At 38.7% G+C, this 72,089-nt stretch overlaps 2 pseudogenes; one reads left to right on the top strand and one right to left on the bottom strand.

Moving 5' to 3' along the window:
- Positions 1-17,737: 17,737 nt before the first annotated feature.
- On the bottom strand, positions 17,738-18,708 carry LOC123820574 (annotated as a pseudogene).
- A 19,956-nt stretch (positions 18,709-38,664) lies between these two features.
- Positions 38,665-48,724, top strand: LOC123820654 (annotated as a pseudogene).
- Positions 48,725-72,089: the final 23,365 nt, after the last annotated feature.

Below are 72,089 nucleotides of genomic sequence, written 5' to 3'. Positions count from 1 at the left end.
AATGGAAACATATACCGTGTTCATGGATTGGAAGAATTAATATAATCCAAATGTCCACACTACTCAAAGCAATTTACACATTCAATGCAATTCCTATTAAAGTACCAATGGTGTATTTCACAGACATAGAACAAACACTTCAAAAATTTATATGGAATCATAAATGACCCCGAATAGCTGCTGCAATTTTGAGGAAGAAGAGTAAAGTAGAAGGGATCACAATACCTGACACTAAACTATACTACAAGGCCACTGTATTCAAAACAGCGTGGTACTGGCATAAAAACAGGCACAGAACAGAGAGCCCAGAAATAAACCCAAGTCTCTATGGTCAATTAATATTTGACAAAGGAGGCAGCAACATAAAATGGAGTAAAAATAGCTTCTTCAACAAATGATGTTGGGAGAACTGGACAGCCACGTGCAAAAAAATGAAACTCGAGCACCAACATACACCTTAGAGAAAAATAAATTCAAGGTGGATAAAAGGCTTAAATATAAACCATTAAAGTCCTAGAAGAGAACGTAGGCAGGAAAATCTCAGATATTTCACACAGAAACTTTTTTACTGACATGTCTCCCAGAGCAAGGGACATAAAGGAAAGAATAAACAAATAGGACCTCATCAAAATAAAAAGCTTCTGCACAGCTAAAGAAAACAGTATCCAAATGAAAAGAGAACCAACTGTATGGGAAAATGTATTTGCCAATGATACCTCAGACAAGGGTTTAATCTCCAAAGTATATAAAGAACTATAATGACTACACTCTAAGAAGACAAGGAATCCAATTAAAAAATGGGCAAAGGACTTGAACAGACACTTCTCCAAGGAGGACATACAGAAGATCCAAAGACACATGAAACCATGTTCAATATCGCTAGGTATCAGAGAGATGCAAATTAAAACCACAATGAGATACTACTTCACACCAGTCAGAATGGCCATAATAAACAAAGTAACAAACAACAAGTGTTGGAGAGGTTGTGGAGAAAAGGGGACCCTAGTGCACTGTTGGTGGGACTGCAGACTGGTACAACCACTATGGAAAACAGTATGGAACTTCCTCGGAAAACTAAAAATGGATCTGCCTTTTCACCCAGCAATTCCACTGCTCGGACTATATCCTAAGGACACTAAAATACCAATACAAAAGAACCTTTGCACCCCAATGTTCATAGCAGCACAATTTACAATAGCTAGGTGCTGGAAGCACCCAAGATGCCCATCAGTAAATGAATGGATCAAAAAAACTATGGTACATTTACACAATGGAATTCTATGCAGCAGAAAGAAAGAAGGAGCTCCTACCCTTTGCAACAGCTTGGATGGAACTGGAAAGCATTATGCTTAGCGAAACAAGCCAGGCAGTGAAAGACAAATACCACATGATCTCACCTTTAACAGGAACCTAAATAACAAAACAAAGAAACAAGCAAAATATAACCAAAGACACTGAAATAGAGGACAGGCTGACGGTGACCGGATGGGAGAGAAGAGGGAATTTAAGGGGACAGTGGGAAGGGTTCACAGGAACAAACTTAAAGGACACATGGTCATAAACTAAGTGGAGGGTGGTAATGGGAGGGAAGTGGTGAGGGTGGGGGGGGGACTGGATTGGGAGTAAAAAGGAGAATACTTTATTTGAACAATGATTAAAAAAATGAAGAAATTAAAAAAAAAGAAAAAGAAAATCCTCCATAATGTTTCCCATAATGGCTACACACACCTGCATTCCCCCACACAGTGCACTAGTGTTCCTTTTTTCTATATTCTCACAAATACTAGTTTGTTGATTTTTTTTTCATGATAGCCATTTGGACAGATATGAGGTGTTATCTCATTATGGTTTTATTTGCAGTTCTCTGATTAGTAATATTAAACATCTTTTCAAATTTCTTTTGAACATCTATTGTGTCATCATTGAAGAAGTGTCTACTAGGTTCTTTGCCTAATTTTTTCTCTGTGTTTTTGTTGTTCAAGTGCAGTTGTCTACATTTCCCCCCACCCCACCCCAGTCATCCCTACCTCCCACAGTCAATCCTGTTACAGTCAATGCCCCTTTGGCTTTGTCCAGCACTTATTGTTTGTTCATTTGGTTATAAGGGCCATTCTGACCAAAGCGAAGTGGTACCTCATTGTGGTTTTAATTTGCATCTCTCTGATGGCTAGTGATGCTGAACATCTTTTCATGTTTGTCCTTGGAGAAATATCATTACCAAATATATTTTTCCATACAGTTGGTTTCCTTTTTATTTTAACGCTATTTTCTTTAGCTGCAAAGAAGCTTATTAAGTTGATGAAGTCTCATTTGTTTATTCTTTCCTATATGTCCCTTGCTCTAGGAGACATATCAGTGAAAATATTGCTGTGTGGAATATCAGATTTTCCTGCTTATGTTCTCCTCTAGGACTTTTATGGTGTCATGACTTATATTTAAGTCTTTAATCCATCTTCAGTTTATTTTTGTGTGTGGTGTAACTTGGTGGTCAAGTTTCTTTCTTCTTCTTCTTCTTCTTTTTTTTTTTTTGGATGTAGCTGTCCATATTTCCCAACACCATTTGTTGAAGAGGTTATTTTTACTCCATTATATGCTTCTGCAACCTTGGTCAAATATTAATTGATCATAGAGAGTAAGGTTCATTTCTAGTCTCTTTATTCCATTCCATTGGTACCATGTGTCTGTTCTTGTGCCAGTACCAGACTGTTTTGGATACAGTGGCCTTGTAATATAGTTTTGCATTAGATATTGTGATCTCTCCTACTTTGTTCTTCTTTCTCAAAAATTTTTTTGGCTATTTAAGGTTGTTTAAGGTTCCATATAAATTTTTTGAAATGTTTGTGTTTCTATATATGTAAAATATTTAATTGGTATTTTAACAGGGATTGTATGGAATCTATAAATTGCTTTGGGTAGCATGGACATTTTGAGGGTGTTAATTCTTTTAATTCAAGAACATGATATATGCTTCCATTTATTTGTGTCTTCCTAAATTTCTTTCTTCAATGCTGTGTAGTTTTCTTAGTGCAGACCTTCTAACACCTTGGTTAGGTTTATTCCTGAGTGCTATATTTTTCTTATTGCTATAAGAAATAGGATTTTTTTCCTGATTTCTGTTTCTGATATATCATTGTTGGTGTACAAAAATGCTTTCCATTTCTGAATGTTGACATTTTATCCTGCTGTTAATATGCCAACTTCACTTGTTAGATGAAATGGGTTTTTGTTAGAATCTAAAGGGTGTTCTATGTACACTATCATGTCATGTGCAAATAGTGACAGTTTTGCTTCCTCCTTTCCAATTTGGATGCCTTTTATTTCTTTTTCTTCTCTGATCACTGTTGCTAGGACTTCCCATACTATGTTGAATACAAGTGGTGAAAACAGACATTTTGTCTTATTCGTGATCTTAGTGGGAAAGCTTTTAGTGTTTGCCTATTGAGTGTGATGTTGGCTGTAGGTCTCTTGTATATAGCCTTTATTATATTGAGGAATGCTTCCTCTATTCCCACTTTGCTGAGTGTTTTTTTCATAAATAGGTGCTGTACCTTATCAAATGCTTTTCCACATGTATTGATATGATCATGTAGTTTTTGTCTTTCGTTTTCATTATGTAATGTATCACATTTGCTGATTTGTGAATATTGTAACATCCTTGCATCCCTGGGATAAATCCCGCTTGATCATGATGTATGATCTTTTTTAACATATTGCTGGATGAGATTTGCCAATATTTTGTTGAGGATTTTAACATCTATGTTCATCAGCAATATTGGCCTGTAGTTTTCTCTCTTTGTTGTGCTTTTATCTGGTTTTGGGATTAGGATGATGCTGGCTTCATAAAAAGACTTTGGGAGTGTTCTGTCTTTTGAACACTCCCATTTTTTTTGAAATAGTCTGTGAAAGATAGGGGTCAGCTCCTCCTTAAATGCTTTGTAGAATTCTCCTGTGAAACCGTCCAGTTCAGGGCTTTCATGTACCAGGAATTTCTGCAATACTGCTTTTATTTCATCAGCAGTTATTGGTCTGTTCAGGTTTTCTGCTCCTTCTTCATTGAGTTTTGGAAGATTATATTTTTTTCTAGAAAATTGTCCATTTCAACTAGGTTTTCAAACTTCTTGGCATGTAGTTGTTCATAGTAATTTCTTACAATCCCTTCTATTTCTGTGGTATCAGTTGTAATTTATTCTCTTTCATTTCTGATTGTGTTTATTTGGGTCCTCTCTCTTTTTTTCTTGATGAGTCTGCATAAAGGTTTGTTGATTTTGTTTATCTTTTCAAAGAATCAGCTCCTGGATTTATTGATCCTTCAAATTGTGATTTTAGTCTATATGTCATTTAATTCTGTTGTGTTCTAAGTTATTTCCTTCTTTTTACTTGCTCTGTGCTGTCTTTGTTGTTCCTCCAATTCTTATCATTGTAGGATTAGGTTGTTTATTTGAAATGTTTCTATCTTTTTTATATAGGCTTATATCACTATTGACTTCCCTCTCAAAACTACCTTCTGTGTTTTCCATAAGTTTTTTACTGTTGTGTGTTCATTGTCATTTGTTTCCAGAAACTTTTTGATTTCTCCCTTGATCTCATTCTTAACCCATTCACTGCTGACCTATGGGTTACCCTATGTTGAAGCATGCTATTCAATCTCCATGAGTTTGAGTGTTTTTGAGTTTTTCCCTTGAGGTTGGCTTCAAGTTTCAGGCCCTTGCGGTCAGAGAAAATGCTTGATATGACTTCAATTTTGTTGACTTTATTGATACTTGTTTCCTGCCCTATCATGTGGTCTCTCTTTGAAAATGTTCCATGTGCATTTGAAAAAAGTGTATATTTTTCCTTTTTTGGGATGAAAATATACATATATATTCAGTTAAATCCATGTGATCTGGGACATTGCTCGATGCCACAGTGCCTTTGTTGATATTTTATTTGCAAGATCTATCCATATTTGACAGTTGGGTGTTAAATCCCCTACTATAATTGTGTTGCTTTGAATATCTTTCTTGAAGCCCTCCAAGATTTTCCTTATATATTTTGGTACTCCTATATTAGGTGCATATACATTTACAATGTTCATGTCTTCTTGTTTGATTCTTCCCTTGAGTATTATAAAGTGTCCTTCTGGGTCATTTTTCATGGCCCTTGTTTTTATGTCTATTTTGTCTGATATGAGTATTGTTACTCTGGCTTTTTCTTTTTTCCTGTCCATTTGCTTAGGATGTTTTTTTTCCAACACTTCACTTTGAGCCTGCTTAGATCTTTGACAGGTTAAAGGGACCTTGAGAATCCTCCCTGTTTCATGCCTGGGCTATGATCTTCATTGGAAACATGAAGGTCATGTTTCCATGAAGAAACATGGGGATGATATCTCCCAGGGAGAACTGAACGAGACCCAGGAGATTAGTACCTTTGATCTTTAACTGTTCCTTCAGGGATAATTGGACTTTCTCCCAGAGGGTCCAGTTGGTTAGTCAAGTCACACAAGGCCCTTGGTGCATAGCCACTTCTGCCTAAAACATATTTAACCATAACCCCCAAAGGATGGGGAAGGATGCTTCATTTGGAACTCTTCCCATTTGGACCCCAACTGCTCTCTCCGGGATTCCCCGGCATTTACATTTGGGTTGGTGATTTATCTATCTGATGATGTATGCTCTTGATTCTTACTTTTCTCTTCCCAACGGATGGGGAAGGTAAACAAAAAGAAAAAGCATGCTGTGATTGCTTCTGCCCCACTTGATTGGGAACCTGATAAAAGGGACGGGAATATCTTCAGTGAGAGAATTGGAGGAGGAGGCAAAATATGCTCCCCAGTTAGGAGCACATCCCATTAGCAAGAGGGAAAGCAGGTGCCTCTAGGGTTCTGGTCTAGTAAATTGCCCAATGAAGGGGAGTCATACAATCCCTTTGAGCAGCAATTTCTTGCTGCTTACTTGGCTTTGATGGAAACAGAGCAGTTAACTGTGGGACATGATGTCCTACTAAGACCTGGAATTCCCATTATGAATTGGATTTTGAGTTCCCTAGCATCCCCCAAAATTGTACATTCCCAAGAAGCTAGTATAATTGAATGGAAATGGTACATTCAGAATAGGGTGAGGTCTCACAAATCAGGGGTGACACATCTCCATGAACCGGTAATGAATGGAGGACAACTGGAGAAGGAAACAACTATACTTCCCCATACTAAGGAAAAACTTAGTTCCCCCATCCATAGGAGAGCAGAATATTCCCTAACCCCTGGGGAAAAAAAAGCATCCTTGGTTTATAGATGGAACAGGTAAATATATTGGCCAAGAAAGGCACTGGAAGGCTATTGCTTACAATCCCCATACTCAAGTCACTCTAGAAACCAATGGAAAACAGGGCAGCATCTAACTGGTTGAGCTGAAGGCTGTTTGCCAAGCCCTTGTACAGGAGAGGGGAGGGGGAGAATGTCATTTATTTCCTTACTCCTGGGCAGTAGCCAATGGATTAACTATATGGATGCCCATTTGGAAACATAATAATTGGGAAATTCATAGATGGGAACTTCGGGAAAAACCTCTATAGGAAGAAATTTGGGATATTGTTCAGTGCACTAATGTCTGTTTTCCATGTAGATGCACATGCTAAGATGGATTCACCTGAGTGTGAGTATAATGCCTCTGTGGATGCTCTGGCAAAAATAGTGGCTACCGCCACCTCTGAAGATGACTATTCCCATGTCCAATGGATATACCCTCAAGTGGGACATTTAAGAGCATAAGTGATGCACAGGTGGGCACAGGCCCAAGGAATAGATGTACCTCTCTCCATTCTGAGGCAAATAAAGGATGAGTGTGAAATATGTCAGAAGAATGCTTTATGATCCATTTCCAAGATAGGGGGGATAAGCTATAGGTACCTCCCTGCTCAGATTTGGAAAATAGATTATATTGAACCATTGCCTGTAAATTAGGGATGCCAATTTATTTGTACTTGTGTAGACACCTATTCAAGGGTATTGGTTGCCTGTGCATACCAACATGCTACTCAGAAAAATACATGCAAAACCTTTGACATCATTACACTTTATTATGGTTCCCCTTTACAAATTCAGAGTGATAGTGGTTCTTATTTTAAAGGAAAGGAAATTGAGACTTATTGCCAGCAACATAATCTAGAATGGGTCTATCTCATTCCTTATTATCCACAGGATGCAGGCCTAATTGAAAGAATGAATGGTCAACTCAAAGAAAATCTGAGTAAGTTAGGAAATAATTCTAATAAAAACTGGAAAGATCACTTATTCCTTGTTTTGCAACAATTGAATAACCAGCCTTTAGGCAATTCTACACCTTTGGCACAAATGATAACTCCCAATTTTCAGATTCATAGTCAGAAATGGCCTACTACCTTAAAATGGTGGGCAATTAATCCTAATGCTCAGGGTCCATATGTGGGCACTTTAGGATATACAGGAAGTGACTTATGCACACTGTGAGAGATCTGGATCAGTCCTAATACTGCTCAGACTATCCCAACAGGATTAGGTATACAAATCCCAAAAGGACATTTTGGGCATATTCTCCCACAATCCAGACTAGCTTTAAAGGGATTGCAAATTATGGCTGGAGTTATTGATTCAGATTATGTGGGAGAAATAAAAGTACTACTGTATAATCTATCCCCACTACCTGTACAACTACAAGCTCAGGAATGGGTAGCTCAAGTAGTCATTATCCCCTATCACAAGGGAGAATGACAACAACTTCCCCAGGCCCCTAGTACCACCTCCAGAGTGGGGGGTTTTGGGTCTACCAATATGAAAACTGGAGATAAGGTATGGGTAAAGAAACATCTCCATTATAGTCCCAGGGCTGCAGAGGATGTTGCTGAAGGAGCTTACAATACCTTAGCAGTTACTTATACAGAACAGGACAATATCGAAATTCTACCTACTATTCAGCTGTTCCTGTGGGAATAGCAGTGTCTTTTAGAGCTTCTCCTTGGATGGTGGATAATATGGATGGTCAAAGCCTGGACACCTGGAACTCTTCTTGCCAGTCCTGTGCTGCAACTGTGGCTCTTTTGGACTAACATCAGTCATTCTTGATGAATCAGTGGCAACCAGACATGGCAAGATAAATTTACTTGTCCAGCCCGCCAATGTTGTAATGTGTTTAATTGAACTGTGAGCCCTGATCTTCAATTGTGGAAAACACCTAATCTTATTCTTGAGTAAACTGTTCTAGAATCTATTGTCCAGGGGAAATACTTTATTACAATCCTCAGCATGTTAAAACATTGTGCTAATATCATCTACTTTTTGTGTTAAGAAACTTTCTTGCTGTGCCAAATTAACTGGAACATATATAGATTTTCAAAATGTAACATATAACTTCCAAGATTGTATTCCCACCCATCAAGGTATCTTTAATAGCTTAACTAGACACATGGAAAGTTGCTTGCTACAGCATTCCTCTAATCTATGTATTCTTAATTTATTTCCCATTAATAATTATTCAGCGTTGTGTGAAATAGAAGTGCAGCATGTATGCCTAGTTGGTAATAGACAGAAATGGCTATGCTGGGGGCAGAAACCCCATACTCTGGTGTCTGCAGCACCTAGAGGTTCTCCCCTGGTAGGGTGATGTTTTTTACCTTTCCCCTGTCTGAGTGAATGTTGTTTCTCTCACTTGGGTACCCAAGTCTTTACCACTTCTGTCTATGTATATGTATTTATATCCCTTGATAAAACTAATCAAGAATTCCACACTAATGCAAAAATTATAAGATGAAAACCAGAATCAACTTAATCAAGATAGAGTAGAAACATGTATTGTTGCTAATAAGTTGATTGAAGCTTCCCATTTTATTGTAACCAATACTAATCATCATTGGTATGATTTCCTGTTTAAATTTATATCTACATCTAAGTATTTAATGCAATATTTCATCCCATTTTAATATGTATTATTATAATAGTTTTGCTCTATATATGTAATATTTTCATATATTGTCAAATAAGGAAAATATATTTGACTATGACCCCCAAGATGTTAACTAGCTATGCCATAAACATGTCGAATACTAGGGCCAAATTAATGGGTTAAAGGGACATTGAGAATCCTGCCTGTTCATGCCTGGGCTATGATCTTCATTGGAAATGTGAAATATAGGGATGATATCTCCCAGGGATAACTGGACTTTCTCCCCGGGAGATTAGTACTTTTGATCTTTAACTGTTCCTTCAGGGATAATTGGACTTTCTCCCAGAGGGTCCAGTTGGTTAGTTAAGTCACACAAGGTCCTTGGTGCATAGCCACTTTTGTCTAAAACATATTTAACCATAGCCCGCAAAGTGAGACTTTGGAATTTCATCTGAGGGAAGGAGGCTTCACTTGGAACTTTTCCCATTTGGACCCCAAATGCTGTCTCTGGGATTCCCCAGTGTCTGTGTTCCAGTGTTGGTGATTTCCCATCTGGTGATGTATGCTCTTGATTCTTGCTTTTCTCATTGCTCTTGCTTAAGAAAGTGCTTAACTATTCATCTTTGACTTGGGGGCTTTATTGTCTGTGAATCTGAACCTCCAAATAAGTGTCCATGATTTCATATGTGCCCTTTGACAGCACAGTCTTTTGTTCTGAGGTAGGTCTCTTGTGGGCAGCAGGTGTGTGGGTCATGATTTTTTTATCCATTCAGCTACTTTATGTCTATTGATTGGAGCATTTAATCTATTTACATTTAAGGATGCTATTGATAGGTACTTATTCATTGCCATTTTACTTCCTTCCTACCTGTCTTCCTCTCTCTCTCACTTTTTTTCTTACTTTTCTTAAAGCAGTTCCTTTAGCATATCTTGCAGTGCTGGTTTAGTGGAGGTGTATTCTTTGAGCCTTGTTTTCTCTAGGAAACTCATTTTGCCTTTCATGCTAATTGAAGTCTTGCTGGATAGAGTAGTCTTAGTTGCAGGCCATTGCTTTTCATTACTGGAATATTTCTTGCCATTCCCTTTTAGCTTGTAGTGTTTCCATTGGTAAGTCTGTTACTAGCCTAATTTTGGCTCCCTTGTATGTTACTTCCTGTTTCTCCCTTGCTGCCTTTAAGTTTCTCTCCTTCTCTTGGAGTTTTTCCATTGTAATTATGATGTGGCTTGGAGTGAGTCTCTTTGGGTTCCTCTTGATTGGGACCCACTGAGCTTCCTGCCTTTGTGTGACTTTTTCTTTTATCAAATTAGGGGAGTTTTCCATCATTACTTTTTCAAACAGGTTTTCTATCCCTTGCTCCTCTTCTTCTCCTTCTTGAATCCCTATTATATGGATATTATTACATTTTGTGTTGTCCTGTGGTTCCTTTAACACCTCTTTGTTCTTTCTGGATCTTTTTTTCATTTCATGGTCTTTCTGAGAGTTTTTTTTTCTACCTTATCCTCCAGCTCACTGATCCAATCCTCTGCTTCATCTAGCCTGCTTTTGAATCCTTCTACTGTGTTCTTCAGTTCAGAATTTGTATTCTTCATTTCCTCTTGGCCAGTGTTGATAGTTTCTATTTCCCTGTTCATGTTGATGTAGTTTGCAGTGAGTTCATTGTAGTTTCCCTGTAGTTTTTGATAATTCTCTGTGAGCTCATTGAGCTTCCTAATAACCATTGCTTTGAACTCAATATCTGATAGTTGACTTGCCTCTATTTCATTTAGCATTCTTTCTGAGGCTTCCTCCTTTCATTTCATTTGGGGATTGTTTCTTTGTCTTCCCATTGTTTGTGAGACTCTTCTTGTTAGCCTCTGCTTCTTAAATTGATCTGTTCTGACTCTCTGAGTATGTGGTGTGAACTTTTCTGATAGGAGACCTGTGGGTTGTGCAGTATCCTTGACTTCCTGAACTTGATGCTCTTAGGATGTCATTTATGTTGGTAGGATGTCTATGGCAGGATACCTGTGAGATTCAGTGGTGCTATCTCCTTAATCTCTTGAAATTGCTGCTGTTGGGATGTTGTTTATGTTGGCTTTCTGGGTGTATTTGGGTTTTGATTGTTGTTTGGTTATTCTTTGCTAGGTCCTTCCCTCCAGATGGTTAACTGAGGGTCACTCTGTCCACCACATCTTGTATGCTGTTATGCAGGTACTGCCAGAAGGAAACCACAAAGCCCAGGAAACATACTCACATCTGCAAAAATATCTCCCCCAGGCAGACTCAGTGTCAACAACAAACAAACCAGTATTAATAAGGGTGTAAAGAGATTAAGAGTATTATAAGAAATTAGAGAGATAAACTATAGTATAAATTCTAGTAACTTAATATGCACAAACTTACTGGCAAGAAATGAATGTTAAAAAGCTATGCAGTAAAGAAAATATCACTAATCAGGGAGAAAACCACAGTGGATTTCATCTCAGTAGCTTCTAGTATTTACCACTGTTTTTTATTTCTGGATCAGCCTCTGGTGGTGTCAGATATTGACCCCATCTGACCTTAGGCAGCCTGCTCTGAAACTACCAGAGATCTACTGTCTATTGTTGTCTCCTTCAGTTGTTAGTCACTTTGTACTCAGCAGTCTGGCTTAAGCCTCACAGGCATGGCAGATTTCCCTCTGGAGTTGTAGCTATTGTTTCCCCTCAGGCTGCTGCTGCTCAGAGAGGAGTGGTCTGCCTGAGCAGAATGGCTGCTGCAGTATGGGTGATGACTCAGCACTGGGATCCTATCTGCTGCTCTCACAGTTCTCTCCCCAAAGACTCCATCCCCAGTCTCTCCTCAAGCCTCTCTAGTCCACACTATCCCTCCTGTTGCCAGGGATCTGGGTCTGTAGCTCTCTCCTTCAGTTATTAATCTAGTCACTCTGCACTCAGCAGTCAGGCTCAAGCACCACAGAGCCAGGGTAGAGTATCTCTTTAGCGGGGGGGTTGTTGTTTCTTCTCAGGTTGCTGCTGCTCAGAGGGGAGTGGTCTGCCTGAGCATAATGGCTGCCACAATTTGGAGGATGACTCAGCACTGGGGTCCCTGTGGCTACTGTTTCCACTTCTTCCCAAAAGTTTCTGTCCTGTCTCTCCTCAGGTGTCTCCAGCCCACTCTGCTCCCACCTTTACCAGAACACCAAGTAAGTGACAGCAAATGAAAATTTGTGCATTGGCCCTTTAAATGGCTATTTGTGTCTTCAGCCATCCATCTTTGGCAGAGAGCAACCTTGCCACTTTTCACCACCAGTTGTCTTCTGTGTATTTTGGAGGATCTGTTGTTCTAGGATGGGATCCCAGCTTAGTGTTTAGAACCCATTCTTCTTAGGGAGATCCAACCTGCCACTTAATCATCCCTCCAATGCTGCCACCCGTGGGTGCCCATCAGCCCTCTCAAGTCTCCATTGAACTCCTTACCAGACAGGTTGTGCTGAATGTGGTTCTTTTGTCTGTCCAAGATTATAAGGCTTCTCTCTCACTATTGTTCAGTTGTTTGTTCTGGGTAATTTCTCCACAATCTAGTTGTAATTCCAGATTTATCTTGGGAGGAGGTTAGTGTGGCTTCTACTTACTCCTCTGCCATCTTATTAAATCTGATCTGTTTTTTAATTTGGGCCATATGTTTTGTCTCGGTGCACCTATTACATTGGAAGGAATGGAGCCTTAGGTATTTACCAGGGCAGGGCAACTGATGTTGCTGCATTGTGGCACTGTATGTAGGAAGGTCTGAGAGGGAATAATTCCCCTTTCTTGGCTCTGGGCTGGCTTTCAGTCACTTCCCCTGCTACCCACAAACAAATTGGGCTCAACTTCTTGGTTGTTGGACTTTGTTACAATTCAATTTTCTGGCAGGTCTAGTTATTTTTTTGTTTTTAAATTTGTTGTTTTCTTTATTTTGGTTATGTGAGGAGGCAAAGCATATCTACCAATGCCTCCATCTTGACAAGAAGTCCTGAGATTTTTATTGTCTCTTGAAGTAGACTTGTAATGCTATGAACTTTACTTTAGGATTTTTTTCACTCTGTTCCATAGTTTTGGGGGTTTTGTGTTCTCAGTTTTATTTGTTTCAGGGAGTTGTTTTCTTCTTTTACCTCACTGTTGACCCATTCATTGTTTAGTAATATATTATTTAGTCTCCATGTCTTTGTGTGTTTTTTAGTATTTTTTACAAAATTAATTTTTAGTCATAGCATTATGATCAGAAAAGATGCTTCATATGACTTCGATCTTCCTAAATTTATCGAGAATTTGTGTCTATCTTAGAAACATATTCTACTTTAGAAAAATCTCCATGTGCACTTGAAAATTGTATAGTCTGTGGCCTTGAAGTGAAATTCTCTGCAGAGAATTTCAGAGATCAGATAAATTAAATTTATCTGATCTTGTCTGCCATTTAAAGCTACTGTTTTTATATGATCTCATGTCTGGAAGATCAATGATGTGTTAAAGTCTCCTAGTATGACTATGTTACTGCCAATTTCTCCTTTTCCATCTATCAATATTTTTTATAAATTTAGGTGCTTCTATATTGGCCAATAATTTTTTTAAAGAATAATGTTCTCTTTATTTTTGGTTACTTTTTAATTTTTGGTTACTTCCTTTATTATTATGTAGTGTCCTTTTGTCTGTACTATAGTCTCTATTTTAAAGTTTATTTTGCCAGATGTATTTCTATTCCAGCTTGTTTTCTTTTTATTTGCATGAGATATATTTTTCTATCCCATTTACATTTAGTATGTGTGTATATTTTCTTCTGAAATGGATCACTTATATACAGCATATATATGGATTTTGTTATCCATTTAGCTACCCTATGCCTTTCTTACCCTCATTTTTTGTTTCTACATTTTAATTTTCTATGTATAACATTGTGTTGGATGGTTTTTAAAAGCAGAGAACATGCTTTATTGAGGAGTATATATAGAACAGCACATTTACCTCATGTGGGGAAGGGTTAGCTTCTATAACCGCCTTTACCCATTAAGAAAGCTCCCAGTGAAATTGCTTTTGGATAAATTTTAAATGACACTGAACATGGGAGGGAGCTGCCACTTAACATGCTTAAAATTAGCCTCCCCCAACCCACAGTGAATATAAGTACTGTACAGAGATGACAAGAGAAAAGGCACAAATGACTAGAGTTGAGGTTGTGGTGAGGGCTCCAGATGAAGACATTAGTGTTTTAGGTGACCAAGGTGAGGTGACATGTCATACATTAAACGCTACCCAAAGATAGCAGGTTAAAATGTGCTGGAGTGAAATTAGAGTATGTATTCCTTCATGTAAACACCAAAAATAGCAGACCAGAGAATAGGGGGATGGTGGCAAACCCCAAAAGGAAAATGGTGGAGGAGTTCTTAGAAGGGCATAAGCACTTTACTCCTAGAAGGAGGGTGAGGCACTGTTGAAAAGAGAAGCAAATCTTGGTGAGGTGTGCATTTTGCCTGCTTTGTTGAGTCATGGGCTGAGATACTTTCCAATCTGTTTCTTCTTCTCCAAGGATGTTAAGACAAAATCGGTACAACTTATGTGGAAGTATTGGTGTGCTATATCAAACTGGTACTTGTGAAAAGGTTTTTGCAGTTAATGAACCAGTTAGCATGCAGCATGAGAGGGAAAATTAACTGGGAGTTATTTTGGTACCTGAAAATACAAAAGGGGCAGTAAGTAACGTGGGAAGAAAATATTTACTAGTGGTCAATTTCTGGTGAAGCAAAAAGTATTCATTCCCTTCCACCAAGACATGGCCCACTGCTCAAGGGTGAACTCAACACAAAATACAGAATCACTGCCTCTTATTTCTCTCCATTTCATTTTGATAGATGATATGCTGTTACCAAGACTAATCCCAGGGTGGAGCTTCCAAAGTATTTGGCTGTGCTCAGCCTGATACTGATCAAAACAGATCTTGTCATAAAAATGGAGGAAAATATTTTAAGTGAGATTAAGCCCAAAGGAAAGAGACCCTTCCTAGCACACACACTCAGAAGTGTTACCCTAGAGGACTTCCGGCCAAGATGGGTAGACTGGTAGGTATACTGTGCCTCCTTGCACAATTAAAAGAATGACAACAACAAATTTAAAAACAAAAAACAAAAACAAAAAAAAACCAACCAGAACTGACAGAAAATCAAACTATATGGAAGTCTGACAACCAAGGAGTGAAAGAAGAAATGTTCATCCAGACCAGCGGGAGAGGCAGAAACAGGCAGCTGGGGCAGAGAGGACTTGTGGCAAGGCAGCAACTGGAGGATCCAGGTGCACAAGGTGGAGGCTCCCGGACTGGGCAATGTGGCATCTGGTGGACTGGGTAGTCCCACATTTATGTGCAGATAAACCAAGAGGAACAACTGGGAAATGAGACAGCCCATGCAACTCAGGTTTCCAGAGCAGGGAAATAAAACCTCAAAATGTCTGAAAAACCTGTGGGGGTTGCAGCAGCAGAAGAAACTTCCAGCCTCACAGGAGAGTTCATTGGAGAGAACCACAGGGTTCTAGAATGTACACAAACCCACGAACACAGGAATCAGCACGTGAAGGGCCCAATTTTCTTGTGGGTAGTGAGGAAGTGACTGAAAGCCAACTGAGAGCCTGGGAAGCCATATTGTTCCTTTTTGTTCCCCTCCCCCATATATAGTGCCACAAGACAATAATGTGTGTTGCCCCACCCAACACGTACATAAGGTAAAGTATGTGTGAATACCTGAAGCTCTGTGCCAAGACAAAAAAAAAAAGTGGGCCCAAGTGAAAGAGCAGATTGAAGCTCCAGAAAATATACAACTAAGTGATGAAGAGATAGCCAACCTATCAGATGTACAATTTTAAAAACTCTGGTAATCAGCATGCTCACAGAAATGGTTGAGTGCAGTTGCAAAATAAAGGAAAGAGTGAAGGCTTTGAAAAGTGAAATTAAGAAAAACTATACACGGAAGAAACAGTGAAAGGAAGTGAACTGGGACTCAAATCAATAGTTTGGAACAAAAGGAAGAAATAAACATTCAACCAAAACAGAATGAAGAAACAAGAAGTGAAAAATATGAGGAGAGACTTAGGAACTTCTGGGACAACTTTAAATGTTCCAACACCTGAATCATAGGGGTGCTAGAAGGAGAAGAGAAAGAGCAAGAAATTGAAAACTTATATGAAAAAAATAATGAAGGAGAACTTCCCTAATCTGGCAAAGGAAGTAAACTTCCAGGAAGACTTGGAAGCTCAGAGAGTCCCAAAGAAGTTGGACCCAAGGAAGCACACACCAAGGCACATAATAATTACATTATCCAAGATGAAATATAAGGAGAGGATCTTAGAAGCAGCAGGAGAAAAAGGAGACAGTTACCTACAAAGGAGTTCTCATAAGACTCTCAACTGATTTCTCAAAAGAAACCTTGCAGGCAAGAAGGGAGTGAAAAGAGATATTTGAAGTCATGAAAGGCAAGGACCTACATCCAAGATTACTCTGTCCAGCAAAGCTATCATTTAAAATGGAAGGGCACATAAAGTGCTTCCCAGATAAATTGAAGTTAAAGGATTTCATCATCACTAAGCCCTTATTATATGAAATGTTAAAGGGACTTATCTAAGGTAAAGAAGAAGATCAAAAACTATGAACAGTAAAATGACAACAAACTCATAACTATCAACAACAGAACATATAAAAGCAAAAAAAAAAAAAACTAACTAACCAAACTAGAACAGGAACAGAATCACAGAAATAGAGATCACATGGAGGGTTATCAGTGAGGAGGTGGAGGAGGGAGAGTAGGGAAAAGGTACAGGGAATAATAAGCATAAATGTTAGGTACAAAATAGACAGGGGGAGGTTAAGAATGGTATATGAAATGCCCTGGCTGGCATAGCTCAGTGGATTCAGCGCGGGCTGGGAACCAAAGTGTCCCAGGTTCGATTCCCAGCCAGGGTACATTCCTGGGTTGCAGGCCATAACCCCCAGCAACGGCACACTGATGTCTCTCTCTCCCTCTCCCTCTCCCTCTCCCTCTCCCTCTCCCTCTCCCTCTCTCTCTCTCTCTCTCTCTCTCTCTTTCTCTCTCCCCCTCCCCCTCACTTCCCTTCCTAAAAAATAAATAAATGAAATCTTTAAAAAAATGGTATATGAAATGTAGGAGCCAAAGAACTTATATATACATGGACATAAACAAAGGGGTTGGAATGATGGTGGGATGGGGGTTGCAGGGCAGAGGGAAATAAAGAGGGGAAAATTGAACAAATATAATAACATAATCAATAAAGTATATTTTAATAAGTCATTAAAAAAGAAGTATTACCTCTTCCCTAACTGTCCAAAAAATACATGTAGAGAATAATTGGAAACATCCAGCAGTGGCAATTATATTTGGAGGTCTGGAAAGCAAAGGGCAAGAAGCACTACTACAAAGATTATATACAACACAACCCCATGGGGTAAGAGAACATGAATAGAGAACCGGTGACTAGATAAGTACAGTATCAAAAAAAACACCTTGGGTCAGTGCTACAAGGAAGCTGCACTCAAGTATAAGCCCATCCTGGTAACCTCACTGGTGGTGAAACAACTGTTCCTCAGAATGAGCATTTGCATTATACATGAAGGACACATGTACACTGATGCATGATCCCCTCTGGGCAACCTTACTGAGGCTGAAACAACAGTTCCTCAAAAACAGCATCTGCAGTATACATGAAGGTTAGAGCCAGGACAGTCCTTAGGGGGATGGCCTTTCCAAAGGATAATGTACTTGCCCATCACAAGAACAGAAGAAATGACAGACAGATCCCTCGGGTACAGATTCTTGCTGCGGGGTTTCTCTGGCTCAGACTAACAGGTCACTTTAAGTACCCTTGGGAGGGGTCCATTTTAAACAGCTTAGATCCATGGTATTATTGGAGTTGGACCTGTTGGCCTCTTTGGCTATCCACTCATCAATCAGATCCTGTCTCTTTAAAACTAGGTGTTTTCCTTTCCAATATTTGAGCATCTGATAGTCTTGCAGAGTGCCAACAATGTCTACAAGATTCACAGCTATCTCCTGGCTAATTTTTTTTGATAGAAATCTCTTTGCCTTTAAGGCAATGAAGAACTTCTTTCCAGTAACTGTAATAGCTTATGATTCCCAGGTTTGAGAGTGGACATTTTGGGGAGTCAACTTTTTCTTCCACTCTGGAAAGCAAATAACTGAAATCAGTGAGCATCTTGACATAGCCCTGTCTCATTTATGGATATGGAGACATGGTAAAGATACAGGATACATTAGAGTTCAGGACTGAATTCTTTTCCTTGGAAAAATACCCAATCAGGTGATAGCCAATGTTGTCCACTTCTGTCATAACATAGAACAGAAAGGGCTCCACATAATAATATGTCTTTTGGTCCAGAAAAAGCTTGGCCAACAGGCACAGGTTTTGGCAGTAGATCTTCTTTTACTTGCCATCCACTTCAAACATCGATATTGAACCTGTGGCATGTCCCATCACTGGGTGGGTGTTTCCACACACAGCCTTGTGTTGGAAGTGTATCATTTGGCTCTTCATGTATGTTAAATAGAATTCACACATATAGAAACACCTCAGTCATGCATATTCTTCAGGATAGGGAGAATAGTACCAATATCAAGCTCATAATGACAAGAAGAAATTGTTTCAATCATGTTACTCCCCCCTGTGATTTGACTTGTAGCCTTAACTTCTCCAAATCTTCTACAGCCCAGATTGGAGCTCTTCAGAAAAGATTCAAGTCATACTAGCTAGTCAGATTTTCCAAAAGATTTTCCTGAGTGTTCCCAAAGGTCTACCTGTGTCCCATTACACTCACTACAAGTATTCTTTCACAGAAAAAAAAATGTGTTGTATGTTTTTATTTTATTTTTGTTATGACTTTCTTTTATTTATTGATTTTAATTTTTATCTTTTAACATTTTTCATTGTTGTTCAAGTACAGTTGTCTGCCTTTTCCACCCACCCCTCCCTACCCCACCTCCCTCCCTTGTTTCCACTTCAGTCTTATTGTCCATGTGTCCCTTATAATTGTTCCTATAAACCCTTCATACTTTTCCCCCTTTATCCCCTCCTCTTTTCCCTCTCGTCCCTGTCAATCTGTTCTCAATTTCAATGTCTTTGGTTATGACTTTGCTTGCTTGTTCTTTTGTTGATTAGATTCTTATTAAAGGTGAGAACATATGGTATTTGTCTTTCACTGCCTGGCTTAGCATAATGCTCTCTATTTCCAGCCATGCTGTTTCAAAGGGTAGAAGCTAATTCCTTCTTTCTGCTGCATAGAATTCCATTGTGTAAATGTACCATAGATTTTTGATCCATTCATTTACTGATGAGATCTTAGGTTGCTTCCAACACTTGGCTATTGCATATTGTACTCCTATGAACATTGTGGCACATAGGATCCTTTGGATTGGTGTTTCAATGTTCTTAGGATAAAATCATAGCAGTGGACTTGCTGGGTCAAAAGGAAGTTCCATTTTTAGTTTTCTGAGGAAATTCTATACTGTTTTTCCATAGTAGTTTCACCAGTCTGCAATCCCAACAATGCACTAGGATTCCCTTTTCTCCACAACCTCTCCAACACTTGTTGTTTGTTGCTTTGTTTATGATGGTCATTCTGACTGGTGTAAATTGGTATATCATTGTGGTTTTAATTTGCATCTCTCTGATAGCTAGCAATACTGAGCATCTTTTCATGTGTCTCTGGATCCTCTGTATGTCCTCCTTGGAGAATATTCAAGCCCTTTTTCCATTTTTCAGTTTGGTTGCTTGTCTTCTTAGAGTGGAGTCATGTGATTTCTTTATATATTTTGGAGATTAAACCCTTGTCTGAGATATCATTAGCAAATATGTTTTCACATACAGTTGGTTCTCTTTTCATTTTAATGCTGTTTTATTTAGCTCTGCAAAAGGTATTTATTTTGATGAGATCCCATTAGTTTCTCTTTCCTTTATGTCTCTTACTCTAGGGGATATATCAGTGGAAATATTGCTGTGTGGAATATCTGAAATTTTCCTGCCCATGTTCTCCTCTAAGACTTTAATGCTGACAGGACTTACATTTAAATCTTTTATCCACCTAGAATGTATTTTTGTATATGGTGTAAATTGATGTTTGAGTTTCTTTCTTTCTTTCTTTCTTTTTTTTTTTTCTTTTTGTGCATGTAGCTGTCCAGCTCTCTGAATGCCATTTGTTGAAGAGGCTATTTTTACTTCATTTTATGCTGCTGCCCCCTTTATGGAATATTAATTGACCATAGAGACTTGGGTTTATTTCTGGAATCTCTATTCTATTTCATTGGTCTATGTGTCTGTTCTTATGCCAGTAACCAGGCTGTTTTGATTATAGTGGCCTTGTGATACAGTTTGATATCAGGTATTGTGATCCCTCCCACTTTGTTCTTCTACCTCAAAATTACTGCAGCTATTTGGGGATGTTTATGGTTCCATATGAATTTTTGAAGTATTTGTTCTATATTTGTGAAATATGCCATCAGTACTTTAATAAGAATTGCATTGAATCTATAAATTGCTTTGGGAAGTATGGGCATTTCATGATGCTAACTCTTCCAATCAATGAACACAGTATATATGTTCCATTTGTTTATGCCTTCTTTAATTTTTTTCTTCAGTTGTGTAGTTCTATAAGTACAGGTTGTTTACTTCCATGATTAGGTTTATTCCTATGTATTTTATTTTTCTTGTTGCTGTATCAAATAGGATTTTTTTTCCTGATTTCTGTTTCTGATGTTTCATTGTTGGTATGGAAAAATGCCTTGATGTCTGAATCTTGACTTTGTATCCCACCAAATTCATTTATTAGGTCGAGCAGTTTTTTCATGGCATCTATAGGATTTTCTGTGTACATTATCATGTCATCTGAAAACAATGACAATTTTGTTTTCTCTTTTCCAACTTGGATGCCTTTTATTTCCTTTTCTTGTCTGATTGCTGTGGCTAGGACTGCCAATACTATGTTGAATAGAAGTGGTGAAAGTGAACAACCTTGTCTTATGCCTGATCTTAGTGGGAAAGATTTTAGTGTTTGCCCATTGAGTATAATGTTGGCTGTAGGTCTCTCATACATGGCCTTTATTATGTTGAGAAATGTTCCCTCTATTCTCACTTCACTGAGGGTTTTTATCATAAAGGGGTGCTGTATCTTATCAAATGCTTTATATGCATCTATTGATATGATCATGTGATTTTTATATATGCTTTTGTTCATGGGGTGTGTTAGGTTTATTGATTTGTGAATATTGTTCTATCCTTCCATCCCCGGGATGAATCTCACCTGGTCATGGTGTATGATCTTTTCAATGTATTGCTGAATGCGGTTTGCCAATATTTTGTTGATGATTAGCATTTATGTTCATCAGCAATATTGACCTGAAGTTTTCTTTCTTTGCTGTGTATTTATCAGTTTGGGGGATTAGGATAATTTTGTCTTTCTAAAAAGACTTTGGATGTCATCCATCTTCTTGGATTTTTTGGAAACACAGGTTTGTGGAGAAAAGGGGTTAGATCTTCCTTAAATGCTTTGTAAAATTCTCCTGTAAAGCCATCCAGTCTAGGGCTCTTCTGTGTCAGAATCTTTTTGATTACTGCTTCAATTTCATCTGCAGTTATTGGTCTGTTCAGACTTTCTGCTTCTTCTTCATTTAGTTTTGGAAGATTATGTTTTTCTAGAAATTTGTCCATTTCACCTAGGTTTTCAAATTTCTTGGCATATAGTTCTTCATAGTGGTTTCTTACATTCCTTTGTATTTCTTCAATATTAGTTGTGATCTCTACTCTTTCACTTCCAATTATATTTATTTGGTTCCTCTCTCTCTTTTTCTTGATGAGTCTTCTTAAAGGCTTATTGATTTTGTTTATCTTTTTAAAGAGCCAACTCCTGGATTTATTGATCCTTAGGATTTCCTTTTAGTTTCTATGTCATTTAATTCTGCTTTGATCTTGATTATTTCCTTCCTTCTACTTTCTCTGGGTTGTTTTTGTGTTGTTCTTCGATTTCTTGTAGGTGTAGGATAAGGTTGTTTATTTGAAATGTTTCTATTTTTTTTATTTTTTAGGTAGTCCTGTATCAGTATGAACTTCCCTCTCAGGACTGCTTTCATTGTGTCCCATAAATTTTAGGTTATTGTGAGTTCATTTTCATTTGTTTCCAGAAACTTTTTGATTTCTTTCTTGATCTCATTCTTGACCCATTCATTATTTAGCATGCTATTCAGTCTCCATGAGTCTGAGTATTTCTGAGTTTTTTCCTTGATGTTGGTTTCTAGTTTCAATGCCTTGTTGTTGGAGAAAATGCTTCATATGATTTCCATTTTCTTGAATTTTTTGAGGCCTGTTTTGTGTCCTATCATGTGGTATATCTGCAAAAATATTCCATGTGCATTTGAAGAGAATATGTATTTTGCTTCTTTGGTTCTTCATATATATATATATATATATATATCAGTTAAGTTCATTTGACCTAGGACATTATTCAATGCCACAATGTCTTTATTGATACTTTGAAAGATCTATCCATTTTTGACAGTGGGGTTTTAAAATCCCCTACTATAATTGTGTTGCTGTCAATATTTTTCTTGAAGTCCTCCAATATCTTCTTGATGTATTTGGTTGCTCCTATATTGGATGCATATATATTTACAATGTTTGTGTCTTCTTGATAGATTTTTCCCATGAGTATTATGAAGTGACCTTTTGGGTCTATTTTTATGGCTCTTTTTTTTGAAGTCTCCGTTGTCTGATATGAATATTGCTACCCCAGCTTTTTTTTCCTGTTCATTTTCTTGGAATATTTGTTTCCAGCCCTTCACTTTCAGTCTGTGTAGGTCTTTTGTCCTGAGGTAGGTCTCTTGTAAGCAGCATACGTGTGGGTTATGCTTTCTTATTCATTCAGCTATTCTATGTCTTTTGATTTGAGCATTTAATCCATTTATATTTAAGGTTATTGATAGGTACTTATTCTTTGCCATTTTTTTTCCTATCTGTGTTCCTCTCTCTCTCACTCTCTTTCTTCCTTTTCTAAAAGCAGTCCCTTTTGCATCTCTGGCAGAGCTGGTTTGGTGGATGTGTATTCTTTCATATTTTTTTTTCTTTGTCTGGGAAGCTCCTTAGTTGGCCTTCCATCATGCTTGAGAACCTTACTGGGTAAAGTAGCCTTGATTGCAGGCCTCTGGTTCTCATTACTTGGAATATTTCTTGCCATTCCCTTCTGGCTTTGACCATTTCCATTGGAAGTCAACTTCTAGCCTGATCCAGGCTCTCTTTTATGTTACTTCCTGTTTCTCCCTTGCTGCCTTTAAGATTCTCTCTTTGTCTTAGAATTTTGCTATTTTAATTATAATGTGTCTTGAAGTGGGCCTCTTTGGGTTCCCCTTGATTGGAACTCTCTGTGTTTTCTGGGTTTGTGTGACTTTTCTCTCACAAATTATGGATTTTTTCCATCATTACTTTTTCAAACTGATTTTCTATCCCTTTCTCTTCTTCTTTACCTTCTAGTATCTCTATTATATGGATATTATTATGTTTCATGTTTTCTTGCATCTCCCTTAACGACCTGTTCATTCTTTCTGTGTTGCTTTTCTTTTTCTAGCTCCTTCTGGGTGTTTTATCTACCTTGTCCTCTTGCTCTCTCATTCAATCCTCTACCTCATCCAGCCTGCGTATAATTCGTTCCAATATGTTTTCTTTTTATTTTTGAGATGTTATTGTTCATTTCTTCCTGGTTTTTCTTTATAATTTCTATTTCCTTTTTCATCCTGATGTAGTTCTCACTCAGTTCCTTGTAGCTGTCTGTGAGTTCCTTGCAGATCTTTATAACCATTATTTTGAATTCTGTATCTAATAGTTTGATTATCTCCATTTCATTTAGCTCTTTTAGTGGGGAGTCTTCCATTCCTTTTAATTGCATGTTCATTTTTTGTCTCCCCATTTTAATTGACTCTTTTTGTCTGTTTCTCTGGTTTCTGATGTTTTGCTTTGCTAGCTGTCTTTATAGGGTGAGCTTCTATTGTAGAAACTCTGTGAGGTTCAGTGGTGTGTTCTCTTTGATCTTCTCGTCTGGATGCTCTCAGTTTTCCCTTTCTTCTGTTTGTGTGGGCTTTCTTATGGTACTTGGGTTTTTACCTTTGTTGTTTCCTTTGTTAGTGATTTTTCTCCTCCAGCAAGTATCTCAATGTTCACAGTTCCCACATGTTCTTGTATGTTATCAGAGGCAGGGGGTAGGCAAAATGAATTAAGACAGCAGGAGAGTATTTTATGGTATTTAAAATACAAGCAAGTAAAGAAGAGATAGGAGATTTGTTGGTTAAGTATAGTGTTAACTGTTATCTTTCACCCAACTAGGTAATTTTTATAAAAGGTGAAAGAGAGGTAAGACTCTTTTTAGAGAGGAGGGTAATTGTGACCTGAATACAGAAAACAGAGCACTTGTGCAAGGTTAGATGATGAAATATAATGTGAGTAAAAGATAGAAAGTAGGCATAATGTGAAAAAGAATAGAGTTAACCACAATAATAATAATGCTCAGGATTGAAGTGAATCTGGCTAAGATGGGGGGCGGGTGCTTGTAGTATGTACAATTGTATGAAACAATTATTTACAATAGTACCAGAACAACAATAATATGACAAGAAATATATTTAATTTGGATTACCAGAATAGAAAGTACCTGATCAAGACTTGTGTATTACTGGAAAATGGGTGAAGTAAAAGAAGGAAAATTAAAATACAATAAGGAGAAAATAAGGAAAACCAGACAAATAGTGTAATTGAACAGAGAAATAAAATGAGGGAAAAACTAAACCTAAGGAAGAGAAATAAATACTAGTAAAATGGTAATAATAATTAAAAGATAATATTAATACATATCAACAATAAAATGCTAGCTCTGTGGGATAGGAAAGTGACATTTGTCTGGTTTTTTTGGTGTTAGCCTTGTGCTCCCTTTTTGATCTGTCTCTGGACCCTTTGTAACTCCATGTCTTATTATCTCATTTGGGGGGAAAAATGGGGAAAAAGAGAGGATCCAAAAATAAAATAAAATATAATAATAATAATAATAATAATAATAATAATAAGAAGAAGAAGAAGAAGAAGAAGAAGAAGAAGAAGAAGAAGCCTCCTGCTGCCTTTATACTTGTTCAGCGACTTCTGCTGGTCTTCCTAGGTGCCACAGGAAGAAAATGGCTGGGCCTCACTTTTCTCCCTCCCTATGGTATTAAGAGGATGGGGACCAGGTCTAGGCTGTGATTTCCCAGCCTCTGGCCTCCCCCCACCCCCCGCCCAGGTCCTCTGTGTGCTTCAGGCTCAATTCAGCCACTCATCCTCCAGGCTCCCAGCATGAGTGGAACTCAGACACAGAGCCTGAGACAGGCTGGGTACCAGTGGTTTTGTTCAGCTATTTGGTTTCTGGGAGTTTCCAGGCACACAGCATGAGTGAATCTCAGATGCAGAGACTGAGACATGCTGGGCACACAAGATTCTGTTAAGCTACACTGTCAGTCTCTGGGTGCACACAGCTGAAATCTCCCTTGGGGCACACCAGCCACTGCTGGAGAGTTCCTTTCAAAGCAGCTGACTGCTGTTGTTAACAAGTGCCTGGCTTTTAATACAGCCCAACTTTCCAGTCTGTCTGGAGACTATCAGAGTCAGGGTCTGACACAGCCCAACTTCTACCTTCTCCAGGTGTTGCCTGGCTCCTTGATTTTTCTGGTGCCAGCATCCACAGTCCCTGCAGATTTGTACCACCTCTGTGTATCCCCAACTTCATCTCTATTCCCCCCACTGACTTCCAGCATCCAGGTCCCTCCTGGTGCCAGGCTGCCCTCCCTGCTCTTGTAGGGGAGGGTCCTGGTGCTCTAACTCTTCTCCCCATACCCTCCAGCAGGTGCTGGGCCAGGAGCTACAGCAGCCTTGGTCCTAGCTCGGATCCCAGAGATATTTCCATCCCAGTGCAATCTCCTCACTGTCTGTTTTTCAATGTCCTCTGCAATTTTTTGCCTCCAAACTTCATATAAGCAGGAATTTTGTTGGTTCCTCAGAAGATCAGCTAGGTATTCCACCTTGGCACAGGGAGTACTGGGCTCTGCTCCCACCTACCTTTTATTTTTTTTAAACATTTTATTTATTTATTTTCAGAAAGGGGAAGGGAGAGATAAAGAGCAAGAGAAGCATCAATGTGTGGTTGCCTCTTATGCACCCCCTACTGGGGACCTGGTCTGCAACCTAGGCATGTGCCCTAGACTGGGAGTCAAACCAGCAACCCTTTGATTCATAGACTGGCTCAATCCATTGAGCCACACCAGTCAGTGCTATCTTTATTTTATTTTTAAAATCTTTATGCAGTGGGTGGGGGAGGGGGCTCTGTGGGTAGAGTCCCCTCTCCCCGCTCTGCCATGGATAAGAATAAGTCACCAAGACATGATCTGCTTGGAGAGGAAAGGTGATCAATCTCTCAAAGGAGAAGGGCCATGAGCCTGTTCCTCAATGGCCTTTAATTGAGTTCAGTTTGCACAGGAATATAGGTAAAGCTCATCAGTCATTGTGAGTCAGTAATGATCAAACAACAGATACCATTCAAAGAACTGTGAGGGTTTATTCTGAGACAGGGTTACTTAGCTAAAAGGCCATAAAACTTTGGGAAACAAATTCATTTCATTATTGGACCCTTATCAGAAAATTAAGGGCATTCTTAGCAAAACAGGTTTCACAGGATTTTATTTATTCTTTCTTAGGCCTGATCACCCCAGGGAACTGCCTGTTCCTGCCCAGGGCTGCACTGCCCTCCAGCATTGTTTCAGGCTTAAGTTAGGCAGGGGAAATAAGGAAGCCAAAGGATTGGGAGATGTATTGAAGACAGAATGAGGACTGGGGCTGTGTCAAAGCCAAGGGGTGAGGGTCCATTACTCCCTTTTTCTACAACCATCTAAGTCCTTCCCTGAGGGCCCCTTTGAAACTGTGCCTGTTTTAGGTCATCCCTCCCTTGAGGAATCTTACCCATCATTGGCTAACCAGTCATCTTTCTGGGGCCAAGCAAGGTGAAATAGAGGAGGCAGAGGCTGGTGCCCCTGCTAGGAAGATAAGCTTTGTCTCCTTAGTGGCTTAAGGTTTCAAGGTCTCTTTACTTGGCCTTAGCCATGGGGGTTTCAGCTTCTGAAACCAGGCAAGGTGGTTCCTAACAATATAGGTACTTTATTTTTATTATATTTTATTGATTATGCTATTACATTTGTCCCAATTTCCCACTTTGTCCCCTACACCCAGCACCTCTCACTCCCTTAGGCAATCCCCACAACATTGCTCATGTCCATGGGCCCTACAAAATATCCATAATGATGTCAAATACAATATAGGCTGTGGAGTAGCCTATACCTTTTGATTGGAGTATATAAACTGCTAATATTTAAAGTGATTCTGACAGGTATGTATTTATTGAAAATTTTCCTTATAACTATATTACTATTTCTTTTTTTTTAAGTTTTATTTTATTTTTAGAGAGATGGGAACAAAACAGAAAAAGGGGAAAGAAACATCAATGTGTGGTTGCCTCTCATGCTACCCTTAGTGGGGACCTGGCTCACAATCCAGTCATGTGGTCTGACTGGGAATTGAACAAGCAACCCTTTGGTTCACAGGTCAGTATGCAATCCACTGAGCCACAAAAGCCATGACACATTTTGCTCTTTCTTATTTTTTATTGTATTTTTGTCTATTACTTTTACCCTCCCTATACCTTATTCAACCTTCACCAAACCCTGCCCCCCAATATTACTACACTGTTTTGTGTCCATTAGTCTTTTTTCTTTTTACTTGATCCCTCCACCTCACAAATACCCACTAGAGTTGCCAGCCTGTTCTTTATTTATGAGTCTGTCTCTATTTTTTAAATAAAGTTGTCACAATGTTAACTTTAATTTTGTAGCTTTTTCATTTCTCATTTTTATTGTACTTTATATTTCTGTTTTTATTGTTCAAGTATGATTGTCTCTAATTTCCCCCTACCACTCTCCCCGCAACTATCCCTGCCTCCCACCCTAGATCCTACCCTCTTTGGCTCTATCCATGTGTCCTTTATATATATTCCTTGATGACCCTTCCCCTATTTTCCCCCATTATCCCTCTCCCCCCTTACCTCTGGTTACTACTGTCAGACTTTTCCTTGTTTTCATGCTTCTGGTTCTCCTTTGTTCATTTGTATTGTTCAGTAGGTTCCACTTATGGGTGAGATCATATGCAATTTGTGTTTCACTGTCTGGCTTATTTCACTTAGCATTACACTACCCAGTTTTATCCATGTGGTCATGAAGGGTAGGAGTTCCTTCTTCCTTTCTGCTGTGTAGTATTTCATTGAGAAAATGTACCACAATTTTTTGATCCACTCATTTACTGATGGGTACTTAGGCTGTTTCCAGCACTTGGCTACTGTAAATAACACTGCTATGAACATTCTGGTGCATAGGTTCTTTTGAATTGGTGTTTCAGGATGCTTAGGGTATAATCCCAGCAGGGGATACACTGGATCAAAAGGCAGTTCCATTTTTAGTCTTTTGAGGATATTCCATTCTCCCTTTGACAGTGACTGCACCAGTTTGCATTCCCATCAATAGTGCACTAGGGTTCCCTATTCTCCACATCCTAACCAGCACTTGTTATTTGTTGATTTGTTAATGATGGCCATTCTGACCAGTGTGAGGTGCTATCTCATTGTGGTTTTAATTTGCATCTCTGATGGCTAGTGATTCTGATCATCCTTTCATATGTCTCAGGGCCCTCTGTATGTCCTCCTTGGAGAAGTGTCTGTTCAGGTCCTTTGCCCATTTTTAAATGGATTGTTTGTCTTCCTGGTATTGAGTCCCATGAGTCCTTTATATATTTTAGAGATCAAACCCTTGTCTGAGGAATCATTGGTAAAATATATGTTCCCATACAGATGGTTCCCTGTTCACTTTGGTGATGTTTTCTTTAGCTTTTCAGAAGCTTTTTTATTTTGATGTAGTCTCACTTGTTTAGTCATTCCTTTATATCCCTTGACCTAGGAGATACACCAGCAAAAATATTACTGAGTGGGATATCTGACATTTTATTTGTTGTTTTTCTCTAGGACATTTATGGTGTCACATCTTGTATTTTTTTTTATCCATGTTGAGTTTACCCTGGTTAATGGTGTAAGTTTTTGGTCTACTTTCATGTTTTGGCATATATCTGTCCTGATTTCCCAACACCATTTATTGAAGAGGCTATTTTTACTCCATTTTATGCTCCTACCTCCTTTGTTGAATATTAATTGACCGTAGAGACATGGGTTTATTTCTGGACTCTCTCTTCTGTTCCATTGATTTATGTGTCTGTTATTATGTCACTATCAAGCTGTTTTGATTACAGTGGCCTTGTAATATAGTTTCATATAAGGCATTTTGATCCCTGTTATTTTGTTCTTTTTTCTGAAGGTTGCTGAGACTATTTGGGGTCATTTATAGTTCCATATAAATGTTTGAAATATTTGTCTTAAATCTGTGATGTATGTTATCAGTATTTCAATAAAGATTTCATTGAACCAATACATTGCTTGGGGGTAGTATGGACATTTTAATGATGTTAATTCTTCCAATCCATGAAAACATTATATATTTCCAATTTTTTTTGTTTCTTCCTTAATTTCTTTCTTCAGTGTTGTATAGTTTTCTGAGTAAAGGTCTTTTACCTCCTTGGTTAAGTTTATTCCTGGGGACTTTGTTTTTCTTGTAGCATAGTAATAGGGATTCTTTTCCTAGTTTCTGTTTCTGGTATTTCATTGTTGGTATACAAGAATGCCTCCTGCTTCTGATTATTGACTCTTTTTCCTACTGTTTTGCCAAACTCATTTATGAGGTAAAGTAGATTTTGGTGGAGTTTATAGGGTGTTCTATGTACACTGTCATATCATTGGCAAATAATGACAGTTTTACTTCCTCCTTTCCAATTTGGATTCCTTCTATTTCTTTTTATGGTGTAATCACTGTGGCTAAAACCTCCAATACCATGTTGAATAAAAGTTGTGAAAGTAGACACTCTTGTTCCAGATCTTAGTAGGAAAGCTTTTAGTTTTTGCTCATTGAGTATAATGTTGGCTTCAGGTTTCTTGTACATGGCCTTTACGTGTTAAAGTATGCTCTCTCTTTCCCTACTTTGCCTGCATGTTTTTAATATAAATGGGTTCTGTACTTTACCAAATGCTTTTTCAGCATCTATTAGTATGATCATGTGATTTTTCTCTTTCATTTTATTTATGTGGTGTATTACATTTATTGATTTGTGGATGTTGTACCATCCTTGCATCCCTGGGATGAATCCTGCTTAATCATGGTGAATGACCTTTTTAATGTATGGCTGGATCCAGACTGTCAGTATTTTGTTGAGGTTTTTAGGGTCTATGTTCATCAGTGATATTGGGCTGTAGTTTTCTTTGTTTTTTGTGGTTTTACCTGATTTAGGAATTAGGATAATACTCTACTCATAAAAAGAGCTTGAGAGTATTCCTTCTTCTTGATTTTTTTTTTTTTGCAATAATTTGAGGAGAGGAGTTAGCTCTTCCCTAAATATTTGGTAAAAATTTGTAAAGCCATCCAGTCCAGGGCTTTTGTGTGCCAGGAGTTTTTAATTACCGCTTCAATTTCACTGTTATCAGTCCATTCAGGTTTTGTGCTTCCTCTGGATTCGGGTTTGGAAGATTATTTTTCTAGAAATGTTTCCATTTTGCTCAGTTGTCAAATTTCTTGGCATAAAATTGTCTGTAGTAATTTCTTACAATCCTTTGTATATCTGTGGTATCAGTTGTGATTTTCTTCTTTCAGATTTTATTTGGATCCTCCCTCTTTTTTATGTCTGGCTAAAAGCTTGCTGATTTTGTTTATCTTTTCAAACAACAATCTCCTGGATTTACTGATATTTTGTGTTGCTCTTTTAATCTCTATATCATTTAATTCTGCTCTGATCATGATAATTTCCTTCATTCTAGTCACTCTGTGCTTTGGTTGCTGTTATCCCTCCAGTTCTTGTAGGTGTAGAGTTAGGTTATTTATTTGAAATGTTTCTGTTTTTATAGGAAGGCCTGTATCACCATGCACAACCCTCTCAGGACTGCTGTTGCTGTGTCCTCTAGGTTTTGGGCTGTTTTGTGTTAACTTTCACTTATTTCCAGAAACTTTATTTCTTCCTGGTATTATTGTTAATCCATTCATTATTTAATAGTATGTTATTTTGTCTCTAGAAATTTGCAATTTTTTTAAGTTTTTTTTCTTGAGTTTTTTTTTTCTAGTTTCAAACCATTGTGATAAAAAAAAAGATGCATGATATGATTTCAGTTTTCTTGAATTTGTTGAGTCTTGTTTTGTGTCCTACCATGTGGTCTATCTTTCAAAATGTTCCATGTGCATTTGAATAGAATGTGTATTTTACTTCTTTTAGGTGAAATGTTATGAATACATCAATTAACTCCATTTGATTTAGAGTACTGTTCAGTGCCACAATATCCTTGTTGATTTTTTGGAAGATCTATCCATTGTTGACAGTGGGGTATTAAAACTATGAGTACGTTGCTGTCAATAACTTCCTTGAAGTCCTCCAAGATTTTCCTTATATATTTTGATGATCTCATTTTGGGTGCATATATATTTACAATATTCATGATAGATTTTTCCCTTAAGTATTACGAAGTATCCTTGTTCATCTTCTTTTATGATCTTTGGTTTAACATCTATATTGTCTGATATAAGTATTGCTACCTCATGTCTATTTGCTTGGAATATTTTTTCTAGCCCTTTACTTTTAGTCTGTGTAGAGCTTTTGTTCTGAGGTCAGTCTCTTGTAGACAGCATATATGGGGGTCATGTTTTCTTATTCATTCAGCTACCTTTTGCTTTTGATTGGAACACTTAATCCATTTACATTTAAGGTTATTATAGGTGAAATGAAAGAAAGGTACTTATCTTGATAGTACTTATGGTACTTATTTATTTCCATTGTACCAGTGTCTTCCGCCCCCTCTTTTTCCTCATCTTTCTAAAGGAATCACATTTGCATCTCTTGCAATGCTGGTTTGGTGCAGATGCATTCTTTAGCTTTCTTTTATCTGGGAAACTCCTTATTTCAACTTCCATTTTATTTTTTTAATACAGTTTATTGATTATGCTATTACAGTTGTCCCATTACCCCCCTTCATTCCCTTCCACTCTGCACAACCTCTCCCACCCACATTTCCGATCTTTAGTCCATGGGTCATACTCATAAGTTCTTTAACTGCCACATTTCTCATACTATTCTTACATTCCCCCTGTCTACTTTCTATCTACCATCTGTGCGACTTATTCTCTGTACCTTTTCCCCCTCTCTCCTCCTCCCACTCCTCTGTTGCTAACCCTTCATGTCCATTTCTGTGGTTCTGTTCCTGTTCCAGTTGTTTGCTTAGTTTGTTTTTCTTTTTTTTTAGGTGTGGTTGTTAATAACTGTGAGTTTGCTGTCATTTTACTGTTCATATTTTTATCTTCTTTTTCTTAGATAAGTCCGTTTAACATTTCATATAATAAGGGCTTGGTGATAATGAACTTCTTTAACTTGACTTTATCTGAGAAGCACTTTATCTACCCTTCCATTCTAAGTGAAAGCTTTGCTGGATAGAACAATCTTGGATGTAGGTCCTTGCTTTTCATGACTTGGAATACTTTCCAGCCCCTTCTTGCCTGTAAGGTCTCTTTTGAGAAATCAGCTGACAGTCTGATGGGAACTCCTTTGTAAGTAACTGTCTCCTTATCTCTTGCTGCTTCTAGGATTCTCTCCTTCATTTTAATCTTGGGTAATGTAATTATGATGTGCCTTGGCATGTTCCTCCTTGGGTCCAACTTATTTTGGACTCTCTGAGCTTTCTGGACTTCCTGGAGGTCTATTCCCCTTGCCATACTGGGGAACTTCTCCTTTATTATTTGTTCAAATGAATTTTCCACTTGTTGCTCTTCTCCTTCCCCTTCTGGTACCCCTATAACTCAGATGGATGTTGGGACATTTAAATGTGTCCTGGAGGTTCCTAAACCTCTCCTCATTTTTTTTTGAATTCTTATTTCTTCATTCTTTTCTGTTTGATTGTTTCTTTTTTCCTTCTGGTCCACTCCATTGATTTGAGTCCCTGTTTTCTTCCCATTGCTATTGGCTCCCTGTGCATTTTCTTTCATTTCACTTAGCATAGTCGTCATTTTCTCATCTAATTTTGACCAAATTCAACCAATTCTGTGAGCATCCCAATCACCAGTGTTTTAAACTGTGCATCTGATAGGTTGGCTATCTCTTCTTCACTTAGTTGTATTATTTCTAGAGCTTTGATCTGTTCTTTTGTTTGGGCCTTTTTTTTTTGTCTTGATGCACCTGTTACATAGCAAGGGACTGAGCCTTAGGTCTTCACCAGGGCAGGGCAACCTATGTTGGTGGGTTGTGATACAGTACGTGGGGGAGGGGTCAGAGAGGGAACAATGGCGTTTACTCTCCTCTCTGTTGGATTTCAGTCACTTCCACCGCTTCCCCTAAGCAAACTGGGTGCCTCTGGTGCTGATTCCTGGGTAGGTGGGTTTGTGTGCATTCTAGGACCCTATGGGTCTCTCCAAGGAACTCTCCTGTGAGGCTGGGAGTATCTCCTGGCACCTCAACCCCCACATGTGTTTTCAACTGGTTTTTGAGGCTTTATTTCCCCATGCTGGAACCCTGGGTTGTGAGGTCTATCTTGCTCCCCAGTTTCACCTGGTTTATCTGTGCGCCAATGGGGGACCACCCGGTCCGCCAGCTGCCTGTGTGCCAAGCCCCTCAACAATCTGTTGCCTTGCTGGGTTCACCCGCTGCCTCCTTGAGTGCCTGGGGTCCACCAGCCGCTGCTTTGCTGCAAGTCCTCTCCACCCAGCCACCCAACTCCGCCCCTCCTACCAGTTGGGATGAATGTTTCTTCTTTAACTTCTTGGTGTCAGACTTCCATACAGTTCAATTTTCTGGCAGTATCTGTTTTTTGTTGTTGTTGTTGTTTCTAAATGTTTCTTGCCCTTATTTTGGTTGTGCAAGGAGACACAGTGTGTCTACCTACACCTTCATCTTGGCTGGAAGTACTCAATTTTCATTTTAAATGACAGCATTGCTGGGTTGAGTAGTCTTGGTTACAGTCCTTTGCTTTTCATTACTTGGAATATTTCTTGCCATTCCCTTCTTGACTGTAGTGTTTCTGTTGAGAAATCAGCTGATAGCCTTGTCAGGCCTCCCTCTGTCTGTTTCTCCCATGCTGCCTTTCAGATTCTCTCTTTGTCCTGAATTTTACCATTTTAATTATGATGAGTCTTAGAATGGACCCCTTTGGTTCATCGTCATTGGGACATTTTCTGCTTCCTAGAATTGCTTGTCGTTTTTCTCTCATTATGTTAGGGATGTTTTCTGTCATTACTTTTTCAAACAGGTTTTAGATGCCTTGCTTCTCTCCTTCTCCTTCTGGTATCCCTATTATATGGTATTATTATGTTTTATGTTATCATGCAGCTTCCTTAATTTCTCTTTATTCTTTTTTAGTGTTTTTTTTTTTTATTTTGTTGCTCTCCATGGGATTTTTTTTTCTACCTTGTCTTCCAACTCACTGATTCAATCCTCTGCTTCTTCTAGCTTGCTTATAACTCCTTCTACTGTGTTCTTCATTTCAGATATTGTATTTTTTATTTCCACCTGACTTTTATTGATATGTTCTTTTTCATGATTTTGTGCTTTGCAACAATTTCCTTTTGTCTTCCTTTGAGTTCCTGGTACTTCTCACTGAGCTCCTTCAGAATCCTATAACTATTATTTTTAACTCATTGTCTGATAGTTTCCTTGCCTCAATTTCATTTAGGAGTCATTCTAGGGATTCCTCCTTTCTTTTAGACTGGAGGGTCATTTCTTTGTCTTCCCATTTCTAGTGACTCTTCCTGTTTGTTACTGCCTGTTAAGTAATATGTAACAATTGTCTTTGTGTTATGATTTTCTGTGGTATAAGACCTGGGACTCAGTGGTGCAGTATCCTTGATCTCCTGAGCTTTGTTATCTGGGGATGCCCTTTATGCTGTGTATGTGAGCTCTCTGATTATCATTTATTTTAGTTGTTGGGTCATTCTTGGGTGGGTACTTCACTCAAGCTGGCTGAATGAGGGTCACTTCAATGATGATGTCTTGTATACTCTTGTACAAGTGCTGTGAAAACAAAACCAAACAACCCAGGACACACACCAACACCTGTAAAAATACCTCCACCTAGAACCACACTATCAACAGCAAATGAGCCAATATTGATAATGGCGTAAGAAAAAAAAGCAATATGAGATCACTACCTGGAAGAAAAGTGATTTTGAGGGTAGAGGATATAGTATTAATAAGAGTAGGGAATAGAGACAAGGCAAAGGGAGAAAGAAAATAAAATTTACATCATAAATAAAAAAGGGAGGTGGGGATGTGGAATGAAGTAAGTGAAGGGGAAGAGTATACTATTAGGTTTAAACTGAAATTTAAAATAAATAAATAAATGCATATAAATCTAATGAAATAATACAACAAAAATAATATATATAAAACATAATAAGGATCTAATTGGAGGAAAAGATCTGCCACAGACATATCAACAACAAATGAGTAAAGATTTATTTAGGTAGGATGGAAATAAGATTGGAAAAAGAAACAAAAATGCTTATAAGATGTCTAGAGGATAAAGAAGTTATTTTAAGAGGATAGAGGGAGAAGGAATAATAAGAGTGAGGAATGAAAATCAGTCTAAGTCAGGGAAAATGTAATATTTAAAATAAAAAAAAGAAATGGCAATATGAATGCAAAATGGCATTGGAGAGGTGTAAGGTAAAATTTGAGATTTGAAATTAAAAAATAATGACTATTTAGAAATAAGATTGAAGAAATGCAACAAAAATCATTTTATCCACAACCAATGAACAACAATTAATAATGGTAGAGAGAGAATAAGGGTATTGTAAGAATGAAAAAAAAGAATGTGAAGTGACGAAAGATGATTACAAATGTTTTTGAGAGGCTGGAAGGGGAGAAATAGTAAGAGTGAAGAATAGAAATAAGGGGATAACATTAATAACTAACTTTCTTGCCACCATCTTTGTTCTGCAAGAGAGAAAATAGAATTTAAAACAAAATAAAAAGAGGAAGGAAGAAGGTAAAATGGAGTAGGAAAAGGGAAGAGCAAAATATGGAATTTTATATAAACTATAATATAAAACCTGGTGACAAATTAGGCCCAAGCTTGAAGGATAAGAAATGAATGTTAAACAGCTATCGGGGATAGAAGATAGCAACTTGTTGTGCCTGTTTTGAAATAAACTATAATATAAAACCTGGTGACCTATTAGGCCCAAGCTTGAAGGATAAGAAATGAATGTTAAACAGCTACAGAGGATAGAAGATAGCAACTTGTTGTGTCTGTTTCTCTTCTCTCTGTTCTGCTGGGTTTAGTAGATCAGGGCCCAAGGAACTGTGCAGCCTGTAGTATCTGGCAAAAAGCCCTTTTGAAACTTTTTCTTCTGTCCCCTGAGTAAATTTACCCATCAGGATGCTACTGTGCCTGACCTCACTGATCTTCAGAACCTGTAATCCTGCAAGTGAGAGTTGGGCTTTCATGTCTGTGAGATCTGGCTGACTGCAGCAAATCTCAGGTGTTCAGATCCTGCCTTATAGTCCCAGGCCTGTCTCTCTTGTGGGAGGTTTGGGCCTGAGTTCCCCACTCTGAACAGCTTCCACTTGTGAGCCATGCTGGGTTAGGCCCTACAAATCCTTCAGTGTAACTCTATCCCTCTGATTTTTTTGTTATCAGAGGCACTATGCCTGCTCATACATGTGTGTGAGCCCCGGGTCCTTAGTGAGCCTTGGGTCTTGCCTCAGCTCCCCTTTTAAAAGACTTTATGTGTGGCCCCCACACCACAGCACCAGTCTCTGGGGGGACCTGTTCTCCACATACTCCCTGACCCCCAAATTCAGATTCTCTCATGGTCAAGGCTGGCCACCACTTTTCAGAGCCTCTGATAGTTTTAGGTAAAGTTTTTCTCTGGATCTTCCCCAGATGGTGTTGAGAAGAGTCCTGCAGCTATACTGTAACACAGGGTGGTGGCAGAGTGGTGACTCTGGTCCCTCTAGAGATCTTCAGCCTAAGGTTGGTCTGCTACTGCTGCACTATTTCTGGAGCCCACAACTCCCAGGACTTCTCTTCACCCTGATAGCTCACGGCTCCAGAGTCAATCTGCAGCTACTCCAACTCTGTGAAGCCAGAAGTGCTGGGCTGTACAGTGGTGGCAGAACCAGTTGGAAAGCCTGGGCCAGTGGAAGCTAGGGGTCCCACATGCAGCAGATTCTTGACCACTGCCGTACACTTTCTACACTGTCATCAACATATGTGTTCACTCACAGATTCTGTCACTCACTGTCCACCAGATTCTGAAGTTGAGTGCTCTATGTTTTGCTCTAAGACCAGTTTGTGTCTTGGAGCAAGTGGACAGAGCTACCAGCTAGTATGCTGTCATCTTGGATCCCCTAAACACCATTTACTGAATAAATTGTCTTCAGTCCATTGTATCCTTTTGCCTCCTCTGTCAAATATTGACTACAAAGGTATGGGTTAATTTCAGGGGTAGGGGAGGGAGGCTAGTTAGAGGGAGGCAAAGGGTGAAAACTGGGATAACTATGATAGCATAAACAATAAAATATTAAAAAAGAAACAGGCCTTTGCCAAAAGTGTTGAAAACAAAATCTCGAAGATGTATTTGCACATCCATGTTCATAGCAGCATTCTTCACAATAGCTAAAATGAGGAAACAACCTAAATGTCCATCAGTGGATGAGTAGATAAGCAAAATGTGGTACATGCCTTCAGTGGAATATTACTGTGTCTTAATAGAAAGGAAATTTTGATATATGCTACAAAATGTGTGAACCTTGGGAACATTATGAAAAATGAAGCAAGCCAATCATGAAAAGCAATACCTTTTTATTCCACTTATATGAAGCATTTAGAATGTCAAAATCATAGAGACAGAAAGTTTCCAGGTGCTGGAGGGAAGGGGGAATGGAGAGTTAATGTTTACAAGGTACAGAGTTTCTGTTTATAAGGTGAAGAGACCTATGGAAATGAATGATGGCAATGATTGTACAACATTATAAATATATTTCATATTACTAAAATACACAGTTAAAAATAGATAAGATGGTAAATTTTGTTAAGTACATTTTACTACAATAAAAATAATTAGAAAAAATAAATAAAAGGGGGTTTTAATAATGATGAGCCAATTCATCAAGAAAACATAATCTTAAATATGTATGAACTTAATAGAACTTCAAAATACATAAATCAAAAACCAATAAATGAAAGTAAGATAGATTAATCCACATTTATAGTTAGAGATGTCAACTGTTCTATCTCAGTAAGTAACAGAGCAAACTGACAAAAAAGTTAGAAAGGATATAGAAGATTTGTAAAACAATATCAAGTAACATATTAATTGACATTTTTAGAGCAGATCACCCAAACACAGCAGAATATAGTTCTTCTCAAGTGCACATGGAACATACATGAAAATTGACTATGTAGTGGACATATAACAGATCTCAGTAGAATTTAAAATATTAAAATTGTATGCAGCATTTTCTGACCACAAGGGAATAAAATTAATAACTAAGCTTCCTGCTACCATCTTGGTTTTGCTTTCCCTCTCACAAAATGTCCAGTGAAGCCACAGAAAATGTCCCTGCTACAGAGAAGAGTTACCATAGTCCCAGGCTAAGACAATCTAATTTATCTGAAATTGATGTCTGAAGAGTTAACATAACCTGGGAAGGTCCATAGAGACTATGGAGTCCAACACATTTGTGATTTTTGTTTGTTTAGGAGTCTTGAACAGAATCTGACAGTGATGAATCAGTACCAGAGCTTGAGAAATAAGGCTCCACACAGGAAACCACACAAGAAGTCCAAATGTGAAGAACCAATCAGTAAAGAAAATTAGAGCCAGAGTGAAAAGAAGGCACACAAGGCTATATATAAACTGAGTTTTCAAAAGGTAATGGGGAGAGTTTCATAAGATGATGGGGAGGTAGGTGGGATTGGAGTCCAGTTCTCCTTGTGCCCAGCTGAAACACCTAGCCGATCTTCTGAGGAACAGAGTGAACAACCAACTGGATCCCAGCTTACATGATGTTTGGAGGCAAAAAATTTCAGAGGATATTGAGAATGAGGCAGTAAGGAGAGTGCTCTGGGATGGAAAGATCCCTGGGATCTGCGCTGGTACCAAGGTTGCTGTGGCCCCTGGCCCAGAACCTGCTGGAGGATATGGGGAGGAGAGTTAGAGCATCAGATTCATCCCCTACCAGAGCAGGGAGAGCAGTCCAGTGCTAGGAGGGACCTGGGTGCTGCAAGCCACTAAGGGAAGTAGAGATGAAGTGGGAGACACACAGAGGCAGTGCACATCTGCTGAAACTGTGGACACTGGCACTACAGAAATTGGGGTGCCGGTGAAACCTGGAGAAGGGAGAAGTTGGGCCATGTCGTACCTTGATTTGGATCGTCTCTGGACTGGTAGAAAAAGTGGGGCTGTGTGGTGTACTTATTAAGAACAGCGGGCAGCTGCTTTGCAAGGAACTCTCCAGCAATGGCTGGCATGCCCTGAGGGAGAATTCAGCTGCACTCACCCAGAGTGAGTGGCAGAGGGGAACTGTGCACCCCACTAGTCTCACACTCCATGCCCAAAGACAGTAGCCAAGCTGAACCTTGCACCCTGCCTGTCTTTCCCTATGCATACTCAGAGTGAGTGGAGGAAGGGAACCGTGCACCCCACAGCTCTAGCACTGTGTGCACAAAAACAATAGTAGGGGGAACCGTGAGCCCCACTAGTCTCGGGCTCCACACCAGAGATTGACTCACACTGTGAGCAGCTGAGTAGCTGATTTGAGCCTGGCATCTCATGAAAGACCGAGGCCAGAGGCCCAGGAAACTGTGAATAGTGTGACCCAAACCTGGTCCTCAAACTCTCTGAACCAAAGGAAGGGAGAAAAGCAAAGCCTAGCACCCTCTTCTTGTAGCATCTAGGAAGACCAGCAGAAATTGCTGAACAGGTTTCAGCCTCCTGAGTCAGCAGGAGGCTTATTATTATCTTTTTTTTATCCTCTCTCTTCCAAACCCCCCCACTTTTTTTTTTATTCTTCCGAGACAATAAGACATGCAGTTACAAAAGGGCCAGAGACAGATCAAAAGAGGGAGCACAAGGCTAACCCTAAAAACTGGGAAACTGAGACAAACGCCACTTTGCTATATCACAGAGCTGGCATTTTGTTGTGTATATGTATTATTATTATTATTATTATTATTATTGTTGTTGTTGTTATTTTGCAATTATTTTAACCCCTTTATTTTATTAGTATTATTTTTATTTCTCTTCCTTATATTTAGTTTTTCTTGATTTATTACCCTGTTTAATTGCATTCCTTGATTGTTTTTCCTTATCCTCTCTCTATGTTGTATTTTAATTTTCCTTCTTTCACTTCACCTGTGTTCCAATAACACCCAAATCTTGATTGGGTACTTTTTATTCTGTTTATCCAAGTTATTTATTTCTTGTCATATTATTATAATTCCAGTACTATTGTAAATAATTGTTGTTCCATACAATTGTATATACTACACAGCAACCCTCCATGGCCTCGGCCCAATTCAGTTTAAACTTGAGCATTATTATTGTTGTGGTTAACTCTATTCTCTCTCACACTACATCTACTTTCTATACTTTAACCTCACTATATCTCATCATCTAACCTCACACAAGTGCTCATTTTCTAGATTCAGCTCACAATCATCCTCCCCTCTAACAAGACTCTTATCTCTCTTTCACCTTTTATCAAAAGTGGCTAATTGGGTGAAATATCATAGTCAATGCTATACTTATCAAAAGAACCTGCTATCTCTTCTCTACTTTCTCGTACTTTAAACTCCATAAAATACTCTCTTGCTGTCTTAATCCATTTTGCCTACCCTCTGCCACTGATCACATACAAGAATAAATGGAAGCTGTAACATCAGTATACCTGCTGGAGGAGAAAAAGCACCAATAAAAGAACCACCAAAACATACAAGTCCAAGTGCAACAAGAGGGCCTATAGAAACAGAACAAAAGGAAAACATAGAGTATCCAGTCAAGGAGATAAGAGATCTTATCACTGAACTTCACAGAATTCCTACCATAGAAGTTCTCCTTACAAAGACAGCTAACAAAGTGAAACCTCAGTAAGCACAGAAAAACAACAACAACAACAACAACAACAACAAAAAGAGTCATCCAAAATAGTGAGACAAAAAAAAAAAGAACATGCAATCAAAAGGAATGGAAGACTCCCCAGTAAAAGAGGTAAATGAAATGGAAGAAACCAAACTATCAGATATAGAATTCAAAGCAATGGTTATAAAGATGCACAAGCGGCTTGCAGACAACTACAAGCAACTGAGTGAGCACTACATCAGGATGAAAAAGGAATTAGAAATTATAAAGAAAAACCAGGAAGAAATGAACAATAACATCTCAAAAATATAAAGAAAATACATCAGAAGAAATTATAAGCAGGCTGTATGAAGCAGAGGATTGAATGAGTGAGCAAGATGAAACAGTAGGGAAAAAACCTCCCAGATAGAGCAAGAGAAAAAAAAAGAGACTCAGAAAGAATGAACAAGTGGTAAGGGAAGTGCAAGACAACATGAAACATAACAATATCTGTGTAATAATGATACCAGAAGGAGAAGAAGAAGAGAAAGGGATAGAAAAATCTGTTTGAAAAAGTAATGACAGACTTCTGGCCAAGATGGAGGTATAGGTAGACACACTGTGCCTCCTCGCACCACCAAAATTAAGGACAACAAAAATTTAGAAACAAAAAAAAACAACCAGATCTGATGGAAAATTGAACTATACAGAAGTCTGACAAGCATTCATCCAGACTGGTAAGAGGGGTGGAGTTGACGGCCAGTGGAGAGGGGTCACAGCAGGAAAAGCAGTGTTTGGTGGTTCCAGGCCCACAGGTGGTGGCTAGCAGACCCAAGGTGCGAGGTAACAATGGGCAGACCCAGTGAGGCACGCAAGGCTGCAGGCTGAGCACGGACACATTCGTGCACAGATAAAACAGGTGAAAACTGGAAGCGAGACAGACTGCGGGACAGACAAACCCAGGGCCTCAGTGCCAGGAAATAAAGACTAAAAGCACTGATTGAAAACACTTGTGGAGGTTGAGGTGTCAGGAGTAACTCCCAGCCTCACAGGAGAGTTCATTGGAGAGACCTACAGGGTCCTAGAACATACACAAGCACACCAACCTGGGAACAAGCACCAGAAGAGCCAAATTTGCTTGTGGGAAGCAGTGGAAGGTATTGAAATATGAGAGCAAAGTAAGCACCATTGTTCCCTCTTTAACCCCACCCCCACACATAGAGTCACAACCCAGCAACAGGGTTGCCCCACCCTGGTGAATACCTAAGGCTCTGCTCCTCACTGTGTAACAGGCTCAACCAGACCACCCCCACAAAAAAATGTCTCAAATGGAAGAAAAGATCAAAGCCCCAGAGCCAACATATCTAAGCGATCAAGAGGTAATTGATATATCAGATGCACAGTTCAAAGCACTGGTGATCAGGATGCTCACATAATTGGTTGAATTTGGTCACAAATTAGATGAAAAAATGAAGGCTACACTAAGTGAAATGAAGGAAAATGCACAGGGAACCAATAGTGATGGGAAGAAAACTGGGACTAAAATCAATGGAGTGGACCAGAAGGAAGAAAGACACAATCAAACAGAAAAGAATGAAGAAACAAGAATTCAAAAAAATGAGATTCTTAGGAACCTCCAGGACATCTTTAAACATTCCAACATCCAATTTATAGGGATACTAGAAGGGGAAGAGGAAGAGCAACAAGTGTAAAAGTTGTATGAACAACTAATAAAGGAGAATTTCCCCAGTCCGGCAAAGGAAATAGACTTTCAGGAAGTCCAGAAAGTTCAGAGAATGCCAAAGAAGTTGGACTCAAGGAGGAATACACCAAGGCATATCATAATTACATTAGCCAAGGTAAAAATGAAGGAGAGAATCCTAGAAGCAGTAAAAGATAGGGAATAGTCACCTATAAAGGAGTTCCCATCAGACTGTCAGCTGATTTCTCAAAAGAGACCTTACAGGCAAGAAGGGGCTGGAAAGAAGTATTCCAAGTCATGAAAAGCAATAACCTACATCCAAGGTTGCTCAATCCAGCAAAGCTTTCACTTAGAATGGAAGGGCAGATAAAGCGCTTCTCAGATAAAGTCAAGTTAAAGAAGTTCATTATCACCAAGCCCTTATTATATGAAATGTTAAAGGGACTTATCTAAGAAAAAGAAGATATAAAATGTGAACAGTAAAATGACAGTAAACTCACAGTTATTAACAACCACACCTAAAACAAAAAGAAAAACAAACTAAGCAAACAACTGGACCAGGAACAGAATCACAGAAATGGAGATAACATGGAGGGTTAGCAAAAGGGAAGTGGGAGGAGAGAGGGGGGAAAAGTACAGAGAATAAGTAGCATAGACGGTATATAGAAAATAGACAGGGGGAGGGCAAGAATAGTATGGGAAAATTAGAAACTAAATAACTTATGCCACATGGGCATGAACTAAAGGGGGGAATGTGGGTGGGAGGGGGTGTGTAGGGTAGAGCAGAATGAAGTGGGGGAAATGGGACAACTGTAATAGCACAATCAAAATATGTTAAATAGGAAATAAAATATGTTAAATAAAATATGTTAAAAAGGAAAAAGAAAAAGTAATGATGGAAAATTTTCCTAATTTGATGAGAGAAAAAGTCACACAAATCCATCAAACACAGACAGTTCCAATCAAGAGGAACCCAAAGAGGCCCACTTCAAGACACATCATAATTAACATGGCAAAATTCCAAGACAAAGAGATAATCGTAAAGGCAGCAAAGGAGAAAACAGAAGTAACATCCAAGGGAACCCTGATAAGGCTAGCAGATAATTTCTCAATGGAAATGCTCCAAGCCAGAAAAGAATGGCAAGAAATACTCCAAGAAATGAAAGCCAAAGGCCTGCAACCGAGTTTACTCTACCCGCAAGACTCGTAATTAAAATGGAAGGCCAAATAAGGAGCTTCCCAGACAAAAGGAGTCTAAAAGAATACACCTCCACCAAACCAGCTCTGCAAGATATGTGAAAGGCACTGCTTTAAGAAAATAAAGAAAGAGAGTGAGAGAGAAAGAAACACAGGTACGAAAAAATGGCAATGAATACATACCCATCAATAATAATGTTAAATGTAAACAGATTAAATACTCCAATCAAAACACATAGAGTAGATGAATGGATAAGAAAGCATGACCCACACATATGCTGCCTAAAAGAGACCCACCTCAGAACAAAAAAACCTACACAGATTAAAAGTGAAGGGCTAGAAACAAATATTCCAAGCAAATGACAGAAAAAAAAGAGAAAAGCCGGAGTAGCAATACTAATATCAGACAAAGTAGACTTTAAAAAAATAGCCACAAAAGAAACCCAGAAGGTCACTTCATAATACCCAAAGGAAGAATCCATCAAGAAGATATAAACATTGTAAATATATATTCACCTAAAATAGGAGCACCTAAATGTATAAAGAAAATCTTGGAGGACTTCAACAAAGATATTGACAGAAACACAATTACAGTAGGGGGTTTCAAAACTCCACTGTCAAAAATGGGTAGATTGTCCAGACAATGTAACAACAAAGATACTGTGGCATTGAACAATGCCCTAGATTAAATGGACTTACCTGATGTACATAGAGACTTTCATCACAGAGAAGGAAAATACACATTCTTTTCTAATGCACTTAGAAACATTTTCTAAGTGGAACATTAGAAGATAATGTTCCTTCTTATCTGAACATTTTCAAAGATAAACCACATGATAGAACACAAAACAAGCCTCAACAAATTCAAGCAAATTAAAATCTTAACAAGCCTTTTCTCTAACCACAAGGGACTGAAACTAGAAACCAACCTCAAGGGAAAAACTCAACAACACTCACAGTAATGGAGATTGAATAGCATGCTATGAAACAATGAATGGGTCAAGAAGGAGATAAAGGACAAAATCAAAAAGTTCCTGGAAACAAATATAAATGAACTCACAGCAACCCAAAACTTATGGGCCAGAGCAAAGGCAGTCCTGAGAGAAAAGTTCATAGCTATACAGGCCATCCTAAAAAAAAAAAAAATCAAATAAACAACCTAACCCTATGCCTACTAGAACTCAAGGAACAACAACAAAGACAGCCCAGAGCAAGTAGAAGGAAGGAAATAACCAAGAACAGAGCAGAATTAAATGACATAGAGACTAAAAGTACAATTCTAAGGATCAATGAATCCAGGAGCTGGTTCTTTGAAAAGATAAAATAACCAGCCTTAAAGCACACTCATCAAGAAAAAAAGAGAGAAGACCCAAATAAATCAGAAATGAAAGAAGAGAGATTACAAATGATATCACAGAAATACAAAGGATTGTAAAAAAATTACCACACAGGACTATATGCCAAGAAGTTTGAAAACCTAGGTAAAATGGACAAATTTTTACAAAAATATAATCTCCTGAAACTCAATGAAGAAGAAGCAGAAAGCCTGAATAGACCAATAACAGCAGATGAAATTGAAGCAGTAATGAAAAAACTCCTGACACACAAAGCCCTGGACTAGATGGTTTTGCAGGAGAATTTTACAAAGCATTTAAGGAAGAACTAACCCCTATCCTTCACAGACTATTTCCAAAATCCAAGAAGATGGAAGACTCCCAAACTCTTTTTATGAAGCCAGCATCATCTTAATCCCAAAAACAGATAAAGACACAACAAAGAAAGAAAACTTCAGGTCAATATCGCTGATAAACATAGATGCTAAAATCCTCACTGAAATATTGGCAAACCGCATCCAACAATAAATTTAAAAGATCATACACCATGACAAAGTGGGATTCATCCCAGGGATGCTAGGATGGTACAATATTCACAAATCAATAAATGTAATATATCACATAAATAAAAGCAAAGATAAAAATCACATGACCATATCAATAGATGTAGAAAAAGCATTTGATAAGGTACAGCACCCATTTATGATAAAGAAAACACTCAGCAAAGTGGAAATAGAGGGAGCATTCCTCAACATAATAAAGACCATATATGACAGACATACAGCCAACATCATATTCAATGGACAAAAACTAAAAACTTTCACACTAAGGTCAAGAACAAGACAAGCATGCCTGTTTTCGCCACTCCTATTCAACATAGTATTGGAAGTCCTAGCCATAGCAATAAGACAAGAAAAAGACATTAAAGGTGTCCAAATTGGAAAAGAGGAAACAAAATTGTCGTTATTTGTAGATGACATGATACTGTACATAGAAAACCCTACAGGCTCTACAAAAAACCTGCTTGACCTAATAAATGAATTTGGCAAAACAGCGGGATACAAAGTCAATATCCAGAAATCAAAGGCATTTTTGTACACCAACAATAAATTATCAGGAACAGAAATCAGGAAAAATATCACCTTTGATATAGCAACAAGAAAAAGAAAATACCTAGGAATAAACCTAACCAAGGGGGTAAAAGAGCTATACTGAGAAAACTATACAACACTGAAGAAACAAATTAAGGAAGACACAAACAAATGGAAACAAATACTGTGCTCATGGATCAGAAGAATTAACATCATGAAAGTGGCCATATTACCCAAAGCAATTTATAGATTCAATGCAATCCCTATTAAAGTACCAATGGCATACTTCATCAATATAGAACAAACAATTCAGAAATTTATATGGAACTATAAATGACTCCAAATATCTGCAGCAGTTTTGCTAAAGAAGAGCAAAGAAGGATGAATCACAATACCTGATATCAAAATGTATTTCAAGATGACTTTAATCAAAACAGCCTGGTTACTGGCATAAGACCAGACACATGGAACAATGAAACACAAGAGAGAGCCCAGAAATGTACCCAAGTTTCTACAGTAAATTAATATTCAACAAAGGGGTCAGCAGCATAAAATGGAGCAAAAATAGCATCTTCAACAAATGGTATTGGGATAACTAGACAGCTACATGCAAAAAAATGAGACTCAAGCACCAACTTATACCATACACAAAAATAAATTCAAAGTGGATAAAAGATTTAAATATAAGCTGAACACCATTGAAGTCCTAGAGGAGAACATAGGCAGGAAAATCTCAGATATTATAATCAGCAATATTTTCACTGATATGTCCCCTAGAGCAAGGGACATAAAGGAAAGAATAAACAAAATAAAAAGCTTCTGCACAGCTAAAGAAAACAGCATTAAAATAAAAAGAGAACCAACCGTATGGGAAAACATATTTGCCAATGATACCTCAGACAGGGGTTTGAGCTCCAAAATACATAAAGAAGTCACAAAACTCCACTCTAAGAAGACAAGCAACCCAATTAAAAAATGGGCAAATGACTTGAAAAGGTACTTCTTCAAGGCCCAGAAACACATGAAAAGATGCTCAGCACCACTAGTCATCAGAGAGATGCAAATTAAAACCACAATGAGATACCACTTCACACTGGTCAAAATAGCCATCATAAACAAATCAAGACACAAGTGCTGGAGAGGTTGTGGAGAAAATTGGAACTCTAGGTCACTGTTGGTGGGATTGCAGACTTGTGAAACTACTGTGCAAAACAGTGTGGAATTTCCTCCAAAATCTCAAAATGGAAATGCCTTTTGACCCAGCAATTCTACTGCTAGAATTATATCCTAAGAACCCTGAAACACCAACCCAAAAGAACTTATGCACCCCATTGTTCATAGCAGCACAATTTACAATAGCCAAGTGCTGGAAGCAACCCAAGTGCCCATCAGTAAATGAAGGATCAAAAAATCTCTGGTACATCTACACAATGGAATTCTACACAGCAGAATAAAAGAAGGAGTTCTTACCCTTTCAGACAGCATGGATGGAACTGAAGAGTATTATGCTAAGCAAAATAAGCTAGGTGATGAAAGACAAATACATATGATCTCACCATTAACAGAAATCTAATCAACAAAATGAATGAGCATGCAAAATATAGCCAAAGACATTGAAATTGAGAACAGGCTGACAGAGATCAGAAAGGAGAGGGGAGGGGATAAAGGGGGAAAAGGGTGAAGGGTTTACAGGATCAATTATAAAGGACATATGGACAACAACAAGGGTGGGTGTAAATGGGGGAGGGAGGTGGGGAGGTATGGGGTGTTGGGAAGGGCTGGGGGAAAAAGGCAGAAAACTGTCCTTGAAAAACAATTTTTAAAAAAAGTTTAGATAGGTTACTAATGTCACAATCCAGAAATCTAAGAATATCCTTTGTCATCACAATACCAGATACCTAAAAGAGCCCTGCTTGAAGTACCAAATAGTTGTGGGGGAAGACAAGATCAAGGATTTAGTTCAGCAAACTCAGCTAGCAGCTTCTGAGAAATTCAAAATTCAAGGTGAAGTTTTCTCAAATATTCAAGAAAACACATGGACTCCAACTATACAAGAGGAGAGAAAAAAGGAAAAGGTTGACAAAATAGGTGTGGAAGTTAAGGATAGAGAATTGGTTATTTCACAAGCAAAGTGTCAAATGCAAAGGCAGTTCAAGCCCTGAAGAACAGTAATAATATTGTAAATACTATTATGGGATTAACAATGTAACAATCTAAAAATGAGAATTTTTGTTAGTGTTTCAAGAATAACTACAGTTTGGTTTGAAATTTGTACTGTTTTTATCATTAATAATGCTATGGCTTCTTGTGGAATAAAAAATCAATAACTAAAATATATATGAAAAATCCTCAAATATTTGGAAGTTACACAACACACCATAAGTAATCCATGGGTCAAAAAGTTAAATATACTATTTAAACCAGCAATGCTAATCCTAGGTATTACCCAAGATAAGCAAAAATGCATATACACAAAAAGACTGGCACATGACTGATATTCCTAATAGCCCAAACGTATGAACCACCAATTTTCATCAATAGGTTAAAGGATGACTGTATTATGTACATACAAGTAAAAACTATACAATATGAAAAGGAATGCACTATTGATACAGACAACAAGATGGATGGATCTCAAAAACATTATGTCCAGTAAAAAATAAGCATAATTCCATTTCTATAAATTTCTCAAACTTGTGAAAATAATCCATAGAAACAGAAAGTAGATCTATGTTTGCCTGAAGCCAGGGATTGAGGGCATTGTTAACAAAGTAATGAAGCAAACTTTGGGGGAATAGGAAAGTTTCTATGTCTTTTGGAAAGATGGAAATGTAGGTATATGAGTGTATACATTAGTTAAAAATTACTGAACTCTATACTTAAACTAGGAACATTTTCTTGTACCATAAATTACTGAATTACTGAAACCAAAAATTACTGAACTCTATACTTAAACTAGGAACATTTTCTTGTAACATAAATTATCCCACAATTAAGCTTATTATATTAAAAATGTTGAGTAACACTGATAAAATTTATGAAGAATGATAGGATGCCAACATTCATGAAGATAAACATGAAAATAGGAAAGAGTGGGTAATTCATGGAATATTAAGTGGTCAATAAGTTGTCACTGGAGCATATCTGCAACTACATACCAAAGGTTTCTGGCCTTTATCAGTCAGGCAAATGAGAGACAGGGACGATTCATGAAAAAAAAAACTAAGAGAAAAACAAATTACATGTATGTTTAAGAAGATTAATACAGCAATGTTTTGTAGGATGGACTGAAGAAAGAAAAGGCCCTGACACAGCCTAAGTGAGAGGTAAGGAGGGTCTGAATACTGACAGGAACAACGAGTTTCCCAAAGAGTCAAGGGGGCAGAAAACAGATGGCAGGTGATTGTTCATGGTGAGGAAGCAGCAACTTTATGTACCCATCATGTGTGAGAGAAGTTTTCTGTAAAGGGGGTAAACAGTATTGTGTCTCAAAAAGGAAACAGGGTTCTGGCAAAGGTTTTTGGAATTTTTGTTTGTTTTTTATTTTCTTTGTTGTAAACTTCATGGGCAGTCTGGGAACACTAGAATGCAGAAGGTAAGGAGATTCTAGATGGTGAGACATTGGGCAGAATCCCCAAAACTATGCCCCAAAAGCCCAGATAGAAAGGTGGAAAGGACAGGTTTGGTAAAGATGAACATTCTTCTGAAGAAGGCAATGAGCAGAAAATAACTCTTTGAGTCAGGAAAGAGGAAAGATGGAGGGTTCATTCCTGGATAATCTTAGCGTTTAAAAAAATGCAAATATTTTGTCTGTTGGGTAAAAAGCATAGGGACAAAAATATTGAAACACTCCCATATGGATGGTTCAGTAAGATCAGTGAAAGAAGAAAGCTACAAGACTCACCAAGTTCCAAAAAGGAAGCTCAAAGAGACAGGAGAATCAGGGGAGTGGGGCATGAGAGTGGGAAGATAGTGCGGCCTAAGAATAGAGATCAGACCCAGAAAGAAGTCCATGAGAGCCCGGGTGGAACCACTAAACAGAACAAATAGAAAATAATCAATCGACTGAAAGTTTGACCCAGTCCCAGTTTACAGTGGTCCTGGCTTAACTATGAACAGCACTCCTCTCACTTACACCCTAAACAACAGAAGCCCCAGTGACTAAGAGGAGTAGATACATTAAAAATGGAGTAGGTAACAACTTCTGAGAATGGTTTTAGCAAAGAAGAATATCAAATCTAAGTTCTTGGAGGAAGAGCTATATTACACAGCAGAGTGGATCAACACTGCCATAGACTGATGAGTGAAAGCAAATTCAAGTAAGCTCTGGAAAGTTCAAATTTCTGTGTACAATCAAAAGAAGGCACGTGTAAGTGCCTGAATCCAATCAGGAAACAGAAATGACACAGTAAGATAAACACAGAAAGTTGAATTATAAACTATAATAGGAAATAGCTAGTAGAAATAAGAAAATTCTACATGGAATTCTAGAACTGAAGGGACATATCCAAGGCAGAATACAGTTGGAAGGGTAACCCTCCCTAATACTAGAGTTCAGGCCTCATTGCAGAACGTGTAGTTTAGCCCCTTAGGTAGCAGAGAAGTTTGCTGTTTTTTCTGGGCCAGAACTGGTCTGCAATCACTGTACAAGCTGGACTAACCCTCCAGACTTCAGACAGGGGCTTTCACAGAGAGTGTTCAGTGGAAACCTCTAGGCAGCAGCTGGACTAAGCACAGACCAGGTGAGGGTCTACAGAAGAGATAGGGCACCAGGAGGGGCAAGAAGCCTTTGGAGCACCAGTTCCCATATCAAAAGGGCTTAGAAAGGTCACTGCAAGATCACTGAGTACCCATGAGCTCTGGGCACATAGCTGGGGCAGCACTCCACACCATACTTTCACACCCACTCTACTGACCTATCTTGCAGTAGCTAGAAACTGCAAGAAAGTATCATTCTCCTTCAGTTTCTCTTCAGGGCTCTCTATTGAAAAAGCTTAACATGCTTACTTTAAAGGAGAAATAATGAGCAATTCCACCCATTATCACTGAGCATATGATGAAGGATACATTTGGAGATGAGTGGCAATAAATTGACTATCAGCTCAGTACTCAATAAGGAATACCATATTCATAAATAGAATATTAACACATTCTAAAATAAATTTTCTGGATTTTATTAGATGATAAGAATGAAGTATTTGAAAAAAGAAGACTTAATTTCCTGGAAAGACAGACTTTCATTTACAAAATAAATCAAAGGGATTTTAACACATATAGTCTAAGAATGTAAAAGACCAGTGAGATGCTTTCACAAGCTTCACACTGCTTGAGGAAACTAAGCTAAATAGTATCATCTGAGGGCAGTGTGGTACCAAAAATAGTAACAGGTCATTCATTTTTGAAGGCACTGTACATTGCCACACATTTTACACATTTGTTCCCCACAACAAGTCTGTGAGAAAATCTGTCTTCATCCATTTGGGCTGCTAAACAAAATACCACAGACTAAGTGGCTTATAAAAAATAGATATGTATAGGTTTTAGCATAAGAGAAAAGCAAATACAAAAATGAATTAAGTCATTTATCAGTGAGCATGCAACCCCCATAGATTTCATTTCAGATACACTAATACCTGGTCATTTTGTTCTGGACTCTACATGGAGTCAAACTAAGGAAGAAGGTATACCTTTTGTAATAATATATAAAGTAATATGGCTGCTTTTTTAAATTGAGGTGTAAGTAACAAAAAGTATATTTAATATGTTGAGTTTTCAAAACTGTATACTGATGTAACCACCACCCAAAATGAAATGTGAAAAATAAAGAAAGTGTCCATTACCTAAAAAAAAATTATTTTTCCCAGTTTGGAGGCTGGAAAGTCCAATATCAAGGTGCCAGAAGATTCAGTGTTTGGTGAAGGTGCACGTTTTCTTCCAAAATGGCACCTTCTGCTATGTTTCACATGGTGGAGGGGTTAAGGGGCTTCTTTTATCACTAATTACATTCGTGAGAACTCAGACATCATGACTTAATCACCTCCCAAAAGCCCCACCTTCTAAAATCATCGCCTTCATTATTAGATTTTTAACATATGAATTTGGGGAACATACTGTAGTGTAATCTGTAGTGTAATCAAGACAGACATTTTTATCCTTATTTGGCACAGGAGGAAAACAAGTCAGAGGCTAGAACCCCAGTGTCTTGGTCCAGTGTACTTGCTGGTTTGCCTAACTGCCTCTCTAAGTCCCACTTCAAATTCTCCTTCTTCCAGAAAGCCTTCTTTCACTAAACCCAAACCAATATTTTCATTTAGCATTCTGAGGAATTTGTTGCATAGCATTACACATGCTTAAGAACAGTGGTTCTCAAAGTGTCGCAGGTTCGATTCCCAGTCAGGGTACATGCCTGGGTTGCAGGCCATGACCCCCAGCAACCACACATTGATGTTTTTCTCTCTCTTTCTCCCTCCCTTCCCTCTCTAAAAATAAATAAATAAAATCTTAAAAAAAATAAAATAAAATAAAATGACAAAGACTCTTAGATTGGTAATAACTAAATAAAATCCAGTTTAAAAAAACTTAAAAAAATAAACAAACAAATAAATAAACAAATAAATAAATAAAATCTTAAAAAAAGAACAGTGGTTCTCTAGCTGAATATCAGAATTACACGAGGGCTTGATAAAACACAAATAATGCACCCCACTCCCAAGATTTCTCATTCAATGGTTCTGGTGTGAGGCCCAAATTAATTTTCAAGTTACCAGGTGATACTGAGGCTGCTGGTTAGAAAGCCACAATTTGGAAATTAATTATTTACAATCTAGCAGTGTCTTCACCCACATTCTAGGTTCAACCTGCACGTCCAGCATAGAAGATGCCAAATTTTACTTTCCTCAAACAAAGATTCTCCAAAAGTTTAGTAACTCCTTTTCTGGGTGTTCAAAGCCCTTGAGTGCTGAGAGACTACTTTCCTTATACCCAATAGATTTTAACTTCACATAATTTCTTGGCCTTAGGAAGGTCTAATTTTCCTCTAACCTTCCTGTTCTCTTCTCTCTAAGAATAGAGTAGACCACTGGACCATCATCACTACAGCTCATGCCTGCCTAGGTGTGTTCAGCTCTTTCTGTGGACTGTTTCATTTAATAGCTCTAAGTAACAGAGCCTGTTTTGGGGAAGAGCTTAATGGCTGTTTTTCAATCTGAATAAAATGGCTGCCCATTTGAAATATCCCTACCCAGAGTAATTTTTTTTTCTACAGAATACACATACACTACAATTTCTCCTATTTTAATCAAATTATATCAAGTAAAAGCTTGAGATACCTTTGTTTCTTATGGCCTATCTTTCTTTTAAAGATAAAATATCCCTCTTTATAAATCCAAATTCACAACAGAATGGCAGTTATATCCCAAAACTGCCATTATGGCATTTAGAACAAATTTTTTATAAAAGAAACAAACCAGGAGACTCCAGGTTGTTGTTAACTAGCAGAGGTATATTTAGGGTGCCACACCCCAAATTTTATAAAAGTTTTAGTCAACATTTTAATATCAGGTATGTTCACATAAAAATCCAGATTTCTACTTTGTTGGAAAATGTAGGTTACAGCCAACCCAGGGTCTTATTTTATATTTGACAATAAGCAGCTGGATCTGTTTCCTTTGGAGAGAACAAGTACTATCCAGTTCACTATATATTTCAGCATTCAATGATCACAGGCGCCCTTACATCCCAGCCCTTATTTGATTCTCTCTGGTAGGTATCTGAGTTTATATTTCTGTTTTTAAGAACCATGTGGGCTTATAAACATGTAATATACTTAACATCCTTTAGATTAAATATTAAAGGAGTGTGATGAGAGCTGCCTTATTACTGTTCTCTGCTTCTTCAAGGTATCTCTCTTTCACCTTCAATTCCTGAGCACTGAAGTCCTGGAAAATTCACATCCCAAGATCCAGATAGATGTGGTGAGGACAGTCACAAGATATCCTGGGAAAAGCTGTAAGAGAATAGAAAGGGAGAAACCATTAAGAAAAGTGGAAAATGAAATGGAAGAGAGAGGAAATGGGGAGAAAGGTTGAAGAGAGGGGAAGATGGAAAAGGAGGACTTATCTGTGCTTCTTAAACAAGGTTAAGCCTCCACCTATCAGAAGGAGAGACACCAGCGGTATCATTACTGCCATAATGATCAAGCCCACAGGCCCATGGATCTCCTTTGCATCAGGGAACACAGGAAGTCCCTCAGCCCAAGATCCCTTCCTAGATTAAGTCATCCAATCTAAGCATATACAAAGGTGCCAGGTGCTTCCTATTTTCTCTCCCATTTAAAGTGGCCACTTCCAGAAGCAAATAACCAAAATTGAGCAGAATTACATGATTTAGAGACTAAAACAACAATCCAAAGGATAAATAAAACCAGGAACTGATTCTTTAAAAAAATAAACAAAATTGAAAAGGCTTTAAGCAGACTCATTAAGAAAAAAAGAGAGAGGAACCAAATAATCAGAAATGGAAGAGGAGAGATTACATGATATGACAGAGATACAAAGGATTGTATGAAATTACTAGGAACAAGTATATGCCAAGAAATTTGAAAACCAGAGTGAAATGGGCAAATTTCTAGAAAAATATAATCTCACAAACCTGACTGAAGCAGCAGAAAGTTTGAACAGACTAATAACAGCTGATGAAATTGAAGCAGTGATAAAAAAACACCCAGTACACAAAAGCCCTGGACTGGATAGTCTCACAGGATAATTTTATAAAACATTCAAGGAAGAGAAAACCACTATTCTCAGATTATTCCAAAAGATCCAAGAAGAGGAAGACTCCCAAACTCTTTTTATGAAGCCAACATCATCCTAATTACAAAACCAGATAAAGGCACAACAAAGAAAGAAAACTATATGCCGATATCACTGATGAATATAGACGGTAAAATCCTCAAAATATTGGAAAACTGCATCCAGCAATACATTGAAAAGATCATACACCATGATTAAGTATGATTCATGCCAGGGATGCAAGGATGGTACAATATTCACAAATCAGTAAATGTAAAACATCACATAAACAAAAGGAAAGACAAAAATCATGTGATCATATCATCAGATGCAGAAAAAGCATTTGATAAGGTACAGTACCCATTTATGATAAAAACACTCAGCTAAGTGGGAAGAGTGGGAGCATTCCTCAACATAATCAAGGCCATACATGGGAAATCAACAGCCAACATAATACTCAATGGGCAAAAACTTAAAGATTTCCCAGTAAGATCAGGAACAAGACAAGGATATCTGCTTTCACACTTGCATTCAACATAGTATTGGAAGTCCCAGCCACAGCAATCAGACAAGAAAGAGAAACAAAAGGCATCCAAATTGGAAAGGAGGAAGTAAAACTGTCACTGTTTGCAAATGATATGAGAGTATACATAGAAAACCCTGTAGACTCCACTAAAAACCTCCTTAGCTTGATAAGCGAATTTGACAAAACAAAAGGGTTCAAAGTCAATATTCAGAAATCAAAGGAATTTTTGTACACCCACAACAAAAGATAAGAACCAGAAATCAGGGGGAAAATCCCATTTGATATAGTAACAAGAAATAAAGTACCTAGGAGTAAACCTTACCAAGTAGGTGAAAGACTTGTACTCAGAACATTACACAATATGAAGAGAGAAATTAAGGAGTACACAAATAAATGGAAGTATATACAGTGCTCATTGATTAGAAGAAGTAACACCATCAAAATGTCCATATTACCCAAAGAAATTTATAGATTCAATGCAATCCCTATTAAAATACCAATGACATATTTCACAGATATAGAACAACTATTTCAAAAATTTACATGGAACCACAAATGATCCCATATATCTGCAGCAATTTTGAGAAAGAAGAACAAAGTAGGTGGGATCACAATATATGATATAAAAATATATTACAAGGCCAAGGTTATCAAAACAGTCTGGTATTGGCATATGAACAGACACATAAAAATGGAACAAAATAGAGAGTCAAGAAATAAACCCAAGTGTCTATTGTCAATTAATATTCAACAAAGAGGGAAGATGCATAAAATGAGGTAAAAAGTGGCCTCTTCAACAAATGGTGGAGGAGAACTGGAAAGCTATATATTTTTTAAAAAAATGAAACTCAATCACCAACTTACACCATCTACAAATATATATTCAAGGTGGATAAAAGATTTAAATATAAGTTGTGACACCATAAAAGTCCTAGAGGAAAACATAAGCAGGAGAATCTCAGATATTTCATGCAGCAACATTTTCACCTATATATCCCCTACAGCAAGGAGTATAAAGGAAAGAATAAACAAATGGGATCTCATAAAAGTAAAAAGCTTCTGTACAGCTAAAGAAAACAGCACTAAAATGAAAAAAGAACAAACCATATGGAAAAAACATATTTGCCAATGGTACCTTGGACAAGGTTTTGATCTCCAAAATATATAAAGAACTCACACTCATGGAAAAACAAACAACTCAATTTAAAAAATGGGCAAAGAACCTGATCTGATACTTTCCCAGGGAGGACATACAGAGGGCCTAACGACATATGAAAAGATGCTCAGCATCACTAGCCATCAGAGAAATGCAAATTAAAATCACAATGAGATACCACTTCACACCAGTCAGAATGACCATCATAAGAAAATCAAGAAACAAGTGCTGGAGAGGTTGTGGGGAATAGGGAACCCTAGTGCATTGATGATGGGAATGCAGATTGATGCAACCACTGTGGAAACCAGTATGGAATTTCCTCAGAAAACTTAAAATGGAATTGCCTTTTGACCTGGCAATTCTACTGCTGGGATTATAACCTAAGGATCCTGAAACACCAATTCAAAAGAACTATGCACCCCAATGCTCATAGCAGCACAATTTAGAGTATCCAAGTTTTGGAAGCAACCTAAGTGCCCATCAGTAAATAAGTGGATCAAAAAACTGTGGTACATTTACACAATGGAATACTATGCAGCAGAAAGAAGAAAAGGAACTCCTACCCTTTGCGATAGCGTGCATGGAACTGGAGAGTGTTATGCTAAGTAAAGTAAGCTTGGTGGTGAAAAACAAATACTATATGATCTCACCTATAAGTGGAACCTAATCAACAACAACAACAACAACAACAACAACAACAAAAACCAAGACAACAACAACAACAACAACAACAACAAAAACCAAGCAAGCAAAAAAGAATCAAAGATATTGAAATAAAGAACAAACTGACAGTAACCAGAGGGGAGTTGTGGGGGGGGATAAGGGGGGAAAGAAAGGGAAGGGCCATTCAGGAAGATGTATAAAGGACCCATGGACAAAGACAAAGGGGCAAAAGATTGAGAGTGGGAGGTTTTGGTTGTTTGGTGGTGGGAAAATGGAAATGACTATACTAGAACAATAAAAAATAAATAAAATGTATAAAAAGGAAAAGAAACAATAGACAGAAGAGTGGTTTCTGCCTGCAAGGCAGAAACAGTCTGCTGAAGACACAGGCACCTAATTTTTTATTTTAAAGGGACAATGCAAAGTGCACAGCCTGTCAAACTGAGCTTTGGTGGAGCAAGCATGAAATGGATTAGAGTTGTCTGAGAAGAGTCTGAAATTTTTGGTTTTGTGGAGGGAGCTGGGATGATAGCCACCAGGATCCCTGTGTTGAGTATTCTTCCATTCCACAGATGCCATCTTTCTTGGGTTGAGCACATCTCTCCATCTGGTATCAGCATGTGGGAAAGCAAATGCCTACACTCTAGACTCCCTCTATCATCACCCTGCAGAGCTTAGGCCCTGTTAAGGAGTCAGCTGCCTTGACCAAGGAATAGATGTCTGGGCAGACTCAGGGAATGTCAGTGATTGAGTTGTCTGGCTTTGGGGTTGGAGCCATTCCCCCAATTTCCTGTGAACCTAACTGACGTTTTCCCCTCAAGGGAATTTGATACGCCATATTCTCAGCTTCTAGTAGGTCCAACCCCTGGACTCTGGAGGCCTCATCCACCTGACTGCTAGTGGCTCCACCCTGCCAAGGTCAGACTAATGTGGGACAGACTGAGTCTGTGACTCTGGGGTAGGGAGCAAACCAACCACCTTCCCCGAGGCCTAATTGGCACCTCCCCATCACAGGAGAACCACTAGCCACATCCTCCTGACTCCACCAGAGGCTCTTTCAGAGAATGAACCTAATAGGTATCCAGCAGACAAAGGAAGGCAGAAGAGGATTTTGAGTTCCCCGAGGATTTTTGTTGACTTGACCATGAGCTCAGTGCTGGAAAAAGCTGGCCTTGATGAGCAGCTTTGTCCTTCCCGTATGCACTCAGGCCAGCAGAGGCAACCAAAGCAGTAAACAGCTTGCAGGTAAAATAGGTTACCAGGATAAGCCATAGGCAACATCAGATATTGGTCTGCACCTGAGTCCTTCACAAGAGGCCCAGAACCAACACACTCCGTGGCCAAATTCAGACACCAGCAGATCAGATTGCAAAATGCTTCATAAACTGCATATTCATGGGGAGATCTCAGCAGGCACCAAATGCTGCTGAGATAAATTTGGCTTAATGTGGTCAGCATCTGCAGAACAGCTTGCAGGCTGTGGTCAGGGTTAAGCCTCACAGTCAACAAGCCTGAGGGTTGATACTATGCACAAATGAACCAATAGCAATCAAGATTCAATTACAACAAAAATTCAAAGCAGATGTATGTAATATATAGAAATATATACAAAGAGGCAGCTAAACTAGGAAGACAAAGAAACAGGCCCCAAGTAAAAGAACAGGAGAACACTCCAGAAAAAGAGCTAAATGAAAAAGAGGCAAGTGTGTATCAGATATAGAGTTCAACATAATGGTTATAAGGATGCTGAAGGAATTAGTGAGAACTACAACATGTAAAAGAACATAGTGGATTCATTTTAAAATCCACTTATGAGACTTCCGCCCAAGATGGTAGCATAGGTAAGTATGGCTTGCCTCCTCACACAACCACATCAAAATTACAACTAAAATATAGTGCAACCATCACTCAAAATCTTCAGAAATTGAGCTAAATGGAAGTCTGACAACTATTGAATTAAAGAAATTGCATCCATCCAGACTGTTGGGACAGGTGGAGATGTGGAATGGGCTGGTCTCACAACAATGTGTAGATAAGATTCAGGAAGCATATGTCAGGAATGAGGAGCCTCAGCCCCACATCAGGTGTTACAACCCAGGGTTCCAGTTCCAGGAAGATAAATCCTCATAACTTCTGACTGCAAAAACCAGTAGGGATTGAGTCAGTGGGAGAAATTTCTGGAGTTCCAAGCAGTTCCTCTTAAAAAAGCCACACATGGACTTACTCAGAATCACTCCCTCTGAGCTCCAACAATGGATTAGGATCTTGAGAGGAACCAGTGGAACAGGGGAAGTAACTGAAGTGTCTGGCATCAAGGTGAGTGCTGGGGGACAGCTTTCTCTCAAACAGAAAGGCAGAAAGAGGCCATTGTCCCTTTTCTGAGCCCTCCCCCAACAGAGCCACAGTGCTGGCAGGCAGGTACTATATCTTATACCCCATCAACCTGGCTAACCCTAGTTGACCCACCCTGAAGATCCTCTGAGACTCTATTCCATCCAAATTATGGTCCGACACAAACTGTTATCTGTGACTTTTCCATATGAATGGCTGGTCTTGACTCATGATTCAAAACTTCCTAAATCCTCTCAAGCAAACACCAGTCAGCCTTAGTGAGCCCACAGTACTCCTGCTTCTTGATAAATGGCCCCAGGCCAGGCACTAGAAGTAGCCAGTCTAGATACATAGCCAGGCTTCACCTGAGAACCTCCAAGCCCAGCACAAGTAGCAGCTATCTCAAATTGCTTTATAGCTCATGCAGGGTGTCCCTGGGCAGAACACAGGTGAGGGCTGACCTTGGCCTGTACCACCTGGAAAACCTTAGAGCCTGTGAACCCAGTGGACAGCTACAGACCATGTCAGAGCACCACTATTCCGATCATGCACAACTGATCTTCCACAGAGGGTGGAGGTCAGTGGTCAGTGGTCACAGCCAGGCCTTGCAACTGACTGCCCTGGGTAAATCCCTCCAATTGACCTGCCAATAGCACCCAAGACTCAACTATAAGAGGAAAGTATACTCAGTTCACATGAAGGGTGCACCTCAAGTACCCAGCTTAGGTAATAGAAGAGGCTGTGTCACTGGACTCTACACATTAAGCAATGCTACCAAGACAGTGAGTCATAGAAGCTCTACCTAATACATACAAACAAACACAGAGAGGCTGCCAAAATGAGGAGACAAAGACATATGGCCCAAATAAAAAAAAATATCAAAACACCAGAAAATAACTAAACAAAATGGAGATAAACAATCTATCAGATGCAGAGTTCAAAACACTGGTTATAAGGATGCTCTAGGAACTCAGTGAAGAGTTCAAGACCATAAAAAAGATCCAGTCGGTAGGAGACCATTTTGTGTGGTGTGGGCCCAGCTCCCACTTGGAGATGCACAGTACCTACGCCCACGGATGGGTTCTCCCATGGGAAATCAGGCCTGCAATATGCCTAGGCTGCTTTGAGTCTTGCTTTTGCTAAAACTCCCTCACCCTGAATTGAGGACATTTACTGCAAAGTAACTTCCTAAAATCCATGCTGAACCTTCCAAGGATGAGCATAATCAGTTCAACTACTTTTCCCTTTTTCATTTGCAAATATCCCTCTTCTGTGATATGATTAACAGCATTGACTCCTTTGTTTTCTGTAAAAGGTAACCACCTAAAGTGAACTTGGGCATAGGAAATGAGGTCCATTATCTAATGTGCCGAGAAAAAGAAATAAAGGCCTGTTATGGTGGAGGCCATGGCTTTTGGCTCCTCTTGACAGTGAAGCCACCTGCCCTTTTCCTTCACAGGATTCAGTAGTTCATGTGAATGTCTCTCCCCCATCCACAATATCGTGGACCCCACAAGCCATGGTCCACATCACAGTCAGAAATGAAGGACACACTAATTCAAATAAAGAACAATTTATAGGGAAAGAGCAGAAAAGTGGATGAAGCAAAGAATCAAATCAATGATTTGGAACATAAGAAAAAAAACAATCAATCAGTCAAGAAGAAGTAAAAAGAATTTTAAAAAATGAGGATAGGGTAAGCAGCCTTTGGGACAACTTCAAGTATTCCAACATTCACATTCAAGGGGCTCCAAAAGGAAAAGAGAAAGAGCAAGAAATTGAAAATCTATTTGAAAAAAAAAACAATGAAAGAAAACTTCATTAATTTTGTAAAGGAAATAGACAAGCAAGTCCAGAAAGCACACAGTGTCCCAAACAAGATGAATGTAAAGATGCCTACTCCAAGATACACCATAATTTAAATGTCAAAGGTTAATGATAAAGACAGAATCTTAAAAAGCAGCAAGAGAGGAGGAGTTAGTTTCCTACAGGGGAGTTCTTGTAAGACTGTCAGGTGATTTCTCAAAAGAAACTTTGCAGGATACAAGAGGTTGGCAAGAAATATTCCAAGTCATGAAAAGCAGGGACCTACAGCCAAGATTCCTGTTCCCAGCAAACCTGTCATTTAGAATTAAAGGGCAGATAAAGAGCTTCCCAGGCAAGAAAAAAACTACAGGAGTTCATCACCACCAAACCATTATTATATGAAATAATAAAGTGACTTATCTAAGGAAAAAAAAAATCAAAGCTATGAACAATAAAATAACAATAAATTCATAACTATCAACAGTTGAATCTATAAAAACAAACCAATCAATTAAGAAGAACAGAGGCAGAATCATGGATATGAAAAGCATTTTGATGTTTGCCAGATGGGAGGGGGTATGGGGGAGTAGGTGGAGAGGTGAAGGTTATAAGAAATACAAATTGGTAGTTACAGAATAGCCATGGGGATACAAGATACAGTAAGAAAATAGAGTAGCCACAGAACTTATACACATGACTCAGGAATCAAACAATGGTGTGGGGACTGCCTGAGGGGGAGAGGTGCTGGGGGGAAGGTGGAAAAGGGGGAGACACTAGGACAATTGTAATAGCATGATCAATACAATAAAATTAAAAAAAAAAAGTTCCCACTTACATGCCCACAATAACACCAGCCTGTCCTTCATTGGCTTGTGTCCTGGCAGTTATTTCTCCCCCTGTGTAATGTAACACACACATAGCTATATGTGCCAGTTTTTTTTAAAAAAGCATATGTCGACATATCTATTAAATCTTTTATTCATCTTTCTCCCTTACCCCTGTGGCATTTTCATATACTCTCTCTCTCTCTCTCATCAGCCTCTTCTCTTTTTCTAGTTGTCCTACATCTACATCTACATACAGCCAAGTCATCCCATTGCTCCTACTTTCCTCTCTCCTCCTCTTCATTACTCCACTGTCTCATTTCCCCCTTCTGCCCTAGCTCCTGATTAGGGTATGCACCCACATCCCAAATGTAAATGTTCCTAGAGTAATCAAGGGGCTCAAAGCTCTGTTAAGAGGCATAAAAATGAGATTCCACTGTGACTGTTCTGGCAGAATGCTGGCCTTGATCCCTTTGGTCAGTTTCTGTTTCATCCACAGTGTAGGCTTCAGAGAAGATGACACGTCTACCAAGAGTCACACCAATGAATGAAACTTGAGCTTAGGGAAGTGAACTTGCCTCTCCTTATTATAATCCTTTTAGTTGCTAATATTTCTTGAATAGTTTCTATATGCTAATGTTACAGAACACAACAAGGGGGGCCTAGGACAATATGCTATTATTGAAAGAAGGCCCGGGTCCGTTATGTCCGCTGCCCTAGGAAAGACGTCTCTCAATGCCAGAGATTCGTGAAAAGGAAAGGAAATGTTTATTTAATGCTATACAGACTTCAAGTAGTGACCTAATGTCTTCATCAAAAATCTTAAAGTCCCTTAAAACACCCACAAACAGACACAGTCCTTCCTTCCTTCCCCCTTTGCCCAGTCCAGAGACCGTATCTCAGGAAAGGAAATAGAAGTCCATGGCTCAGGCAGTCCTCTGGTTCTTCCCAGTTAATACTCCATCTCGACTGGGAGGCCTCCCTGGGTTCCCGGCACCCTCAGCTGAGTCGCCAGGATCTCTGCTAAAACCAGGTGGTGGTTCCCTTTCTAAAGCTGCAGGAGTCTCCACTCTGTCAAGGCCGCGTGGTTCTCCTTCCTAAAGCAGCATGGTTCTCTCTCTCAGGGCTGTGCATGGTTCACCTTCCTAAAGCAGCATGGTTCTCCCTCAATGGCTGAGGTCCTCCCCATTCTGCTAAAGCCGCATGGTTCTCTCTCCTACTGCAGCACGGTTCTCCCCCAATGGCCGCCAAGTCTGGGTTTTAAATCCCCGCGGCCAATCTTCCTCTGCAGCCTCATTTCCGACTCCTCCCACACTCGACTTCACATGCCAGAATTCATATCCTTCCAGCTTTACTGGGCTGCCATCATGAGTCTGGGCAGGTGTGGCCCCATGTCCTGGAGCCAGTCTTCTCTGAGCTCCCACGCAGGCGCTGTAGCTTGGGGAATCTGCCCCCAGTCGAGTCTTGGTGGGGAAGTTACTTCCCTTCCCCTGGCTCAGGGCATGGCCACAGCTATTTAACATATCTAAGCGACCAGCCAAAGGCTATAGATATGTTAAATGACCAAGCCAGAGCTTAGCTGCAAGGCTGTTGCTATGCAAAACAGCTCTCAATGGCCCTGCTCCATTTGTCCCTTCCCCCACCCCACACTGTGGGGGGGGGGTGGAGACATCTTAAAATCTCCTGGACACCTTAAGTTCTGGACCCCATTTCAAACGCCCATTTGGGGTCCCCCCTCTTGGCTGCACCCTGTAACACTAACACTACCTAAGCACTTTACATTCATTTTTCTTTTTAGATTCTCACAACAGCCTGCAGGTTAGGTTCTGTTATTGACCACATTTTACAGAAGACAAAGCCAAGACTTAGAAATGCAAGTAATTTGCCCATGGTTATACAGTTAGAGAGTGGCAGATATAGAATTTGAGCCCAGGGCCAGTTTCTTTATTTATCTAGAATTCAGTCTTCACCAGGGAGGGAAGGTAAAGGAGAGTCTTAGCTCCTGGGTCCCCATCCAGTGCTGTGCTTCAGAAGGAATGGTTTGGAGTATTCAGTGTGAGGCCAGATATCTCTGCATACAATAATGTGCTTTTCAAAGTTCTTTTTCACAGTGACACTGAAAAAAAAATGGACAGGAAGTCCTCCAACTAAAACTTGCCCTGCCAGTATTTCTGCATACCTGTTTCCCCATATCCAAAAAACCCACCCTGAACACTGAATCAGGAAATTTGGGTTTCCTGTATCCTGGGTGGTGCCATTCATAATAAAGCCAATCTTCACCACTGCAAAAGGGAGTGGGGGGGGGGGCGGTCAGGAAGATCTGATTAGCTTCCCTTTCACTTTTAAAAGTAGAGACTCAGAGGACTAAGGAGACTTAAAAGGAGATAAAACTTGTCTTCCCCACTTTATAAGAAAGGCACTTATTTTTTTTAACTATTTTTATTGTTCAAGTACAGTTGTCTCCATTTTCCCCTACCACTCCCCACTACCCCAGCCATTCCCACTTCCCACCCTGGATCTGCATCCCCCTTTGGTTTTGTTCATGTGTCCTTTATAGATGTTCCTGAAAACCCTTCCACCTTTCCCTCCTATTATCCCCACCTACCTTCCCTCTGGTTACTGTCAGTTTTTCATTAATTCACTGTCTCTGGTTACATTTTGGTTGTTTTTCTTTGTTTTGTTTTGTTTTGTTTTTGCATAATTTACAACAGCCAAGTGCTGGAAGAAACCTAAGTGCCCATCAGTAAATGAATGGATCAAAAATCTATGGTACATTTATGTGATGGAATACTACACAGCAGAATGAAAGAAGGAGCTCCTACCCTTTGTAACAGCATGTATAGAACTGGAGAGCATTATGCTAAGTGAAATAAGCCAGGCAGTGAAAGACAAATAGCAAATGATCTCACCTATAAGTAGAACCTAATCAACAAAGCAAGTCATTTATTTTCTGAGTCTCAGGTTACTTATTCATAAAATGAGAAATCTCGTATCAGGTTTATGAAGAAGATTAGATAATGAATGTAAATCAACTGGCCCTTGGTAGATATCTGGATTTTTGAGTTGACTCCTAATCCAATTTCTCTTAGTAGCATACCCTCTTTCCCAACTCCAGGCTAATCTCAACCCATCCATAAATTCTAATGCCATTTACTCCTGAAATACCTTTCACTGCCACCCATCTGAGCTAAGTGACAGTTATTTTTTTCATGTAGAACCTGTGTGTACCTTTATTATAGACCTCATCACACTGCCACTATCTATCTGATATCAAGTAGTCTGTGAGTTCCTGAAAGAAAGTCATTATTCCCAGTGCCAGAAACAGGGCCAGACACATCACAGGTGCTCAGTAAGTGTTTTTTAATTAGAGTCTTATTAAAAATATATCAACTGTGAACTTAATAAACTATTTCTGTTTTTAAAATATTTTTATATCTTCAGAGCAGTTTAGGTTCATAGCAAAATGAGAAAGAGGTACGGAGATTTCCTATGTACTCCCTGCTGCCTCTCCATTATCAACATTTTTCCGCATACTGGTATACTTCATACAGTTGATTACCTATAGTGATACATCATTATCACCTAAAGTCCACAGTATACCTTAGGGTTCACTCTCGAAATTTTACATTGTGCATTAGAACAAATATACAATGACATTCATCCATCATTGCATTATCATACAGAGTGTTTTCACTGCCCTTAAAATCCTCTGTTCTCCACCTACTCATTTCTCCCCACAACCCCAACCCCTAGAAACCACTGGTCTTTTACCTCTCCATAGTTTTGCCTTTCCAGAACACAACATGTTTGGATCCAAACACTATGTAGCCTTTTTGGATTGGCTTCTTTTACTTGGTAATATGCATTTAAATTTTCTCTATGTCTTTACATGATTTGATAGCTCATTTTTGGGCAGTATAATAGCCCCATTGCCTAGATGTCCTACACTTTATATGTCCATCCATCTACTGAACAATGTCTTAGCTGCTTTCAAGTTTTGGCATTATAAACAAAGCTGCTATAAACATCTTTGTGTAGGATTTTGTGTGAACATAAATTTTATAACATAATGGCAGCATTATATTAAGCTCTTTATATGCATTTTTTTCCTTTGGAATCTTACAACAATCTTGTAAATTAGGAATTGCCCCTATGCTCTATATTTATACTTTGTTACAAGAGAATACCATAGCATTCATGACTGTGAGATATGTAAAATTCTGAGTTCTTTGTAACTTTCCTACATACTATTGTGATTAGGAATAAGTTCATGGGAATGAAAAAAGAGAGAACTTGTTCTTGTCTTTGGGAGCAGAAAAGAGAAATTACATTAATCTCATCATTTTTTTTGTAGCCAAGCTTCATCAGAGCAAATGTCAAGGGCTGCAGCAATCAGTGGCAACTCTTAATCAAAGAAAATTGGCTGGGTAGCTGTACCATATGGGCATTAAAGAAAAAGGCACATCGGCCTATCTCCCCTCCTTGAGAAAAAGCCCTAGGGAGCCTAAAGAAATCTCTGTGGCTCTCTACTCCTATACTGATTCTCCTCTATTTAAAGTAGCATTTCCTCATTTTGTTCTAATTTTCTTCCTCAATTTCCCTTTAAAAATATTCTAGACTTGTCTTGTGTTCTTCCTTGTTTCATACACTAATCATGTGAATACCAAATTTTTTAGTATTCATCTTTAGATATAGAGATTTCATAATCTATTTAGTCTGTGTTCATGGGGTTAATTCCCTTTATCCAGCTCACACAAATGACTGTACTTAAATTCCTTCCCCTCACTTAGAGCCACCCAATTTTCTACCCTGCTTCCTCTCTGTCTGTGGCTCTGCTGTTTCCTACTCTGTTTAAGCATGGCTTTTCACAAGAATAGAGCCATGTTTATTATTTGGCTTCCAAGACATAGAATTCTTAATAGTGCCTGATATTGTTTAAGCTGCAGCAGCATAAACTTAAGTGTCTTCAGAAAATCAGCTGTAATGAATCTGAGATGTATTCCTTTCCTCGGCATATTGCTGGTCATTTTGAATAGGGTGACCAGTGGACCTCTGAATCCATCCCAATCATAATATTTTATTATTTTATTGATTATTGCTATAGTATTGTCTATATAATTAGCCTTGAGAGTTTTTTAATATAGAGATTTCTGTTCTTCAAATATTATCAGTACTTCAACTATCAATTTTGAAATGTCTAGTATTAACAATAGTTGGCATTATTTTCTTTCTAATTATGTTACCTTTATATTTGTCAATTTAAAGGTTTTTTCATTTTGTAACCTATAAACTTTTTTAAGTCGTTATTATTATTTTTAAATATATTTTATAGATTATGCTATTACAGTTGTCCCATTACCCCCTTCATTCCCCTCCACCCTGCACACCCTATCCCACCCACATTCGCCCCCTTTAGTTCATGTCCATGTGTCACAAGTTCTTTAGCTTCTATATTTACCATGCTACTCCTGCCCTACTTCTGTCTATTTTCCACCTATCATCTATGCTACTTATTCTCTGTACTTTTCCCCCTCTCTCCTCCTCCAACTCCCCTGTTGCTATTCCTCCATGTGATCTCCATTTCTGTGGTTCTGTTCCTACTCTAGTTGTTTACTTAGTTTGTTTTTCTTCTTGTTTTAGGTGTGGTTGTTAATGAGTTTGCTGTCATTTTACTATACACATTTTTTATCTTCTTCTTCTTAGATAAATCCCTTAACATTTCAAATAATATGGGCTTGGTGATGATGAACTCCTTTAACTTGACCTTATCTGAGAAGCACTTTATCTGTCCTTCCATTCTAAATGAGAGCTTTGCTGGATAGAACAATCTTGGATGTAGGTCCTTGCTTTTCATAGCTGGGAATATTTCTTTCCAGCCCCTTCTTGCCTGTAAGGTCTCTTTTGAAAAATCAGCTGACAGTCTGATGGGAACTCCTTTGTAAGTTACTGTCTCCTTATCTCTTGCTGCTTCTAGGATTCTCTCCTTCATTTTTACCTTTGCTAATGTAATTATGATGTGCTTTGGTGTGTTCCTCCTTGGGTCCAAGTTCTTTGGGACTCTCTGAGCTTCCTGGACTTCCTGAAAGTCTATTTCCTTTGCCACAATGGGGAAAATCTCCTTTATTAGCTGTTCAAACAACTTTTACACTTGTTGCTCTTCCTCTTCCCTTTCTGGTACCCCTATAACTTGGATGTTGGAATGTTTAAAGATGCCCTGGAGGTTCCTAAGCCTCTCCTCATTTTTTTGAATTCTTGTTTCTTCATTCTTTTCTGTTTGATTGTTTCTTTCTTCCTTCTGGTCCACTCCATTGATTTGAGTCCCCATTTTCTTCCCATCGCTATTGGTTCCCTGTGCATTTTCTTTCATTTCACTTAGCATAGTTGTCATTTTTTTTCATCTAATTTTTACCAAATTCAACCAATTCTGTGAGCATCCTGATCACCAGTGCTTTGAACTGTGCATCTGATAGCTTAGCTATCTCTTGGTTGCGTAGTTGTATTTTCACTGGAGCTTTGATCTGTTCTTCCATTTAAGCTATTTTTTTTATCTTGTCACACCTGTTATGTGTGAGGGGCGGAGCCTTAGGTCTTCACCAGTGTGGGGCAACCCAATCACTTGGTTGGCTCGCAGTATGTGGGGGTGGGGTCTGAAAGGGAACAATGGAGCTTGCTCCACTCTTCCTCTGACTTTCAGTCCCTTCTGCTGCTTCCCCCAATCAAACCGGGCCTTTCTTGTTCTAATTCCCATGTGGGTGGGCTTGTGCACATTTTTAGGACCCCGTGGGTCTCTCCAAGGAAGTCTCCTGTGAGCCTGGGAGTCTCTCCCTGTGCCTCAATCACTACAGGTGTTTTCAATCAGTGCCCCGAGGCTCTATTCCCAGGCTTTGGGACCCTGGGTTGTGGGCAGTGCCTCGCTTCACAATTGCTGCCTTGCTGGGTCTGCCAGTTGCCACCCCACACCCAGGGTCTGCCTGCCACCACCTGCATGCCCAGGGTTCACCTGCTGTGGTCTTGTGCATCCGAGATGACTTATGTACCTGGGCTCACCACTCTTTGTGCCATGACCCCTCTCCATCTGGCTGCCTGACTCTGCCCCTCCTATCGGTCTGCATGAACATGTCTATGTTAACTCCTTGGTTGTCCGACTTCCATACAGTTCAATTTTCTGTCAGTTCTGGTTGTTATTCTGTTTCTAAATTGTTGTTGTCCCTATCTTGGTTATACAAGGAGGCACAGTGTGTCTACCCATACCTCCATCTTGGCCAGAAGTCCTGTAATCTATAAACTTTTAAAATATTTTTCTTCATGTTTGGAGCTCCTTTGCCAATTAGAAACTAGTAGAGTTTGTGTAGTCTATGAACTTCCCAACTCATCTTTTGCTCCATCAGAAAAAAGAGAAATATCATTGTACTGAAAATACTGGGTTCTTCTGACACCTAAAACCCCAAATCTACTCTTCTCCACTCAAAAATGTGTTCAGAAGGATCCAAGATGGTGGAGGAGTAAGTGAAAGTTTTACTAACCTCCTCCCAGGACAAACTTAGAATTAAAAAATAAATTATAGAGAAATCATCTTGAATAACCAACTGAACACTAGATGAAGAGAAGCCTTACAATGACAGATAGACAGAAGAAAACATTTCAGCACAACATGACAGGTAGGGAGTGCAGAGGAGATGCAAGAGGGCTGGCTGGGCTGTCATAGGTGGTGGCTGAAGTGCTAGAGGGATATCACAGTGGCTGCATGTTTCCCCTGAGCAGTGTGGGGTCTAAATCCGAATCTGGGTTCCCTAAGCAACAGCACCAGAGTCAGCAAGAAACCCAGATAACATTCAGCTGTGAAAAGCAGCAGGGGTTCTGTCAGCCAGGAACATGGCTAAAGGTACAGAGAGATTTTTAAAGGGCTGAAGTACAAAATTTCATTTGCAGCCACTTACCCTGGCTGTTAGTAAAGGGCCAAAGTACAAAATTTCATTTGTAGCCACTTACCCTGGCTGTTGGCAGAGTGGACTAGAGATGTTTGAGTCTGGGGTTAGTGGCTCTGTGGGGAAAACTGAGGGAACAGTCCCCAGGATCCATGTGCTGAGACATACTGCAGGAAACATCTTTCTCAGGCAGAGCACTCCTCTCTGAATAGCATCAGCCTGAGGGGAAGCAATAGACCAACCCACAGGAATCATTTGAAAGAAATAGGCTTCAAATGAAAGAACAAGAGAATTCTCCAGAAGAACAGATGAAATGGAAGTAAGCAATTTATCAGCTAGAGAGTTTAGAGTAATGATGATAAGGAGACTCAATAGCATGAGAAAAGACACAGAAACCACAAAAAAAGGATCATTCAGGAATAAAGAATGTAATATCTGAGATAAACAATACACTGGACAGAATAAACAGTAGGTTAGATGAAGCAGAGGGTTGAGTCAGTGTTTTTGAAGACAAGGTAGTTAAAACAATCAGGCTGAGCAGCAAAAAGAAAAAAACATTTTTTTTAATGAGGAAAGCTTAAGAAACATTTTGGACAACATGAAGTGTAACAACATCCAGAGTAAGCAAGGGATTGAAAACCCATTTGAGGAAATAATAATGGAAAACTTCCCTAATCTGGTGAAGGAAAAAATCACACAAGTCCAGGAAGCGCAGAAAGTCCCAAACCAGTTGGACCCAAAGAGGCCTACACCAAGACACATCATAATTAAAATGACAAGGCTTAAAGATAAGGAGAGTATCTTAACAGCTGCAAGAGAAAATCAGATAGTTACCATACTTAAAAGGAAGTGCAAAGTTTACTGTCATCTCTTTCCTCATCAGAAACATTTCAGGCCAGAAGGGAGTGTCATGAAATACTCAAGGTGATGAAAAGCAAGGACCTATAACCAATTTAATTCAATTTAAATGTAAATGGCTTAAATACTCTAACCAAAAGACAGAATCTAGCTGAATGGATAAGAAAATTAGATCCATATATAGTCTGTCTCCAAGAGACCCATCTCAGATCAAAACAAATGCATGGATTAAAAATAAAGTGTTGGAAAAAGACATTTCATGTTAATAAAAAAAAACAAAAGTTTGGATAGCAGTACTCATATCTGACAAAATAGACTTTAAAACCAAGGCTATAGTAAGAGACAAAGAAGGACACCACATAATGATAAAGGGAACAATCCAACAAGAGGATAGAATCCTAGTAAACATTTACACACCTAGCACAGGAGGATATAAATGTGTAAAGTAAGTCTTTTATTTCAAAACCTTTTATTACAAAACCATGAACATGTAATTCTGTAGCATAACAATATCACACTCAAGCACACTATATGACATTTAAGGTGAAATGTTCTAATTAAAACTATAAATTATTACACTCATATTATTGCCCTATCAACACACTAAAGCAAGCATTACTTCTGCCAGACTCTGTGTATGCAAAAGTATAATTTGGACTTGGCAGCTTCCAAAATTGTGTGAGCCAATTTCTTTAA

The sequence above is a fragment of the Phyllostomus hastatus genome, unplaced genomic scaffold (genome assembly GCF_019186645.2).
Source record: "Phyllostomus hastatus isolate PE091 unplaced genomic scaffold, TTU_PhHast_1.1 phas_contig_36, whole genome shotgun sequence".
NCBI classification, from domain to species: domain Eukaryota; kingdom Metazoa; phylum Chordata; class Mammalia; order Chiroptera; family Phyllostomidae; genus Phyllostomus; species Phyllostomus hastatus.
The sequence above is the reverse complement of the archived record's forward strand: the minus strand, read 5'-3'. Positions and strand labels throughout refer to the sequence as shown.